This window comes from Erythrolamprus reginae, chromosome 1 (genome assembly GCF_031021105.1).
Source record: "Erythrolamprus reginae isolate rEryReg1 chromosome 1, rEryReg1.hap1, whole genome shotgun sequence".
NCBI classification, from domain to species: Eukaryota; Metazoa; Chordata; class Lepidosauria; order Squamata; family Dipsadidae; genus Erythrolamprus; species Erythrolamprus reginae.
Window position 1 is genome coordinate 86,850,991 of NC_091950.1, and position 55,304 is coordinate 86,906,294.

At 38.5% G+C, this 55,304-nt stretch overlaps 1 protein-coding gene across 1 annotated transcript; it reads right to left on the reverse strand.

Annotated features, from left to right (window-relative positions):
* Window positions 1–19,266: 19,266 nt before the first annotated feature.
* VPS39 (VPS39 subunit of HOPS complex) lies at window positions 19,267–52,315 on the reverse strand. The gene is made up of 25 exons (XM_070757672.1): window positions 52,004–52,315; window positions 50,411–50,476; window positions 49,265–49,329; window positions 46,504–46,546; window positions 45,728–45,822; window positions 44,929–45,027; window positions 42,217–42,309; window positions 41,339–41,522; window positions 38,387–38,507; window positions 38,117–38,237; window positions 36,689–36,818; window positions 32,835–32,977; window positions 31,759–31,902; window positions 30,811–30,952; window positions 29,789–29,875; window positions 28,487–28,560; window positions 27,336–27,434; window positions 26,972–27,089; window positions 26,224–26,352; window positions 25,185–25,287; window positions 24,432–24,477; window positions 23,304–23,453; window positions 22,828–22,962; window positions 22,549–22,640; window positions 19,267–21,182 (listed from the first exon to the last, which is right to left on the reverse strand). The coding sequence occupies exons 1-25, from the start codon at window positions 52,074–52,076 to the stop codon at window positions 21,107–21,109; spliced, it is 2,628 nt and encodes an 875-aa protein (XP_070613773.1). The 5' UTR covers window positions 52,077–52,315; the 3' UTR covers window positions 19,267–21,106.
* Window positions 52,316–55,304: the final 2,989 nt, after the last annotated feature.

The following is a 55,304-nucleotide window of genomic DNA, read 5'->3' on the forward strand; positions in this document are numbered from 1 at the left end:
GAAGGAAGGAAAGAATTCAATTATAATTTAATTACAATCATTATACAAAATTATAATTCAATTAAATTATAATTTAAGTACAATTAATATAAGAATTATATTCTCTATATTATAATATATTAATATAATTGAATTGAATTCACTTTAATACAATCTAAAAAACCCTACTATATTAATATATTAATATTATTAAAATTATAATATAATATTAATATATTAATATTATAATATAATATAATTATAATAATATATAAATTTATATAAATATAATAATACAGTATTATATAAATTGTAGTATAACATCATGACTGGTATGAGTGAGTAGGGCTGTATGATTTTAAATTTGGGGTGTATGATTTTAAATTTGGGGTTTTTAGATTGTTTTAAATATTAGACTTCTGAACTGGTTTTTGTATTTTTATATGTTGTGAGCTGTCCTGAGTCCTTGGAGAAGGGTGACATATAAGTCCAATCAATCAATAAGGATTTAGTAAATAAGATAAGTTATACTAATAAATATATCGAAGAAATGGATACTGAAATGAATTAGAAGTGTAAATATTTACAATATATGTACCAGTATGTAAAGTTTGGTATGGATCTTTAGCTATAATTAAGATAGGAAGTTGGATTACTAAGATTATATGTTTTTATGTGATGTCATGTCAAGTTCTTGTGTTAAAAAATAAAAAAAATTAAACAAGAAAACTGAATAGAATTAAAGTAAATAAAAGGTTGGCTATTATTCATTGTTGGGGTATTTTCAGTGCTTTCCAGAAGACCAGAAGAACTGAATGGACAAATGTTATCTGGAGAGAAGACCTGCCTTCTGGCCCAAATGCTTTTAACCCTTCACAGAATGGGATTTGAGGCTGTTAAATAAGGAAGGGTAGAGATTGCCTTGTATAAGGCAGCCCTTGATATATTGGACACCACATTGTACAACAGATAAGTAGCCCTTTGAATTAGGCTTGGAAGCCTCCTGAAATCCAGTAGCATGGCCACAAAATACTTGTTACTCTGTAGTTGCAGATTTTTTCTGATTTGAGGTTTGGTTGCTGATTTCTGTACATTCAAGTCATCTTAAAGGCAACCACATATAGAGTGTGTTGCACTAGTCAGTCGTGCTGATCAAAGCATGAATTGCCATCATTAATCCTTCTTTATTGCTCTTTATGGACTAAATCGCTCTTTTAGGTGGAATCCCGTGCAGATAAAAAACATAGCTACTGCAAGAATTACTGCTGCAACTCTCAACTCCTGTAATCAGTCCAAAAGGGTACCATGATTGATAGTATTAGAACCTATGAAGTGGTATAATAGGTGCAGGAGAGACGCGTTCCCTGTCTAGACCCCTGACAGAGGTTTTCTGCAGCTACCAATTTGTTTCTCTCCTATAAGTATGTTGAATCCTGCGCAACAATTTTGATAAAATCTGGTTAAATAAACCATGAAATAAATGTGAACGCATTCAAGCAAACATAATAGCTTTTAAAACTAACAGGTTTACGTGCTAATTTTTAACCAGTGTCTAATTCCTAAAATAAGAAATATTTGGATCTGATATGGAAGCTATACTGTTCCATTAACTATTTATTTATCTATCCATCCATCCATCCATATATATATTTATTAGATTTGTATGCCGCCCCTCTCCGAAGACTCGGAGCGGCTCACAACAAGAAAAAAGTACAAATCCAATAGCTAAAAACAATTTTAAACCCCTTAATATAAAAAACAGTCATACATCTCAGACAAACCATACATAAAACGGAAACAGCCCAGGGGAATCAATTTCCCCATGCCTGACGGCAGAGGTGGGTTTTAAGGAGTTTGTGAAAGGCAAGGAGGATGGGGGCAATCCTAATCTCCGGGGGGAGTTGATTCCAGAGTGTCAGGGCCACCACAGAGAAGGCTCTTCCCCTGGGCCCCGCCAGACGACATTGTTTAATTGACTGTTGAGGACCTAGATAATCGGCTTTACCTAAAAGGGTAAAGTTATTGTAGATATTATAAAATTTATGTGTTCTATATAGACAGTAGACAATAGTCTGAGAAAACCCGCAACAAAGACATGAAGACCATTGAGCAGGTTCATCTGAAATTAGACCAGCCCAGATACTAGACCCTTTAAAAAAAAACTGCACTTGAAAGAACATTATGTCAAGTTATCAATTAGCATTTCAACAACTCTGAAATGTAAATTTCCATTGTTTGAGAAACAATACATTACCTGAGCAGCGGAATCCAAATTTCATTGTAATAAGTGACAATTGGAAGACATTAATCAGTGTTTACATATAAATAGGACTTAAAAAAACAGAAAATTGAATTCCAGTGTAAAATGTTACCTATCCAAAAGCTATGACTGAAAGATTGCCATAATACCAGGAATCCTGGAATGCCAACTCCTAATGGCAAGTCCATTAAAACTCTGCTACAATGAGGATGAAGAACAGAAGAAATCATCTCTCTTCTTTTAGAGTGGGGACATTTGTTAGTGTTTTCTCAATTTATGAATACATAGACACCAGTACATGAGCGAAGTCTGAAGTCTAAAGACTGAATGAGGGTTATGTGTATAGCATGTCCAGTTAACAAGTGTGTACTCACTGCTATCTTTTTTTCCCGTGGTGTAGAGATACTTGAATAACCTGGATTTATTGTATTATCTAGCAGACTGATCACAGTTTTGTTTTTACCAAAACCATACACTTTATTAAATACAAGCTTTGCCATTAGGGCTAAGAACTGCACACCATGAGGAAAGTAGGCATTGTGATGACTCATTGACTAGAAATTTGCTTGTGTTGTGAAATGCATAGCCTGGAAATTAAAAATGCATTTAGCAGATAATCAATCCTTGAGAATGTTTGTTTTTAATCCAAATTGAATTGAAACCAAACATTATTACCCCTGTATGGGTTCCAAAAATATTGTCCAAAAGTAACTTTAAAAGTTTGAATATGCTCTTGTGGTAATGAAGAGAATCTATGTTATTAGGCTTCCTGGGCTCAAAAATTTCATAATCAGCTTATTAATAGCTAATATCTAACTTGAATGTGAGGTCCTTATTTAAAACCCCAAACCATTGGATTCAGTCAGCCATTCAGAAAAAGGATGGGATTAGTAATAACTTCTTTAGTGAACTCACTGCCTTGATTTTTCAGGGAATTGTGAAATGGCAGAAACTGGATATTATTCACAGTGACTCATGGTCATTTTTAAAGCTATTTTCAAAGCTATCTTTTTTAATGCACTTTCTTCAGGGATACTGGTAAGCGATTTCTCTGGAAGTTCTCTGTAAAAGATTTCATAACCAGATGTCATTCAAACACCAAGGATTCGGGTCACACGCCTACTCATATATACTATGGCTATTCTACTAACCATAGAACTCAGAGGCAGCAATTCCTTTAGCTAATATTTCACCTCAATAATGAGTTTTATAAAGGCAAGCCAACAATTAAATCCAGAAGAATGGAGGTGTTGTAAGTGGACCTCTGTAATGAAGTTCAACCTGTTCTGTAGTGATTGCATTCCTCCTAAAGGAAGATATCTAGAGCATGGCTGGTTAGGGAATGCTGAGAGTTGAAGTCCACGTCATAAAAATTGCTGAGATCAAGATAGCTTCTCAGGTCATGGTAGTAACAACAAGTGATTTGGCATGATAATTTTAACAGAGCTTTCTTCAGCCACTTAAGCCTGGTAAATTATCCATGCCTATGTGGTCTCTAAGGTACTTTTCATCACCTATGTAGTAGGTCTTGACAAAACTCTCTGGAAATGAGTCAAGAATGCTTTTATTCCAAAATCAGATTTGCTATCTTCCATTATCAAACACAGGAGGTAAAAGTACAAGAATCTAATTGTTTTATGCAGTAAATAAAGATATCATGCCAAATTGGAATTGAAAAAAATGACCAGCATGCTAACAGAACTGCTTATCGAGTGTTGATAACTTCACAGATTGCTTAGACAATGTAACACCTGGGTTTCAAATGCCCATGTAAGCCTTCACAGCCTCAAATGTTCCAAAGTTCAGATGAAACACTTTTTCTATAAAAACAAAACCTAATTATAGAGGAAGATTTTCCTCAGAAGCTTTCACTGATTTGTAATCATCATATAGAGCCGCCCCGAGTCTACAGAGAGGGATGGCATACAAATCTAATAAATAAAAATAAATAATAATAATAATATAGGGGGGGGAATAGAAACATTCCAACAAATTATACATATTTAGTGCCTTTTTATTCTGGATCCGGAACATTTTTTATCTTCATTTTTTTTGCTTCAAAAATATTATTTCACCTTTTTTTTCCTTTCAGGGTGGCTTACAAAACATTTTAAAATCCTGTAGTTAAACAAAATTCCAAACTAGCTATAGCAATATAAAACACATCAACTATATGAAACATCAAATACATAATGTGCAAAATAAAATGTTAGTGTAGTGATTTATTTAATAAAATCCAAAAATCAGAAATACGATTAATCAGGATTTCATTTATTTATGTATGCATTTCATTTATTTGCCATCCATCTTATCATTCAAAGTGATTCCAATGGCTTGGTTCCAGAAGACGGGTGGTGAGCAAACTATTTTTAAAATAACAGCAATAATTGCTTACACTAATATGTGTGTGTGTGTGTGTGTGTGTGTGTGTGTGTGTATATACAAATCTAGAGACTGCAAAAGGCTACTTTAATTTTTTTTAAATATATCCAATTTCATTTTTACACTATTATGATAAAACATACATATAGTCATATAGTTTCAGAATTAAAATGTATGCAAAGTAATTCACATACAAAGTAATACAAAAGGCAATACTGTTACCTCACTCATGAATTTCCCGTGTGACAAAGGATCAGAAGTATATACTGCATTAATACTTGCACCATGTTAGTGCAATATGATGAATCCCCATCTTATAGGGAGCGATTACATGATTGGAGAAGTTCATGGAAGGCATTGCTAAATATTAGATAGTGTGGAGTTATAACAAATGTATTACAAGATGCACCCAACAAGTTAGTCAATAGAGCCGGAAGAAGAACGTTTTAATAAATATATTGAATAATTTCAATATTCAAATTTCAATAGAAGTTCACTTACATTGGCCTACTCCAGTTATGCTTAAAATTAACATTTCTCTTAAACAATCACTACTCGATCATTATAAATTACATTTAAATAATGAAATGTAACTCACTAGATATTTGTAGAACTATATATTTCAAAGGTATATTTAAATAAGAGATACTAAAATTAATACAATTAATTTAACATACATCATTAAATCATAATTTGCTAACTAGTTTATTGAACAAAATACAATTGGCTGGGTTACCATTATTAACTATAAAGCATTAATTGTATGAAGTGTGTGATGTGAACATATTAACATTGTTATCATAAACCACAAAAACATATTACCATGTAATGCACAGCATACTTGTTTTCAACTAGCTGTTAGATTGAGAGACAAAAAGTCATTCATAAGCATACCAAGGAAATCAAAGAAAAAAATTGTTTTTACTCTTGATTGGTGCCTATGGCTTCTGAAACTACTACCCTGTTTCCCCGAAAATAAGACGTACCCCGAAAGTAAGGCATGTCAGAGGTTTTTCAGAATTTGCTAATATAAGGCACCCCCAGAAAATAAGGCATAGTCAAGTTTACATACGGTATGGTGGAAAAACATAGGGTACCATTCAAAGCTGTTCATAGCGGTACCGTAATAATGTGGCGTCCCCTGCTGGCTCCTTCCATCGCTTTGTACCATCCAGTACAGCAGACAGTCTGCTGCTGTCTCACCGCCATTACAGTCTCCACTACAGTGCGTAGACTGTAGTTCCTCTGGTGGCCGGAAGCTGCAATAGTGGGAGTATACTGTTGTACTATATAAGTGCCATCGTTTATGTGTGGGGGTGCCATACTGACAGGTATTGTAATCAGTGTACCGTACGGTACACTTTCTTTGGGGGTGTCAGCTTTTCTGCCTGTGAATTTGTCTTATTTGAGAAATATAAGGCACCCCCCAAAAATAAGACATAGCACAACTTTTGGAGCAAAAATTAATATAAGACAGTGTCTTATTTTCGGGAAAAGAACCGTTGAACTTACCTGAACGGTCTTCTCGCTGCACTGCGAAGAGAGTCCAACGTGGGTAGTACTTCAGTCTTATTGGTAGGAACTGAGTTAGAAATTAGCATAATTAACATGTCCCGCCCACCACTGCCCCCTCTTAGCCAGTGATAAAAACGAAGGAATAGTAAAGGAACAAAAACTTTATTTAACAACTGTAACTTCAAATAAACTGTGCACCTGGGCCAAAAAGGCCGGGCGGGTTTGGACTCACTTCGCAGTGCAGCGAGAAGACCGTTCAGGTAAGTTCAACGGTTCTTCTCCACTGCACTGCTCAGAGAGTCCAACGTGGGATATACCAAGCCACACTTCAGGGAGGGATCGGCTGGACCAGGGGCGCAGGAACACAAACTCCCTGTAGCACTCTTCTGCCGAAGGCTGCCTCCGTTGAAGCAAAAGAGTCTATACGGTAATGTCTGATAAAGGTTGTAGGGGCAGCCCAGGTCGCTGCCCTGCAAATATCCTCTATTGGCGCTTGAGTAGTCCAAGCGGCTGAGGCAGCCGCGCTTCTGGTAGAATGTGCTGTAATTCTACCCGGCAATGGCGTCGCTGTGGCTCGATAAGCCTCGATGATACAAGTCCTGATCCATCTGCTGATGGACTTAGATGAAACTTTTCCCCCCATTGAAGATGGGAGAAAGGATATGAAGAGGGCCTCCGACTTCCAAAAGGTGCTAGTGCGGCGGATATAAATCTTAACTGCTCTTCTAACATCCACCTTATGCCACCGCAGCTCTGATGGGTGAGAGCCATGGGTGCAGAAATCTGGGAGGATAATGTCCTGGGCCCTGTGAAACCTGGTGTTAACTTTGGGGAGAAAACAGGGGTCCAGTCTTAGAGTAACTTTATCCGGATGAAACACACAAAGGTCCGGCCGAACCGATAGTGCTGCAAGCTCCGACACCCTGCGGGCGGAGGTGATGGCGACTAGGAAAGCCACCTTGGCTGAAAGAAAACGAAGTGATACCTCTCTCAAAGGTTCAAAGGGTGGTGCTGTTAGTGCCCTGAGAACCAACGGTAAGTCCCAGGATGGAAAGTAGTGTATGACAGGAGGAGACAGGTTTGCCGCTCCTCGGAGGAAGTCTTTCACCCAAGGGTGATGAGAGATTGGGGAAAACGGGTCTGGACGAAGGATTGTCGCTATAGCTGCCACCTGTCGGCGGAGTGTGTTGGGCGCCAACCCCTGGTCTAGTCCTTTCTGGAGAAATTCCAGAAGATGCCGTACTGAGGATGACGAGGGTGTGATGCGCTGGGCCCTGCAAAAGGTGCAGTAAGCCGCCCAGGTAGCCTGATAAATACGTGTCGTTGATGGTCGCCGTGCTGCCTGAATGGTGTTAATGACACTTTCTGGAAGCTGTCTCTCCCTCAGGCGGTCCCCTTCAATCTCCACACGGCAAGTTTCCACCACTGTGGGTCTGGATGCACGATGGATCCCTGTGTTAGGACTAGGTGCTGCAGCGGGATTCTCCATGGTGGTAAGGTTGACAGTCCCATGAGGTCGGCAAACCAAGGGCGTCTGGGCCAGTATGGGGCTACGAGGAGAATGTCCGCCTCCTCGGCAAGAATCTTGGCCACCACCTTCTGCAATAGACTGACTGGAGGGAAGGCGTAGAGAAGCCCCTTGGGCCATGGCGATAGCAGTGCATTGACCTGCTCGGCCTCTGGTGTCGGAAATCGGGAGAAAAACCTTGGTAACTGCCTGTTGTGTTGTGTGGCAAATAGGTCCGCTACCGGTACCCCATACCTCTGGACTATCAGTTGGAACGCCTCCGGGTTCAATGTCCATTCCCCGGGGTCGATAGTCGTGCGGCTCAGCCAATCCGCCTGGGTGTTTTCTACCCCTGAAATATGCTCCGCTCGGATCGATGCTAAGTGTCTCTCTGCCCATGACATTAGCCCATGGGCCTCCTGCATCAGGCGGCCTGAGCGCGTGCCACCCTGGTGGTTCACATGTGCTCTTGTTGCTACATTGTCCGTTAAGATTAGGACATGTTGGTTCCTTACCATGTCCGTGAATGCCTGTAGAGCGTTGAATACTGCTCGTAACTCCAGTCTGTTGATATTGGGGTCCCCCAAGTCCTCTGGGGACCACCTGCCCTGGGCCACTTGTCCCCTTGAGTGTGCCCCCCAGACAGAAAGACTTGCGTCGGTGGTTATCGTTACCTCCTGATGAGGTAAGAAGGGGGAGCCCTTGGAGATGGCTGGTGAGGTCCACCACGGGAGGGAAAGTCGAACTGTCGTGGTCAGGTGCACTTTTCGTTTTGAATTGCTGAGACGAGCCTTTTGGAAGGGAAGGAGGTACCATTGGAGGGGGCGAGCGTGAAGCCGAGCCCAAGGAACGATGTTGATGCAGGAGATGAACATCCCCAGTAGTTGTGACAGCTGTGCTAGGGAGGTCCTGCTGTGATGCGAGACGGAACGAACTAATGCCCGTATCTTCTGCTTCCTCTCTGATGAGAGGAAGACGAGGCCTGCTGAGGAATCTATTATGGCGCCTAGGTGAAGCAAACGCAGAGTTGGCTCTAGATGACTCTTGGCTCGGTTGATAGTGAAACCTGCCCTTTCTAGCGCATCTATTGTCCTGGCCAGGTCTTGCCTGGCTTGCTGAGGGCTTCTGGAGAGAATGATAATGTCGTCTAGGTATGCTAGAAGACGGATAGATCGAGCCCTGAGACTCGCTGTTAAGGTGTCCAAAATCTTGGTGAATGTCCTCGGGGCGGAGGACAAACCGAAGGGCATGGCCCTGTACTGAAAGTGTTGGTTGAGAAGATAGAAGCGGATAAACTGTCGATGTTGTGGATGGACCGGGATATGGAGGTATGCCTCCTTGAGGTCGATGGAGGTCATCCAGTCCCGGTGTCGGATAGATGCCAGTATAGTGTGCAGGGAATGCATCTTGAAGCGTTGGTACCTGATGTAAAGGTTGAGTTGCTTCAGGTTCAAAATGAGACGGCAGCCGCCGGAAGACTTGGGGACCACAAACACGATGGAGTAGAACCCTAGCATCTGCTGATGCACTGGTACAGGTTCTATTGCTCCTATGTCTAGGAGGTGTTGGACCTCCTGCAGGATGATGGATCTCTTTTGTGGTTGTCGCAATGAGGTTTCTATAAATCTGTTGGGAGGGTGGTGGAGAAATCTTAGTTGCAGACCCTGAGCTATGGAGTCCAGAACCCAAACGTCTGTGGAGATGGACTCCCAAAAGTCGGTGAAGCACTGCAGGCGCCCACCTATGGGAGTGTCCCGGGAGGAGTCATCTCTGTTTGCGGTAGCCTCCCCGGTTACCACCTCGAAATGGCCTACGGGATTGCTGGAACTGTTGGCCCCTGTTCCCATAACCTCCTCGCTCAGTACGATAGGTGGGATTATAAGTCCCTTGTCCATAGGGTCTTGAGGCCGGGGATGAAACCGAGGTGGTGTCTGAACGAAAGGACTGCCTTTGGTAATAAGGGGCTCCCCGCCTGTCCTGGCGCCTCGCAGAACGTGGTAAGACCTTCTTCTTATCACGGTCCTCAACAAGAACCGAGTCCAGGGATTCTCCGAAGAGCTTGGAGCCCTGATACGGGGGCGCAGCAAGACGCCATTTCGACTTGGCGTCTGCCTGCCACGAACGGAGCCAAAGCAGGCGTCGTGCTGATAGGTTTGATGCCAAGGCGCGGGAGGAGAACCTTGCTGCTGCTAAGGTGGCATCCGCGGAGAATTCTGTAGTGGCAATCAATTTATTCACATCTTGGCGAAGCCTGGCATCCTCCGGGCCTAGTCTGGTTAGCATGTCTTTTAACCATAGAATGGAGGCCCTGTTAAAGAAAGATGCGGCCGATGCCGCTCTGAGAGACCAGGCTGTCAACAAATGCATTCTTCTGGTCATATTCTCCGCTTTCCTATCATCCGGTTTCAGCCCATCTGCCATGTCTGATGGTACGAGAGCATTAGACATCAAGGATGTCACCGGGGTATCCACCATAGGATACTGGAGCAATTCCATAGGATACTGGAGGGTCGAAAGTATAGAATTTTCTGTCCCAGGCTGATGGTCCTAGGGCTGCAGTTGGTTGTTGCCAGGGCTTTTTGATGTTTTCTGCGAATATAGGAATGGCAGGGAGGTGCTCAGACTCCCTCTGGGGCTCGTTGATGAGCCTAGCTGCTGGCATGATGCCCACCTCCTGGGCTGCTGGCTTTGCTGAGTTGTCAGGAGTCAAGGTGGCCTTAGCCTTATTCAACAAAACTCTGAAAAGAGACTGCTTGAAAAGGCCTGCCAGTGGAGGTTGCTCAGGTAAGGTGGCCTCATCTCCTGAGAGTTCATCCTCCTGATCCATGGGCATTTCCCCCAGGTCCTGTTCATCCTGGAAGGAGTCCTGCACAGATGTGGCTACCTCTGGCACAGTCCAAGGGTTCTGTCTGTTAGGTCTAGGAAGTGGTGAAGGCCTCTGCTGGGCGCCCACTGCAATGCCTTGTGAATATGCTGAGGCAATCATGTCTTGCAAGGATGGAGACATTGTTTGCCAATTGTCTGTGGGTCCTCTAAGGCCCGCTGCAGTTGGAGTAAATGTTGCAGCCTGAGTGGTTTGTGGCCTTGGTTGAATAGCCTGTCTAGACCACTCTGTCCCCTGACCCCCTTGTGATGGGGGGGCGCTCAAGGGGCGATCTGGTGATAATCCCCCTGTCCCAGAGAGTAGCATGCCCTCTAATGGTGCTTCAGTGACCGAGGGGCTTAGGTGCTGAATGGGAAAAATACTGGAGGGGCTAGGTCCTTGCTTGGACTTACTCATTTCCAGTTGGGCCTCTAGGGCCTTGATCTTTTTCTCAGCCTCCTTGAGGGCTGTTGCTGATGGTGATGATTTTCCCTTAGATTTGCTACTGTGAGATTTCTCCTTCCCCTTACTAATTGAGGGGGCAGCCGGTTCACCGGTATTGCTCTGGGGTAACTGCGACATCTCTGAGTCAGTAATTACTCACAATAATTGCAGTTGGGCAGCTTTTCAATGCAAACCCTCTCTGTGAATGATTCAGCTTAGTGTCGCCCAATTATAGCGTCATAGCTGTCTGGAGCCCTGATTGGTTCAGGAGGGCGTGGTCTATGCCCTAGGCTCCTGGTCATGCCCTTCCAAAATGGCCGCCCGGGAGGGTCTGATTTTGCCTTCTCACTGTCCCAAGATGGCGGCCGTGACGTAGCCTGGGGAGCGAATAATGGCGGGAAAGGACATTCCAGTCCAACAATCTGCCCAGTGCTGGTTTAGGAGGTAAGAAGACTCTCCTGCTCTTTTGCGGTCTGTAAAAAACGGCCTTTTCTCGCCTGCCGCTTCCCAGCTAATTCGCTTTTCCCCTTTCTCTGGGGCTCGATCGGTTGTTTAGGGCTGCCTGGTGTTAGCCGCTTGGGCGCCGCTTTCAAAAGCCGCCTCACAGCTGATTAGGCACCCCGCGGCCGTCCGGGGCTTCCCCTGCCGCTGCGCCGCTTCCAAAGCCGCCCTACGGCTGTTTAGGATCCCCGCGGCAATCTGAGGCTTTTCCTTGTCGCCGCGCCGCTAGCCGCCGCTGCTAAAGCCGACTCACAGCTGATGAAGCTCCTCGCGGCAAACTGGGGGCTCGCGGCTCCTCTCTGACGGCCGGAGCCGATCCTGGAGGTGTCGGCTTGCGCTGGGTGTCCAGGAGGGCAATTTGGACAAGGGGGTTATGATCGCGGGCGTCAGGGACCCCATACCAGCGGACCCTGTCAGCAAGGCAATACTCCGGAGAGCAGAGGCCTCTCAGGGATTAACAAGTTGGAGAACTATACCCCAGAGGGCAGAGGCTCTCCTTCCCAGGAACTCTTCTTCTTCCTGTAGAAAAGGAGAAAAAAAGGAAACAATGATTAGTGTAAAAAATTTTATTTTTATTTTACAAGGAGAACAAAACTCATATGTCCCTACTCTATGAACTGAGTTTTTAAAACTGGCTAAGAGGGGGCAGTGGTGGGCGGGACATGTTAATTATGCTAATTTCTAACTCAGTTCCTACCAATAAGACTGAAGTACTACCCATTCTCTGAGCAGTGCAGTGGAGAACATGGTATGTTATTTTGGTATACATATAGCCACTCAGTAGTTAGTCTTGACTGTGAGATAGTTTCAGCAAGAGCATTAATTATAAAGAAGTCATTTATTCCAAAGCTATTTATTGCACTATTTTATAAGCATCTAGATATAAAAATCTGGAAGAGCTGAACTACAGTGTAAGTCCCATAACAATTAGTGTGTCTACTTTGGATATTGGTGTACATCAAGAATTGATTTAAATTTTGATCTTGTGACTGCAAGAATGCTATGATGGTCATAAGTGGGAAGAACGGTCTTTTAAAAATTATTTTATTAAATGCATCTGTCGTGATCCACCAGCAACCCATGCTGCTGGTAACCGATCCCGTCTGAGATGAGGCCGATGAGGGGATGCGCAAGTGGCCTGTGCAGCTGGCACCCAGTGGATAGTCAGATAGTGAGGAGACTGGCGAGGACTCATGCCAGAGGCAAAGATTCAGCCAAGGGCCTTCGGAACCCCCAGCACCTCACAGCAGTGATGAGGAAGAGGAGGAGACTCTCCTTAATGCACAAGCATGCAGAGCTGCCAATAGGCAGGAATGGCTACTCAGGAGGAGGTCTCCTTGGGAGTAGGCTTGGGCCACTCCCCAAGCCTACTTAAGGAATGACCATGACAGAAAAAACTCTGCAGGAAACAACTCGTTTGATAGTTTGTTCTTTCATGTACCTCTTGTTTGGAAAACCTCTGCTTGGCTTATCTGCTTTGGCTTCCATTTTGTGGACTGATTCAGGCATCTGGCCAACCTCTGTAAGCTTCCTGCGATATCCAAGACTAATTACTTATCTTTGTTTTATGACTTTACAGACTTATGCCAGCTGTTAATGCTGTATAATTAACATCTTTTTTTCAAGAAAAGATTGATTTAAGATTTATTTGCGTGAACATACTAAGGCCAGTTTATTAGTAGTGTTTAATGAATTAAATATAAGTTTGAACAAATTGCGTGTGTGCTAAATTTACTCTGGTCCATAGCTGGGGCAGAATAGTATCTCAGTATAAAATATATATGGAAATGAAAATACACTGATCCCTCGCCACTTCGTGGTTCACCTTTCGCGGACTCAGTGCATTGTGGGTTTTTATAAAATATTAATGGAAAAAATATATCGCGGATTTTCATTACTTCGGGGGTTTTCTGCGGAACTCAATCTGAGACGCTAGTTGCCTACATGAAATTGTAAACAACACACAAATGGTTGATTGATGGAGAAGTGACCAACCAGAGAGTGCTGCTTTGTATCCCAGAGTCTGATTGGATCAGTACAGTAGCGCATTGTTTACTTTTCGTCTGTATGCAGCTTCCCCATCTCTGTGTCTGCTCCTACACTCAGCCATTTTACGTGGAGCATCATTTCATCATGTAGGTTTAGTAATTCAAAACATTTTACAGTAAGTGTAAAGGTACAGCACATGCACAGAAGAACAGTGTGGGGATGGTTATTAAGGGAATGGGAAAGGTTTATGTAGCATAAAAGTGTTGGGGAGGGTTTATAAAGCTTTAAAATAGTGTAAAAATACTTAAATAAATGTAGTGTCCCTTTTTCTTTATCGCAGGTGGTCCTGGAAAGTTACCTGCAGGATAAACAAGGGATCACTGTAGTGAGAAAATGGGAAAGAAAAAAAGGGGAAAGAGAGGTTGTGGGGAAGAAGGAAGCTATAATTTTCAACTTCACATTAGAATGGTCATAACAGTATCGTAGCTTCAACGTTTTACTTTGCATATTCAGGATATACTAGCCATTGCTCAAGAAAACTTTGTCTAATCAGTAAATCTCAAAGTCAAAGTTTCATTTTTTTTCTGTCACAAGCACAAAATTTAGAAGTAGTTTCCAGATAGAAACAAAAGTTAGATTTATTCTTTCCTTTGATTTGGTCATTTTTACTAGTTCAGGCAGTTTTTCCAACTACTTTTCTATTATGAAAATGTATGTACCTTTTAATTTTTAAACATAAAGAAATTCTTACTACTATCCAGATGTGTAACAACAAAGTTCAATTTTTTCAAGTTTTTTGTCCATTAAGTCTAGAAGAAAAGTCTCTGCTTTTATTTGTATATTCATTTTAAGAATCTTCTGAATTAAAATATGAATCTTTCTCCAGTATATCTTTGCTTTGTCACAAGTACACCAATGATGCTAGCATACAACTTTGACAATTATCAGGTGTTAAATACCAATGGTTAATCGTTTTATTTAAAAATCCTTTAGTGCAAAACAGCCTTTCCCAAGTCTGAAAATCAGCTGGCCAGCGTGTGCATGTGCACTGGAGCTGACACAAGGCAACATCTCACGTGCCCTCTGATATGGCACCACGTGCCACACCTGGGGCATACCTGCCATAGGTTCACCATCATGACACTAGATCAATAGGCTAGCTAGAATGCTTCTTTTTACGTCTCTTCTATATTATGATAAAACTGGTTTAGAAACGTAAAGGGAATGTTTCTTTAAGGATTTATTTTCAACATCAACAGCAACTTTTTAAAAAGATACCATAATAAAACCATGCTTTAAAATATAGATAATACAAACTAAATAACTACCCTCATCTGGGTTCAGAATCAGGTCTGGTTTATAATTGGAAAGGAGAGCTTTTATGAGTGTCTATCTAATAACAGTACAGTATTTACTTTGCCATAAGTTACGGGGCTATAAATTAGACTGAGGTGAAAACCATCCCAAAAAGTGTCTAGCTGCAAACCACTTCCTGTGAAGAACAAAAGGCCAGATATTTCAATGATGGCATCAGGAACTTGAGATAAAATTGAACTAGGCTTTATCTATAACTTCATAATGAAGGCAAATAAAGTTAAACTGAACTTCATAAACTTGTACAGCAGTTTAAGAAAGATATTTCTGGACAGAACTCTTTAGAACTTCACTATCAGCGCAATATGTTTATATACAAAAACCACATGCTATTGATCTCTTTTCTTTTTTTTCCAAAAAGTTTTATTTATTTTTAGTCTTTCTATATCTCATGTCACGAACGCTTGCTTTCTGGGTTTCATACATCCATACAATAATCTTAACATTTTTTTTATTAGTTACAATTCATTATCATTTCATTTTTAATACATCTCTTACATTTCTTTTAGTCTTTTTCCGCTTTAATTTGATCTCTTTTCTTTCCCCCCCTTTTCTATTCTTCTCTTTCCATTTCAACAATCAGATGTAATCTTCCCAACTTATACATTTCTAGTATACATACATTTCTAGTATTAATATATTTTACTTCACTTTTCTAAACTGTATTCAAAAATATTTTCCTCTTTTCCATATCATTCTTATTCTTCAATACAAGCTGATTTTATCTTCATGACAGTTCATTCTATCACTTTATCACATTTCTAACAAACATTCAAACTAATATTTATCTATCAAGAAACAGTTAACAGTTTGCCCTAGAACAAAGACAGAAACACCAGCCTGAAGATGACGAGTGGGACCTCGTCGAAACATCGCAAGACCGTCGTGTCTATGCAACGTTTCGGTGAAATCACATTCACCATCATCAGGCTGAAGTTATAAGCTTCGTGCTGTTGTAAATATTTACAACATATACATATGTCACATGTTTTTTTGCTGAATTTGAAAATTATGGGAGACTAGGATAGATCTATTTCGGCCTTATTTTGGCCTCATCAGCTAGCCATACCCACTGGGACTTGAACCTGCAACCTTTGCCTTGTAAGGCAGAGAATTATCCTCTAGGCTACAGTATCCAATCCCTTCAGCTCTGCACCAGGGAGGCAAATAGGGAGCTGTGATGTTCCTTCAATACACCAGGGTGATTCGACACAAATATATATATGTCAAGTTCTCAAGACTAAATTCTGGAATTATTAGAATATTCTATATCCAAAGGGGTGGGGAGGGGGAATGTTCCAGTCCTGGGTAAAGGTCTCTTCTTGATATTACCCTTTTCTCTTTTCCTCAGTCTTTGGTCTTTTCCACTCTCAGGTCTTTTCTTTCTGTCCCAATTTCTGTCATGGTTCTGCCTTCGGCTCCTTGGCTCTCGCTGGATGCTCCTCAATGGTCTCCGATGGTGTCGCTGATTTCCGAGCGGCATCCCTGAATCTCTATTTGCCAAATGGAGCTGCAGGGTCTCCAAACGCGCAGCTGCGGCGTTATCTCGACATCCCCTTGACCTCCTCTCCTCTCGCAGGCCTCCACCTCGGCAGCGACAGCTAGCCCAGCCTCTCGATACAAACCCTTTTGGTACAGGCCCTTCCCCCAGCAGATCTTCCAACCCTGGGCACCCCCACCAAACAGCGCGCCAGTGTCTCGAGTCCATCCGGTGGGCCCAGGCCATTCCTGCCGTTTCAAGCGACACCACCTCCGGCCAATACCATCATTCTCTCCTCATTTTTCTCCTTTCCTCTCCTCTCCTTCCCTCAGTCTCTCGCCGCGAGCCCGTCCTCAATGGCAGCCGCCATTTTCCTCAGCTCAGCTGATCGAAACCCAATCCTTCCGCTGCAGGTATAGCTCCGAATTTGCAGCCAGAAGTCTCAGGCGGCGGGGCTCCAAGGGCAGGGACAATTCACCCCGCCAGAACTGCCAGACACAAACTTGCCAACACAGCCAATTTCTCAATATTCAAGATGTTTTCACCCGTCATCCGGGGAGCTGCAGCTCCCTCCCTCCTTCCTGCTACCCCACCAGAACTGGAAAACTTTGCCCAGCTAGTCTCTTTTATCTCATACAAAACATGTTTCAAAGTTATCAATTTTCAATCTTCATACTTTCTTGTTATTTTATAATTTCATTTCTACAAACTATTCATACATATATTTAATACAATTTTTTCTACATTATAACTCTTCTATATTCATACCTTATATTCCAAAATATTATTTTTTTAATTCCTTATCACCACAATAAACAATTTATTAATTTATTATTTTTTTAGATTTTTTTTTTTAATGCCGGCCTTCTCCTTAGACTCAGGGCAGCTTACAACATGTTAGAAATAGCATTTCCTAACAGAGCCAGCATATTGCCCCCACAATCCAGGTTCGGAAGGATGGAAGCCGAGTCAACCTTGAGCTGGTGATGAGATTTGAACCACTGACCTACAGATCTAGTCAATTTATTTAAGATTTCATTTTAAATATACTAATTTAACATGCACAATCTTATTCTTTTTTTATCTATCTTTTACCCTGTTCCATATTTTTAATCCTCTTTTCTTTTTTTGCCTCTCCCATATTTCTTTCAACACTCTCCCTTCTATTCTCAAATCCATTATTTTGCTATACTCTATGTCTTTCTCTCCTTTTCTGCCCTTTGTTGTTTTATTTTGCTTTCATATTTTCTAGTTTTATCTCCTTTTCCCTTTCTGTCTTTCTTTTTCTGCCGTATCTTTTCCATGCCATTTAAGATCTTTCCCTTCTATTCTAATCCCCTTTTCACCCTCCATGTTTCCATCATCCCTTGGTTGTATTTTCTTTCTTGTTGTTTTTTTCCCCCTGGTTCCTTTGCTTCTTCCACTCTCCCAGGATCCTCCATATTTTCCTCATTTGTCTGATCTGCACTTGTTATTTTTTGTATTACATTTTCCAGTTTTAGTTGTATGCACTCCATATCTTGAAATATTTCTTTCATTTCCATATGCTGTTAGTTTATAATCTTTAATATCCTGATGTATCCATTCCATGTCTCTATTTCCATTTGTTATCATTTTTATAATCCAACCAAATTTCAAAGGAAAAAAAGCCCAGCTTTACCCCATCTTTCCTTTTTTTGGTTTACTCTGCTTTATTTATCCAACAAAACAAAGGTTCTGAGGGTTACATCCTTCTTTCTTTAAAATGATGCTTGTGCTTCAAGTCAGTATTATTCCTCTTTATTATTCTGCTCTCTCAATTTCATTATTTTGTAAATCCAGTGTGTAAATAGGTATATAATAATCAGTTTAGTTATAATAAGATAGAGATAACTTCCAATTCAACTATCAATATTTTTTTCTTTAAAACAAAGTATCTTTCCAGAATATCTTCTTTTAAAACTTCCAGTAAGACTTTTTTCCAAGTTCCAAAATGTTTCCTTCAAGTTTTTAATATATGTCATTTAGCTTCCATATTTTTCTCCCTCGTATTTTTGTGGGTATTCTTAAAAAGCAACAATCCTTTATAGTCCAGATTACAAACCATTCACTTTTCCCTCCTGCTCAGTCTTGGTGTTTCTTGTCTTCTTTCATCTTTGTAACAGGCATGTTTGTGCCATGTCATCAGCTAGGGGCTTTTTAATTCAGGGACCCTCTACCTTCCTGGCATCCCCCTTCGATTCACCCCCTCTATGGATGGCTTAGGCCCCAATCCAGGAACCTCAGATGTAGAGTGTTCGGAATCAGCTACAGAGCTCGTGGTCCAGCTTCCAATGTCGCCGAAAGAAAAACCGGAAGTCCACACACCTCTGATTTCAAAGAGGAAATACAGTGTTACCTCTACTTAAGAACTTAATTCGTTCTGTGACCAGGTTCTTAAGTAGAAACATTTTTACGTAGAAGCAATTTTTCCCATAGGAATCAATGTAAAAGCAAATAATGTGTGCAAACCCATTAGGGAAAAAATAAAAAGCTCGGAATTTGGGTGGGAGGAGGAGAAGGAAGAAGAGGAGGTGAGAGCCCCCTTTTGCCTTTCCGCACCCAGATACTCCGGGAGGAAACCTCGCACCGGGTGTATGGAAGGCAGCGTGAGGGAGTCACCATAGCGAAGTGTTTTATTCCCTCTCCAAGCACCCAGAGAAAGGAAAACACTCCGTTCACTCTGAGCTGCCAAAGCCTCCTTAAGCACCACCAAAAGGCTCCTCTGGCAGCCCAGAAAAGCCCAAGATAGCCGGGATTAAAGGAGGAATGGCAGGAAACTAGCCAGGCCTTCGTGCTGCTTTCAAATTTCCTAGGAAATTTTTCCGGGCTCGGGTTCTTAAGTAGAAGCAAAAAAATCTTGAGCACCCAGTTCTTATCTAGAAAAGTTCTTAAGTAGAGGCGTCCTTAAGTAAAGGTACAACTGTACAGGGAAAAACAGATAGAAGTGCCAATTTATCAAAAAGTTATACTTTATTGCTTTAAAGGAGCCCGCTGTACAATAGGTGAATCCCATATTATTATACAAGGCTACCAGCAGGCAATAAAAACACTAGCAATATCTCCTCCAAGCATACAGGAAGCTGAACCAAGGCACATAAAAACTTTGCTGTGAAGGAAAAGCAAAATACTTACCAGAAGCCTCAGTGGCTCATTTTCTTGGCAGCAAACACATTTTAAAGTGTGTCAGAATAGTCAGCAAAGATCATAATTTGTTTTGCAATAATTGTCCTTTGTTCCAAAGAGAGTTATCTGCCCTACTTTATAAAGGTTTTTTAGTATAAATGCACAAAAAACAATTGTTTTGTATTTCTTCCATGTGAAGAAGATAATTACTTTGTTCTACACACACACACATATTGAAAATGGTACTTAACTTTACAAATGAGTGAATCCTAAAACCTGCAGCAGATGCAATTAACAGTACATAATCAGAAAGAGATAGGCTCTCTGGGATAGACTCTACTGGAAATAGAATAAAGATTATCAAGAAAACAAATATTACAAAATGCCAAGTTCTTTTTGCAGTGTATTATGTTCTAATTTTCTCCTTGTTCATTTCTAACCATAACAAGCATTCAAACATTATAAAAAGAAAAATTTAACCAACTTTTCTTGGGCCATTCTTACATTTTAGGCCAGCTCAGTAAATGGATCATGTGCCTCAACTGCATTATCAAATTTACAAAATACAATAAAGTAAAACAACACGGAACTAAGTTGAAGTAATTCCTCATTTACCTCATGGGTTTATTTTTATGTGAATACTCACATTCTTATCCCCTTCACAACAAAGATTTAAATTCCAGTATATAGCCATAAGCAGTTTCTTCCAACATAACGAAGTGATTTAGGTACATCAAGCAACCAAAGAGCACCAATCTGAACAGGTATAAGAAACTCAAAATACTGACATTAAATAAAAATCTGCTATACCTGAAGGGGAAAGTGCACAAAAGGCTTAAATATTTCACAACAATGTTGTTTTTAAACAGAGATCAGATGTTCCAGCAATAAAAAACCTCCCCTCTTTAAAATCTCAAAAGATCATTTTTTCTCTTTTCTGTAAAAGTGCAAGTGCTAGTTTTCCTTCAAAAATTGTTGCCATTTTTATTCCGCTTATAATGTTAGTGACAAAACACAGTGCAATAGTAAGCCCATTTGTATTTTCAAAAAAATTAAACTAAAAATACCAATTATTATCATATTGTATGAGATTAGTTCCTTTGGAACTATTACTGCTGATAATTTCTTCAGATACAAAGTTTTCTTATCAGTACCTACTTTTTCCCAATATTAGAAGGAAAGAAAATCTTAGTACAGCCTTTTTGGTAGTACCCGCCTCCAAATGGCTGATGAAAGAATATTTTAATGCAACACTGATAAAATATAAGATTCTTTTTTCTCACTTAGGAATGATGACTTGTACCCAAAATGCTGTTTGCTCTTGTCATTAATGTTCAGCATCAGTTTTCCTTTAAAATGAATTCCTATAAATTTGGAGTGTATCAGCAACCCATTACATATTTAGTTTGCAATCTTCCTCAAACTGAAGTACTGTGAGGTTAACCTGCCACTAAGTGTATCTAACTATAATTTAAACCTGTTTTTTGTTGTTGTTCAGTCCATACTGGGCAAATTAGAAATCATCCAATGAAGCAATGGAGGGCTCAAGCTGTTTGCAAGCAACATGCCTCAGATGATTCTTTAGAGAAATCAAATGTTATCAAATGTTCTTTCTCTCTCCATATGAACATTGTGACCACCTAGTTCATGTAATGCATGGCAATGCTTTCAGGTATCCATTGAGCCAACATCTTTGGAGCAGAAATAATGCACAACAACTGCATTAGGAAACCGGGCAAAGGCACTATAAGCAAAAAAGAAAACAGTGCATCAGTTTAAATATAGTATTTTATGGTAATTATTTCTGGTGCTCCTTATAAAACAGCAGTAATTTGTCTTGCTATTTTTGCACATGTACAACCTCTTACATAAATCAATTCTTTCCAAAGGTATATTTGCAATAATATCTCTTTTTGTTGAGCTTTTTAATGCCTTACTCCAGTGTCTTTGTCGCTTTGTGCTTATGTAAAGCACTATGTACTTTATTTACATTAGTGTTTTCCTTCCTTTGTTGTAAATAACAGCTTTACTTTTTTAATTACAAAGCTACTAGGAAGAAAGTTTGGATCCCAGACAAATACTGCCAACTTCATAAAGTTATGGAGAAAGTAGGAAGCTATAATATTATGAAGTAGGACTCTATAAGATAATACAGAAGGACATAAGAGTGATTTCTAACTGAACAGATTAAAGTACTGAACACAAAATGAAAACGGCAGTCTATAAGACACAGAAGGAAAGCAAAATTCTACCATGTATAAACAGCCCAATGATAAAAGAATACAGTGGTGAAACTAGCACCCTTTTTGAAAGTAAAAGTGCTAAGTTATATAATAATGGCCTAAACAGGTTTACAGCATCCAGCTGATCCTGTCTGGGTTCCAAAGCTAATCAAGGTTGTGCTTTGGTAATATTTTGATGGAAGACAACCAGGCAATCCTGAGCTGCAGGCTTTACTGGGAAGTTGAAAAAAACACTTCAGAAAGCAACAGCAAACCAGCTCTGTAGTGTTGCCACAAAATTTCTAACTGAACATGTCCAGGAGTTACCAAAATATGAGATTGATCTGAAGGAACCTTTAGTTTTTAGCATAGAACCTCAGAACACAATGTGGGACTAAACAAAGAATGTAAATTAGCTGTGCTGCTTATTAAGGATCTGATTCAGTCAAGAACATTTTAACACAGTAATCTACACATATTTTCTTAGAATGAGCATCATTTATGACTCAGCTGTAAATCATAATATCTTTGAAGGACATTTCTAATATAAAATAAGAAATAGAGATCTGCAAGCATAAGATCTTGAAAAGAATCATTTAAATATAACATATTTCAAAATTAAAGGATCAACATCATTTAAAAAGGATATACAATCTAAGGTCATTAAGTCCTTCATTTGAAGGACATTTTTCATATTTGACTAAATTTAAAAGGTTTATATCCTGTATCACTTCTAAGTAAGATCAGCTATGAAACTACATATAAGGAAGCCAATCTCTCTACAGATATTTCCATAAAAGCAGTCAAGGAAAACTCTACTGTCAGATAATCTACAAAAACAGATTGGTCGGCAATTTCTTCTACTTCCCTAACATTAATTTTACATACCTATTTCCAATCTTCTTTTTACATACACCACAAACTTTTTCTTCTGTGATTATACATTTCACCTGCTGATGTAAAATCCGTTCTTCTTGCACCTTTCACAAAACAAGAATAACTTTAGAAAAAAATAATTCCTTCAAAAGCATTTGAGGAAAAAACAAGATATGGTCTTTTAATTAGTATGGGAATATGGGATCTCTGGAATAACATTAATGTTATCCTGTTCCATGTATAAGCTTCCTTTTTGATAATCATTGATAAGAAAAAATATCTGATACATACTCGCAAGAATTCAGCATGGAGAAGCTTTTTAAGTATCTGATTGAATCGCTTCTTTTGAGCATTTTCTTCAAGGACTTTTTCCAAGAATATTCGGATCTCACTAATTTGAGTATTAGCTGGAAGGAGATTTATTGCCTAGAAATACAATAAAATGATAATAGAAGAAGTCACATCAGCAAACAAACATACAAATAATTAAATAAAAATAATGGTTCCAAGTTTCTAACTTGCATTTTATTTTACACTAATACTAAGCATGCTCATAAATATAGCAGAAATCTCCAGTCACAACTTCTATGACCATAGATTGGAGATAATAAAATTAATGTTACAATGTTTCATAAACTCCTTCACTCTCTTTTTGATAGTGCTTGTAGATGGAGAGCAAGCATTTCAACTAGAACAGCATTCTTTTTGTCGAGCATTACAATCTAAAATGTTTCCCATCTAAACAAGCAAAATTAAGAAAACCTTACTTTAGTAGTGTCCAATTTGCTATGATGAAGTTCCAAAACTTGCAATGCAGCTTGAAGATTAGCTTGTGGCTCTAAGAGTTCCATCTTGATTGGTCCCAAGCAATGAACGCTAGGTGGGGATAGATACATTCGGAGCAGAGACAAGTATACCTGTTTTATACAGAACAAACCATTGTGTTTTTTTAAAAAATACTCCAAAATAACTTGCTGTTAAATATGTCTTTCTCCAACAGAGGTAAACCTATTCAAGCTATAATTCTATACAATTGAATAAAAAAGTGGAGCTACAGACAATGAGGTGAAAATATGATTTTAGGTAACAGCAGGTAAACTATCCTCACTGAAAATAAACAAATAAATATATCTATCTCAAACTACCAGGATAAAAAAAAAAGTTTGACACTTTCAGCCACTACTTTGGGGGGTGTAAAAATAAATGCTAACTGGCTCCATTTCATCATAAGTATTTTTAGCTTAAAGTGTGTACAACCAGTAGTTTCATTCTGAGATAGTTCTGCCAGAACAGAACTAAGGAGAAAAATGACTCCTAACATTCTACATAGAACTATTTATGAAGAATGTTAATGCAAAACACAGTCGGTAGAAACTTACAGAGATAACTTGGGATATGTAACACTGATCTTATAAACTACACTGGTTTCTAGATTGGACTTTAAATACCAATATAAAAAAGCAGCTTACCAAATAATAAAAATCCATTATTATATTCTTTATAGCATTTAAGCAACTTTTTAATCCAATGCAAAATTATCTTTGATTTGCCAAATTAAATAAAATGTTCCTCTATTTCACTGTTTTTATCTGATTATTGCATAGTGGCTTTTCAAATATGAGTTCAATCTCAATCTGCAAATTTATTCTGACTAAATCTCATGTCGATAAATCAATAGTAAGTGGGAAAATAGTTGGAGCTGTTATAATTAGTAATGCAGGAAGGACAATGGTAAAAAGATTCATTCACATTTTGATCTTACATCCTCCACATCTTATTTATTATTTTTAATAGCACATATCTATTATTTGCATTTAATTGTGTAGTAAATGTCAGATATGTGTTTAATTAATACCGGGCACTAACTTTAAGAAGTTGAAAAACAAGTTACTCACATCTTTACTGCCATCTTTGTTTCGATCGTAGTGTTTGTGACAATAACTGAAAATAACAACAAGAAATTCAGAGCAAAACCTGAAGAGAAGCCTAATATATTATAAATTACATACTTTGAATTTTAAACAAACAATTGATAGCAAATGCTAAAGATATTCAAACAGATTTCTCATTTGGTAAAAACACTGGACAGGTCTCTGGAAAAAAAACAAGAGTTATTGGAGAATATTTAATTTCATAAAATTAGAGATTTGGTAAATTCTGCTGAATGCATTTTACTGAAGACTTACTTATAAGTTCCAACATGATTTCAAAAGAAACAAATTCAAAATTCCTTAAATTTTATAGACATTTTTTCACAACTCTCTTTAAAGATGCCAGAATTTTTGCACAATGATTTCAGATTTTAACTTGAATCGTCCTATATTTCTTTCTTGCTTGGAATCCCCTTCAAATCTATGTCAACAAAAATTCATAGCAAAATATATAGGTCAGCTACACTTACTTGAAACTGTATGCAAATTGTAATCTTTCTAGACTCTGTTGGAGTGAACTGCCAAGATTCGCAAAACGTTCTTGTTCATTACAGTGAACTGAAACTATAATTATGCACTACGGTTACATAAACTTTAAATTTTGTTTTGCATCAACAACAAAATAGAGAAGCTATGTAGTTGAAAACAAGTTGATCAATAACAGCTGTCAATAATTTGATGGTTATCGGTTTCAAAGATTACAAAGCACGCTCATACTTTTCAGCTATGTTGGTGTCCTTCAGGATGTGAACATATATAAATAGAGCTTGTTCGTGATTTCCCATCCGTCCCAAGAGCAATGCGCGTTCTTCTAGGAGACCTGTATGCAGCAGGAGAAAAGTAGCACTCAGTGGCAATAAAGTTTATAAAAGTCTCTAAGAATATGTGTAGCAGTGAAGAAGAAAGAAGGAAAGAACCAATGGAGGAGGTTGGAATAAAATATGCATTGCTGTTTAAATTATGGAACTGTGCAAATCATTCAAAAAAGAGGCTCTGCAAAGTACTATTCTTCAAATCTTTAAAAACTACCCTATTTTTTTCTAGGTTTATATAAGTTCAGAAATAATGACTGACTAAATCAAAATCACAATTACAATTATAAATCAGAAAACTGTTGATTTTTTTTTTTTTTTTGCAGACATGTCTAGTTGCATTTTCCTTATTTATTTAAAGCAATTTATACAGCTGCCCATCTCACAAATCTAACTCTGGGTGGCTAACAAGGATTAAATAATGTAATATATACTGCTCAAAAAAATAAAAGGAACACTCAAATAACACATCCTAGATTTGAATGAATGAAATATTCTCATTGAATACTTTGTTCTGTACAAAGTTGAATGTGCACAACAGCATGTTGATTGTCAATCACTGTTGCTTCCTAAGTGGACAGTTTGATTTTACATAAGTTTGATTCACTTGGAGTTATATTGTGTTGTTTAAGTGTTCCCTTTATTTTTTTGAGCAGTGTAAATGATAGCTTATTTCCAACACACAAATCCATTAGTTTATTCTACTGCACACTAACAAGATTCCCAATAAAGCTATTTTTTCATATAGGAAATCAAGCATTAATCAGAGATTGCAGGGGCTTTTTTGTTGTCAATCTGCAGACTAAAACCTATGTTTTTTATAGAACAGCTCATAAATAACAAGTTGATACACACATGCATGGGAATCCTCTTAGTTACATACTAAAAAAACCTCCTTAAATACTGTAAATGTTGCACAGCATGGTTGACTGACTACTTCCTACCATCAAAGGGAAAGTCACTGATGAGTTGCTCAGCATTGTAATAACTGGAACTCTCGAGAAATGAAAGAAGTTTTTTTCGGTACTCTCCAAGCTCTCCCTCTTCCTCTCCAGCTGGAACTGGTGTTTCATCTGTCAGAAAAGAATTTCATATGTGACTAAATATGTCTTACTGCTATTTTTTATGTTTGGCGCTCTTTAATATTCTACTAAAAATGCACATACATATTTTGTTTCTTCCTTGATTGGAAATGATCAATATAAAGTTAGAGTGTCCGTAGATCTTCTAAAAATGTTCTCGTGCTTAAGTGAACAACCGAAGAGCACTACTCATATATAGTGGTAGCTCTACCTACAAACGCCTACTTTTCTAGATAAGAACCGTGTGTTCAAGATTTTTTTGCCTCTTCTCAAGAACCATTTTCCACTTACAAACCCGATCCTCCGAAACTGTAACTGGAAAAGTCAGGGAGAAGCCTCTGTGGGGCCTCTCTAGGAATCTCCTGGGAGGAAACAGGGCCTCCACCCTCCCTGTGGTTTCCCCAATCACACACATTATTTGCTTTTACATTGATTCCTATGGGAAAAATTGCTTCTTCTTATAAACTTTTCTACTTAAGGAACCTGGTCACGGAACGAATTAAGTTCGTAAGTAGAGGTACCACTGTACTCCAGAATCACTGGAGCTCCCTTCTGCAACAATCTCTTGTTTGTGATTATGCATAATAATATAAATCACAGTGGAAAATACCTGGAGGGAAAGAAGTGAGATATTCCTTCATTAGGCCTTGCACTTTCTCACAGTAGAGCTGAATCAGACAATTGTGAAACTCTGAACCAGACTCGTTCCAGATATCAATTACATGCTCCTGGAAATATAATGTACACATAAGAAATATAAAAGTTAATGCTACGTATCTCTACAATTTTGTAATATTTCAAAATGTGATTATCAGGAATTCAAAATGACTATGTATCTCCTTATTTAACTATTGGAAACTATTTTATAATTGTAAAAAGATGGCTAATATCACTTCTTTTGTAAATAATTTATAATAATGATATTCTAATAATGAGGTTTTTAAACAGTAGATTATTGTGATTTTAGTTCTTACCAAGTAAGGAATGGCAAGGTTTTTAAAATTCTCTAGCAAGAAGTTCAGAATCCTTGTTCGTGGGAGCGATTCTACTTCAGGAAGATCTTCTGTAAATATCTGCCAAACAAATGGTTGAATTTCCAAAGCTGATATTTGCATACTTACTCTGATTTTATTAAAGTTTAAATAACAAGATCACTGTAATATATGTAAGGGTTACCATACTGGGATTCGATTTGGGATGCCACATTAACTTAGCCTAACCCTGAAAGTTCATTGGGTGACTCTGGGGTGATCACTATCTTTCGACTCAACTTGCCCCATGGGACTACTGAGTTAGGCAAAAACAGGAAGCCACCTTGAGCTCCTTGAAGCAGAGTAGTAACAAATAATATATATATACAGTACTCTCTGATCAAATATCTACAATTAATTTTTCTTTAACTTTCTCAAAGACTAATCAATATCTTTCAAATCAATCCAGCATTCCCTTTGTATTTCTTATAATTTGTTATTATGGAGCTGATGAACCTTATTTATCTTAGAAACTTAATGTAGAGCCTGGAGGTAACAGTATACCCACCATCATCTTTTAAGCTCTGTCAAGCTATTTGCCCAAATTGCTTTAATAAATAATTTTAATAAAAAGGAATGGGAAATTAACATATTGGAACAGAAAGCATTTGTTTCAAGCAAAATTAATCCCCAAATTCCAAGTGACCTTTCTACTTGAGAAAGTCTTGAGACTTTTTATATAGTTTTGAGTTTCTTTACATTGTCGGTATTGTAATCCAAACTTAGTGTCTTCTATAGAAACGCAAAATATTCTGTTAAAACCTGAGATTAACTCTGCAGATATTCTGAATGAAGTCAAACAATTAGATGCTACATATTTGAAAATGTACTGCCTACTAAACAGATGCTTCATTCTTTTTGGGTGGATTACAATATCATTTATAATTTATCTTTAAGGAGAAATTGTTATTCAAAATAGTCTCCACGTTTTGTATATTGTCATAATAAAAGTAATCCTTAACCTATTTAATAATTTAACAATATTAGGCAAACTGGCAGAGACCTGCCTAAGACTATTTACTTTGCTATCATAATGGTCAGTGAAGAGAACCCTTCCTCCTCTCTGTTCTTAAAATTTATCCAAGTGTACTTACTTTTAATCCATCTTCAGGAAAATCCCTAAGTACCCAAACCGAATAGGAAAATATTAAATTCAAGTTCTCTGTTCCTACAGTATAAAACAAAGGTATCAAATTAAAGAACTAGAACTGACAGAATATGATGCAAGTGACTAAACACATCTTTTTTAACACATCTTTTTTTAAAGAGGAGGGAAGGAGGGAGGGAGGGAATATACACAGGCACTATCAAGATTCTTAACTGCAGAGGATGGTCAAGGAAGCAAGATTCATTAGTTTTAATATCAAAATTTAGCTGTTATCTTCAGAATTGAGAAAGGGGCTGTCCAGCCCTTTTCTATTAGCAAGTTCATCAAGGCAGGGTCTCTATGAAACTTGAAGCCTTTTTTTTTGCTAATATATTTGCATGACAGAGAAGGTGAATTTCTAGGGCCCTGGGAGATGGCATTGCTTAACTGAAAGAACCCAGACTATACAAACTCTGCAAGAACTCTCCCAAGGGAATTCTAAATACAGTACAGTGTTCCCTCGCTTTTCGCGGGGGATGCGTTCCGAGACCGCCCGCGAAAGTTGAATTTCCGCGAAGTAGAGTTGCGGAAGTAAATACACTATTTTTGGCTATGAACAGTATCACAAGCCTTCCCTTAACACTTTAAACCCCTAAATTGCAATTTTCCATTCCCTTAGCAACCATTCAGATTGTTACTCATCATGTTTATTTATTAAAGTTTATTAAAAAAAATATTTATTAAAAGCAGACGAAAGTTTGGCGATGACATATGACATCATCGGGTGGGAAAAACCGTGGTATAGGGGAAAAACCCGCAAAGTATTTTTTAATATTTTTGAAAAACCGTGGTATAGACTTTCCGCGAAGTTCGAACCCATGAAAATCGAGGGAACACTGTACTTCTCGCCCCCTGATTTTTAGGTCACAGCTTTCTTACTGCTACACATACTATGATTATCATCACAATTGCTGGAGAAGCTATAAAAACTCCTGCCAGACATACCTTTTGGGTCCTTGGTGCTTTCCTGAGCTTGATGGTTGGTGGTTAGAGCTTGGTGGATATTTTTTAGGAAAATGTTCACTTAGGAATAGCATTTGAGGAGGGGAATGCTATTCGCTGATTTTCACGTAAACATTATCTTCTCAATGTAATTTCTTATTTTATAACATGAACTTAAGTATTGTTATGATGGGAATAAACCTAATTATTACATCTTTGTTTGTTTACTTTTGTGATAACCGTTAACCATTTTTCGGGATATATGAAATAACACCAACTGCAAAGGAAGTAAATCAACTTCACTCACCCAGATGTTGTAAATACTCTACAGTTCTTTCGTGGCCCTTCAAAGGAGAATTAGCTTTCTTGGACTGATCCACTAGCACCTGTAAGGCTTCAGCAAAATAAAACTACTTCATTATCTTTTAAGTTTAACAGTAGGATTGTGCAAAGCTATTTGTAAGACTATCCTGTGAAATACAGTGGAACCTCATGATACGAACTTAATTGGTTCCAGGAGGAGGTTCGTAAGGTGAAAAGTTTGTAAGATGAAACAATGTTTCCCATAGGAATCAATGTAAAAGCAAATAATGCGTGCAAATCCTTCAGGAAAATCCCAAACTTTAGAAGGGAGGCGAACAGAGGGCAGGGAGGAGCAGCTAAAGGAGGCGGGTGGAAGAAGCAAGGCTAGGCTAAAGGGTGAGTGGGAAGGAAGAAAGGCAAGGGGGGCGCCCCTCCCTTTTCTTTCTTCAAAAGACACTCAGTGCCTGCAAGCACGGCTGTTCTCCTAGTTTTTTAAATGCACTCTTTCCCCCTCCAAGCCGCCCCTCCCTTTTCTTTCTTCCAAAAAGGGGAAAAAAAGAAACCCCTTCATCCCAGCAGCAGCAGCTTGGGTTCATAAGGTGAAAATAGTTCGGAAGAAGAGGCAAAAAAATCTTAAACACCCGGTTCATATCTTGAAAAGTTCGTTAGAAGAGGCGTTCGTAAGATGAGGTACCACTGTATTCTTGCAAACTTGCTGTTCAAAACATTATAGGGTGGAATCCTTTTCAAACCTCAATGTGGCTGCTTTGAAGGCCATCTACCACGTCGGAACATACATGCCAAGTATCAGTTTCACTCTAGTGACAAATCTGACAATGCTGTACTATAAACTATGTAGCTCAGTATGAACATCACACTGCAATCTCCAATTCCCTTCCTTCTCAGAAAAATACTGACCTCACATGCTAGCTCACTTTAATTTGCTCACATTATGCTTCCAAAAATGAATAGCTTAAACAGATATGGAAACCCCTTTGGTTTCTTCTTTCCCCTCTCAGTACTTACCCTTTTCATGGAGACCTTTCTTCTCATATAGTATGATTAATTCACTGTATTTGTGAGCTTTCTTGAGCACATGCTCACTTTCCTCAATATGACAATGATTGTTCTCCAATCTCAGTAATGGTGCCACTAAGGCTACATTTGTCTGTAATAAGAAGCAATTTAATGGAATTGGAAACTATTAAAGTTAAGAAACTATTAAAACTACAAGGGTGAGATATGAAAATGGTTGATTTGATCAAGGGTAAAATATGTAGGTTGTTAACTCTGGTAATCCTCAATGGACTTTTGTGATCAGGTGTAAAATAAAAAGATTATTAAGAATGTGCTTATAAACAAGAGATGGGATATAAAAAAAGAGATTAATTGTATTTTAAGAGAAAGTGATAAATTGTTAAAATGGGTTATAATTGTGATGAAAGGAAGTATATCTATGTATACATTCTTATTTTTTCTTTCTTTTGTATTTTTTCAATAGCTTTTATTTGCATTTTTATTTTTTTGTTAATTTCTATTAATTTTTATCATTGTAGTTTCAATTTTTAATAAAATTGTTATTTTTAAAAGTGAAGCTAATTATATACGTATTAATTATCTGAACAATATTTTGGCCACAATTAAATGTATTTTCTAATTTTAATTACTTTAAAAGAAATGATTCTTCACTCTCCTCCAGATTGTACTTTAAAATGATTTTTAGTTGCAATTCCATCAGGAACTAGGACAATAATTTTTTAATGCAAACAATGATCATGTTTTAGAACTTCCCCTGAAAACAAAGGATTTGTTTGGAATTAACTAAAAAAGAAAGACATTTCTAAAGCAGTCACCTTCCTCCATATTTACCTGTATGTATCTTTAGATCTTTCTAATACCCAATTAGTATTTTACTATAAACTTATATTTCACTTCTGCCCTGAATTTCCAATTCAAAAGATGAAGAGTACTCACATGGAGAAAGCATTTCAAAAGTGTAGTATCAATTATCTGTATCAATTTCTTTTTGGATTTTATGGTAGGAGTTCCCTCCATGAGGGGTGATGTAGTGGACTGATGGTCAGAATCATATAGCTTTTTCACTAATTGACTTCGCTTCTGTAAAGAGGAAATAAAGTTAATGTTACACCCTGTCCACATTACTCAAAATAAAAACCGATGAAGCCTCATTCTTCTAGTTTTTCTGTACTCTTTAATTTTTATTACTCAAATCCCTCTGTCTTCCTTTTCCATTTTTTTTATACATTTGACTCTCCACTCTATCTCTTCTCTCTACCCATGTCCAAAATCGTGACTGCAAGCTTCTTGAAACATTGACTCACCTTCTGTACTATATGCAGCAAGACAATGAAAGTTGCTCACTGAGAAACTGCAATTTTCTTTTCTTAGCATGATGACTTCTCATATCAAAGCAGTAAAATAACCATAATATAACCGGACCAGAATATCTCCGGGACCGCCTTCTGCCGCATGAATCCCAGCGACCAGTTAGGTCCCACAGAGTTGGCCTTCTCTGGGTCCCGTCAACTAAACAATGTCGTTTGGCGGGACCCAGTGGAAGAGCCTTCTCTTTGGCGGCCCCGACCCTTTGGAACCAACTCCCCCCAGATATCAGAGTTGCCCCTACCCTCCTTGCCTTTCGTAAGCTCCTTAAAACCCACCTCTGTCGTCAGGCATGGGGGAATTGAGAATTTCCCTCCCCCTAGGCTTATGAAATTTATGCATGGTATGTTAGTATGTATGATTGGTTTTTAAATTGGGGTTTTAAATTAACTTAAATATTAGATTTGTTTACATTGTATTATTATTGCTGTGAGCCGCCCTGAGTCTGTGGAGAAGGGCGGCATACAAATCTGATTAATAAATAAATAAATAAATAAACCAGCAGGTCATCATTTCCCCGCCCTCAAATCCATGTTAAAAGTTAAATGAAATAAGTATATGACATTCTATACTTTTTAAACAAATCCAAAAGTGGTGTCTACCATAAGCAGCCACTGGGAAAACACAATAAAAAGTTAAATGCTTACGTGAGTTAGGTAATCTATAAGTGCTAGGTGTGCTTTTTCTAGCTCTGCTGCAGAAAGACTTGGCACTGCATTTGGATACTGGAGCTGTTTTTTGTAATCACCGGGCAACAGTTCAGGATAGAGACCTATCACATGTGTGGGATCTGGAGAAAAAAAACACAAGTGTGGTAGGTCAAAATATTTTCAACAAAAATATAAATGATAACAAATTTAAATTCACGGTACTTATCTCTTGAACTTTCTTTTATCACAAAGAAAGTAATTTGACTAAGATCTACAGTTTATCAGTAGTAAAATATTATGGATTCAACAACATGAATACATATATGGCTGACATGAAAAGCATAGTGTCAATCTAACTGGAAACAAATATCAAGTGAATTTCACTCGCTTAGTCATGAGCTTTGTATTCTTCAATATTTTAATTATTAACTTGAGTGAGAGGATTGAGAGAATGCATTCCAAAATTGTAGGCAATCTAAACATAGTAGGGTAACTATTAACAGATACTCTATTCAAAATAATCATATAGATTAGACAAATGGGTTGTAAATAATAGTGACATTTAACAGAAACTGGAGGACAGAAGGAAAAGGGGGGACATGATCGAAACATTTATATGTTAAAGGGTTAAATAAGGTCCAGGAGGGGAGTGTTTTTAATAGGAAACTGAACACAAGAACAAGGGGACACAATCTGAAGTTAGTTGGGGAAAAGATCAAAAGCAACATGAGAAAATATTATTTTACTGAAAGAGTAGTAGATCCTTGGAACAAACTTCCAGCAGACGTGGTAGATAAATCCACAGTAACTGAATTTAAACATGCCTGGGATAAACATATATCCAGCCTAAGATAAAATACAGAAAATAGTATAAGGGCAGACTAGATGGGCCATGAGGTCTTTTTCTGCCATCAGACTTCTATGTTTCTATGTTTAAACAGTTTTTTCTGTTTAAACATAGGGGGGGGAAATCAAATACACAGGGATATGGTTAGGGAATTCCTGGCTTCATGGTAGTTAAAAAGAACTTCACAATAGTAGTGGATTATAAACTAAATTAGTCAGCAGCACAATGCGGCTGCAGTTTTAGGCTTCATCAACATCAGTTTTGAAAGTAGGAAAGCAATATCTTTACTAGATTTTGCATGCATTAGTCGAAGCCTTGTCGACCGTTACATCCAGTTTTAGATGAATAGCAAAGGAAACTCAAATAAACTGAACCAATCAAGAAATGAATAATGAGGATCAGGTCAAAATTAAGTCATTTGAGACAAGAAACTGGGAATGTTTAGTCTTGAGAAGGCTGAGGGGGCCATGATCGTATTTTTCCAAGCCTGAATGAACTGTCGAACAGAAGAAGCCAAAAACTCTTCTCCATCATTCTGGAGGACAGGACATGGAACAATAGATTTAAGTGATAGAAAAACAGATGCTAGTTGAAAGTTTAAACGTTTTAACAATAGTGACAGCTTCACAATGAAACCAAATATCCAAAGTATAGGTTAAGAATATTAAGAATATTTTATATCAGTATCTTAGATTTGTTTAATATAATCCTTTGCACGAGTTATATTCTCATATTTTACTACTCAATTTTAGCATATTATACTGCATTTTAACTTATTATTTATTTAAATTTCCTCTATTTTAGCCAATTTTATTGTATTTTAACCAGTCACAGTTTTATGATGACCGATGTGGTCCTTTTTCTCGCTTTGATATGGTCGATTGACTAATCAAATAAAGTTGATATACAGAGTGTGGTTTCACTCACTTTGTATGTGAAAAAAAAAGAAAAAAGTAGAGGTTGTATTTCCATTTGTCATTTTCTTTAATTTCCTACATGAAAGCGGAAACTTGATTATTTAAATGGCCCATTTTACTTCTATTATTTTCTTTCTTCCCTAAAACAATTTATACTAATATCCTATACATAATATTTAAAATAATTTGTTGCAGTTCTGTACTGCTGAAATTCCAAATATAAAATAATAAAGAGTGGTCTTTCAATATAAGGTCACTTTGCAGTTAGATAGGCAGCAAACAAATGTAATAAATAAATACCGTATTTTTCGCTCCATAAGACGCAGTTTTTTTCCTCCCAAAATAGGAAGAAAAATCAGCCCCGTCTTATGGAGCGAAGATGCAGGCAGGGAGGGGGGGGGGGAGGCTGCGAACTCGGAAGCGCCATCCCGCCGGCTGGCTGGCTAGCTGCTGCCTGGCCCCCTCCCTCCCGGAGGAGGGTCTCCCTCCGCACCACCAGCGGCGCTCCCCCCACCAGCCAGCCAGCCAAGCCCCGCGCCCGCCAGAACCGGCTCCTCGCTCTCCCCCCGCCGCCCGCCGCATTTGCCGGCAAAGGTTTTTCTCAGCGGAGGTCTTCAATGTCGGGGGCGCACGGGCGGTTGCGCTCGCTCCCTATCTCCCTGCTAGCCCACTCGGAATATTCAAAATAAGAAAAGCCTTTGCCGGCGAAGGTTTTTCTTATTTTGAATATTCCGAGTGGGCTAGCAGGGAGATAGGGAGCGCGCGCAACCGCCCGAGCGCCCCCGACATTGAATATCACCTTCGCCGGCCCCGCCTCTCCTGAAAGAGAGAGGGAAAGGGGGGAGAGGTGGGAGAGAAAGAGAGAGGGAGAGGGGGGGAGAGATAGCAAGAGAGGGAGAGAGAGAAAGAGAGAGGGAAAGGGGGAGAGAGGGGGGAGAGAAAGAGAGAGGGAGGGAGAGAGAGGAGATAAAGGAAGAGGAGAGAGAAAGGAAGAGAAAGAAAGAAAGAAAGAGGGATAGAAAGAGAGAGAGAGTGAGAGATGCTCAGTGAGCCTTTCTTTGAAGTTGCCTTTCTTTCTTTCTTTCTTTCTTTCTTTCTTTCTTTCTCTCTTTCTTTCTTTTTCTCTCTTGCTCTCTTGCTCTTTCATTCTTTTTTCTTTCTCTTGCTTTCTTTCTTTCTCTTGCTTTCTCTCCTTCCTTCCCTCCTTCCATTTCTTTCATTCCCCCTCTCTATTTTTATTTCTCTTTCATTTTATTTCTTTCTCTCTTTCTTGCTTTCTTTCTTGCTCTTTTTCTTTCTCTCTTTTACCTTCCCTTCCTCTATTTCTTCTTTTCTTTCTCCTTCCTACTTTCTTCCCTCCCCCCTCCCTTCAGTCCTTCCTCTCTTACTCTCCCCTTTCATAAGTTTCCTTGCTTCCTTCCTCTGTTCCTGTCCCTTCCCCCTTTCTTTCTTTCCTTCCTTCCTTCCTTTCCTCCCTCCATTTCTTGCTTTCCTTTTCCTTCCTCCCTTCTTTCCTCCCCCACTCCCTTCTTTCACTCCTTCCTCTCTTCCTTTCCCTTTTTTGGCTCAAAATATTTTTTTTCTATTTTCCTCCTCTAAAATCTAGGTGCGTCTTATCAGCAGGTGCGTCTTATAGAGCGAAAAATACGGTAAATAGTTTTTTTAAAAAAAAGATATCAAGTTACTGCTGCTGATAAATTTACTAATTATCCAATGGCATCCAAGGCTAGTTTTCACATGAAATACTTATTTCCATACCAAAAATGCTTCTATGTTTTTGTGGCACTCTCACAATACTGCAAGATAAATTTAACATTGTAAGTTGACTACTGGCAGAAGAAGAATATTTTGATATTTTGCTCTACAGTTCAGCTATGCATTCTCAAGAATCTTCCCGGGAAGATTCATAGGGGACTGAAGCTAAAAGGAAATGACCTTTCTTGTCTTCCATGCAAGAACAAAAAGAAACAGGATGTTCTTACAAAAATCCAAACACTAATGCTTATTTATAGCTTTTTACAGATGCATTTTACTAGTATATAATTCTTCTTGCATAATTTAAAGTGAGGCTGGAAATGAAAATCTACCTGTCCCAAGTTTAGCAAACACTTGCATTGATTCATCAAAGCGCTTTTGGCAGAAAAGGTTGAAGGCATAAAGATTCTTAATGTGATGGATTTGTTGTTGTTTTTCATTGTCAGAATCGTCTTTCATATCCTAATAACAAACAGGAGCAAAAAAACTGTATTCACCATAAACATTTAAGTACAAAAAGAAAAAAGAAATAAAGAATTAAAAATGTAAACCTTTAGGAAATAGCACACTGGCTTTTAGGGAAATTGATCTTTCGTAATGAAAAAGTATGTTTGAATATAATTGTGGGGGAAATTGTTCATGGAAGTCAGGATATATATTACTATCTCAGTTATGCTATCCAAGAATAAGATCACAAATAGGTTTCTTGAGTGTGGTAAACTTTATTGTCACATTTGTAGTCCATAAACATTGGGACCATAATAAATATCTGAGTAATACATAATAGGCTTAAATAAGAAGTACAAAAACAGTGCATTAAAAATATAACTGCACTGAATGAATCAAACAGTGACTGAACTCACAGTTACTGTTCTCAGTATACAATCTCCAATCCCTGAGATGCATATAACTAGACTTCAAAGTGTACTTATATGTTCTTCTAAATCCTTCCCAACATTACTGCTAGGTGTAAACTAATGTGACTGGAAGAGAAAAATATGAAATACATGAGGAGTAGCAATATTAACATGATTTAAATAAATGTAAAGCAAGTGATACTGTTATTTCAAAAAGGTTGTATGCACCTTTGGCATAAGGCAGTGCTCACATGATTGATTCTCACAAACAAGGGATACCAGTATTAACTATCATTTAAGTGTTTTTATAGTCCTCTCCATAAGTAAGTTGAATCAGATTAATAAACCTTTCACCTCACACAAGTTGTTTATTTTACATAATTAAATCTTTCACAGAAGTAGGTTCCTTTTTTATTTTAAGTTTGTTCCAAATTTAAAGACTATGGTTCTAGACTTTAAAGCAAGGCAGGATAGCTTCATACTGTGACTTGTTCCCAAAATGTAACCACACTAAATCCTGATGTAAATCCTGATTTGTTCATCTCCACTATGTTACAAGGTTATAATCAACCTGAATAAAACTAAACCAACTTTTACAGATTTAGAGGATAAGCACTAAATTCTGCAGTTACTCATAATGATATGCCTAACTAACAAATAATTTAGTCTTGAAGGAGCACTTTTACTTGATAGCAACTTATAAATGTAATTATTTGTCACAGATTCACACAAGTTCCGTCAACATACTAATGTATGGCTTTGTGAATCCCACTTAGTTATTTAAAAAATAATTGACTAGGTTCATCCATCAAACTAAACTAAATACAACTGATATCTCACCATGGTTTAGTATGACACAGAACCCCAACTTTAGATTGACAATATATTTAAACTTTCACTTACCGCCAATTGCAAAGCCAATTCAAACTGTTTATCTTGGAGGAGCTGCTGAATCTGGGTTGCAATGGAAACTGGAATGAGGCGCCAAACAAAATGATTGCTGGCCACATATACAATATTAGGACTAAAATAAGGAAAAAGATACAGTCAGCAATGTACCTTAATAAGATTAAAGGGCTCACTCCACTTTGCTTAACAACTCTTTAAAATTAATAATTCAACAGTATTTTATATGCAAAAAAGGAGAAAAGTAGGCAATTAAAGCTTTCCTACCCTCCAGAAGTAATGAAGCGTGGCCGGTGTAGTTCAATACTCTGAACCAGGAGACGGGGCTCAAATGTACGAATCTCTACATATCTTGGCAATACTGCAACCACATATGGAGTCTGATGTTCTATTACGAAAACCAAACAGTCAACACCAAGCATACATACCTAAACAACTTTCCATTCAAGAGTAGTATAGTAGTATTTCCTTTTGCCCCTTAGCTTTTTAATCATTTCTCTTTCTAACACTACTGTACTTTGTAAGAACAGCAGGGGGGGCATGTTTTGGGACTGTAATGTGTGTTGGACCTGGTCTTTGGGCATTAAGTGAATTTTGTTCACTTAATTGTACACTATGTATATGTGTACAATGACAATAAAGTATTATATAACCTCATCTGAAACCATTGTATTTATTGGACTCAAAAACAGACTGCTAATGTCACTGGGTTTCTGATATATAGACTACAATATTTATTTAATAGAGTTATACAACATCTTTCCTCCAAGATCTTAGCTTAGCCATGCCCCCCATCCTTCCTACTTTTTCTCCACAACAACCTTGTTAAATACGATAGAACAAAAGGGGTGATTGGTCCATGGTCACCCCATGAGTTAGATCTTGCCCCCTGACCAATAAATGTGATACATGGTGTGAATGGGTTGTCTGATTGAGTAATACATAGGGTTTTTTAGCTATAGTTTTTTAATGTATTAGATTTGTCCTGTACGCTTTGTTTCTATATTTATTCTGTGAGCCGCTCCAAGTTTTCAGAGAAGGGCGGCATACAAATCTAATCAATAATAATAATAATAATAATAATAATAATAATAATAATAATAATAATAGAAACATAGAAGCATAGAAGACTGACGGCAGAAAAAGACCTCATGATCCATCTAGTCTGCCCTTATACTATTTCCTGTACTACTACTAATAATAATAAGTTTAGTTTAGTTTAGTTTTAGTTTATTTAGATTTGTATGCCGCCCCTCTCCAAAGACTCGGGGCGGCTAACAACAATAAAAAACAATGTAACAAATCTAATATTAAAAAGTAATCAAAAAAAACCCAATTTAAGAGACCAATCATACCAACAAACATACCATGTATAAATTCTATAAGCCTAGGGGGAAGGGAGAAAAATTTTTCAATTCCCCCATGCCTGACAACAGAGGTGGGTTTTAAGGCGCTTGCGAAAGGCAAGGAGGGTGGGGGCAACTCTGATATCTGGGGGGAGCTGGTTCCAGAGGGTCGGGGCCGCCACAGAGAAGGCTCTTCCCCTGGGTCCCGCCAAATGACATTGTTTAGTTGACGGGACCCAGAGAAGGCCAACTCTGTGGAACCTAACCGGTCGCTGGGATTCGTGCGGCAGGAGGCGGTCCCGGAGATATTCTGGTCCGGTACCATGAAGGGCTTTATAGGTCATAACCAACACTTTGAATTGTGACCGGAAACTGATCGGCAACCAATGCAGACTGCGGAGTGTTGGAGTAACATGGGCATGCCTTGGGAAGTCCATGATTGCTCTCGCAGCTGCATTCTGCACGATCTGAAGTTTCCGAACACTTTTCAAAAGTATCCATGGCTGAAGATAAAATCTATCTCCAATCCTAATCAAATATATTAACCATTAAACAATAAATGACAAAATCTTTAATTATTCAGACTGCACAATCTGATTTATAATAGGTTGTCAAACATCTGATATTGTTAGCTGACTAACTAGTATCTTTGGCTATACATTCAGAAATCCTATAATCAGTGGATTAATAGCATCTAGAGAAATTTTTCAACATGTTACATTAGAAATGCTTGAAAGAGGTTTTACCAAAGCATGGTCTTTTTTCATTTTTTTAATCAGCTCAACCATTAAGAAGTTCCATAGAACTTACACTCAGCAGTCCATTTTGATCCTAACAAAAATTCTATTATGCAACCTTCCTGAAGTAGCTTGTGTCAACTTTTAAATACAGTTTTATGCACTATTAAAGTCAACAAGGAAATTTAGAAGATGCTGAGACACAGATAAAATTCCACCTTTATTATTCACAAAACTAATATTTACTTTAGGAAAATACAGATTTTTAAAAAGTTGTTAAAACTTTCTTTTCTGGAAATCATGACTCATTGATACTTCAAATCAGCTTATCACAAAAGCAATATTTAAGCCAAATGATTTATTTCAAGGATGCATTTAAGCTATCTAAAATATGAGATGGCAATATAGTCAATTAAATATCATCTACACTTATTTGATCTGGATGCACTGGCTTCAAATAAATCTCCTGAATTACCATTACCAGAATGTGTTTTAGTTACTGTACATCTAAATCAAACTTCTTTAAAAAATTAATATTGTTACTTTTTATCTTTTAAAAAATTTAGGAATAAAATGCTGGTATATCATATATTAATTAATTAAAATATGTTTAAAATATTAAATATAATTTCTCTGAATTTAATAAAAAAATTAATTCAACAAATGCTTATTTTCTATATTTACCAGATTCCCCAAATGTACAAAAAAAGCTGATATTAAGCTGATGCAACCCATAACTATGGGTTTCTTTAATATTTCACATTGATTTTTGTGATTGATATTCACAACATTGTAATATGATCACTGTTGTTTAAAGAATTGGAATATGTGCCAAAAAATTATTACTAGAGAATATACGAATTCTTTTTTATATAGTAATAAATTAAAATCTGAGTAAAAAAAAAAGATTATTCAAATAGGGAAAACAGAGCTGCTTTGGTCTCACAAATCTGGATTATAGATATACACTTTCTATCTATAAACTGGAATTACATCAACATAACAGACCGATAACTATCATCTCATGTAGTCAAATTAATTTAAATTTAATTTAAAAATCAAGGTTTATGATATTTTCTGTGTGCAACCTATTTTTTTCTTTAGAGCTAAGAATTTTTAATTTTACTTGTTCTTACCCATGGCTTTTGGGATATCTGTCCAATTGAAGGCACATTTCTGTGTACAGACTCCTTCTTCATTCAACACAACGGTTAGATCATCTTGGCCTACAACAACTTTGCCATCTGCCAATGGGACTACTAATGGCTCGAGCTGCTTTCCTGTAGGAAATAGTTCCTTAATCGATCCCTTCCCATCTACCTGTGAATAAATTTTAAAAAGTTAGTCCTTCAATTCAAAAGGCCATTACCACAATATCCAGAGCCGGGGTGGCGCAGCAGGTAGAGTGCTGTACTGCAGACCACTGAAGCTGACTGTAGATCTGTAGGTCAGAGGTTCAAATCTCATCACCGGCTCAAGGTTGGCTCCGCCTTTCATCCTTCCGAGATGGGTAAAATGAGGACCCGGATTATGGGGGCAATATGCTGGCTCTGTTAAAAAGTGCTATTGCTAACATGTTGTAAGCCACTCTGAGTCTAAGGAGAAGGGCGGCATAAAAACCGAATGAATGAATGAATGAATGAATGAATGAATGAATGAATGAATGAATAAATAAATAAATAAATAAATAAATAAATTTCTAATCATTATTAGAAACGGCTATTCCATTCCCTGGTATTCCTGTCACTAAACTTATATCATCAACCCCATAGATCAAACCATAGGCAAATTGTTTAGGGATTTCCCAAACAATTATCAACTTCCACCACTGATATCATAGCAAAAATATATAGGACAATAAAGTGCCTATTTTCTCAGAAGGCTCACAGTATATAGTAGACTTATTCAGTACAGGAAATGAGAATTCATAATTCATGCTCCAGTCATTCATTCCTCCTGCATACAGTATCCAGAAAAATCAATATTTCCCATCTTAGTCTAATTTTGTGTATACCTTTATTAGATAATAATCCCTTTTGAAACCAACACAGATTGAATCTTTACACCACGCCATCGACTTAGGTACATCTGGCACACTGAAATCTCCCTGGAGATCAAGAAGAAAAAATGTCTAATTAGGTACAATTAAGGAAGCTGAACAATGTCTCTCTCTCTATATAAAAGGTGTTCGTAAGCACAATCTCCATAATTAATTCTAGGAAAAAGAGCTCTCAGGAAATAAAAAATGAAGAGAGGAAATATATATATAAAAAATTAAAGACATCTGAATGAATGAGTCTTTATTACAATTAAAGGCAAGGGATGAATGGTACCTCTAAAAACAATTACAAGCAAGAAAAAAATCAAGTAATACAGTAGTACCTTGTGATACGAACCCCTCGTCAAATGTACTTTTGGAGATACGAACCCGGGGCTTGGAATTTTTTTGGCTCTTCTTACAAACTTTTTTCGCCTTACGAACCTGCCGCCGCGAACGTCGAACCCGGAAGTTCGGCAAAAGTTCGGGTTCGGGTTCGGGAGGCCACCAAGAAGCACCACCGCCCAGCTGTCACCTTTCGAAACAGCCAGGGGGTTTCTCGGCGTTCTCCCGAACGCCGAACCCAGAAGTTCGGCAAAAATTCAGGTTCGGCATTCGGGTTCAGGAGAACACTGAGAAGCCCCGCCGCCCGGCTGTCACTTTCGCAGAAGAGCTGTGGAGCTGTCGGCCGTTCGGGAGGCTCAAACGGAGGTGGAGAATCCCAATAGGGAATTCCAGGGGTGGAGCTTTGATGTCACGGAGACATCCTTCCTGGCCGGCCAAAACGTGGACTCCAGGAAGGACGTCTTCGTGATGTCAAAGCTCCGCCCCTGGAATTCCCTATTGGGATTCCCCACCTCCATTTGAGCCTCCCGACCGGCCGACAGCTCCACGGCTCTTCTGCAAAGGTGACAGCCGGGCGGCGACACTTCTTGGTGTTCTCCTGAACCCGAACACCGAACCCAAACTTTTGCCGAATCTCCGGGTTCAGCGTTCGGGAAAATGCCGAGAAGCACCCAGTTATTTCAAAAGGTGACAGCCGGGCGGCGGCGGCCAGCAGAGCGCCGTTTTTGCTTCTTCTTTTTTTTGCTTGCACGCATTAATCGGTTTTACATTGTTTACTATGGGAAACTGTTTCATCTTATGAACTTTTCACCTTACGAACCTCCTCCCGGAACCAATTAAGTTTGTAAGACGAGGTATCACTGTAAGGCAATTGACTTATAGATATAAAAAGGATGTTAGAACTCCGGGAGACCTGTCAGTAATTGATGCTTGATTTTCATGGCTGCAGTACTTTGTTATGGTCTGAATTATAAATCATTTACAAATAAGGATGAATGTATAAGTATTGTCTGATTAACCAAGGACTGATGTAGAAGAAGTATATTATAGATCAGGGGTCCCCAACCACCGGGCCGCGGACCAATACCGGGCCGCGGGGCATGTTGCACCGGTCCGTGGAGTCAGCAGCTGCCGGCCCTCATGCCGCCACCCCCTCCCTCCAGCGCTTCGCCTCCCGCCGGGCAAGAGGCCTCGGGAGGCAGGTTCTGCCGGCCACAGGACGATGGACGGGACAGAGGGGCGGGAAGGACCGAGAGGCTCAAGCCTCTTTTGGCTTCTGCCGCGGGGCGCTTTTGCGTTTTTGGCTGGGGGGAGGCAGGAGGGCCAGCCTGACCCCCTGTCTCCAGCGCTTAGCCCCCGCTGGGCAAGAGGGCTTGGGAGGCAGGTTCTGCCGGCCACAGGGCGATGGCGGGAAAGAGGGGCGGGGAGCACCAGCACCCCCATGCTTAATCCCGCCCCCAACCACACCCCTTTCCGCCCCCACCGGGCCATAGAAAAATTGTCTTGCTGAAACTGGTCCCTGGTGGAAAAAACGTTGGGGACCACTGTTATAGATGGTATGAACCTTCCCACAGTTGGTAAAATAAAATAACACATTAGGGTTTTTTTCAACATCCCCAGTTCCAGCCAAGCAAATACATTTCTCAAATGGGATTTTAGAATATACTCAATAGTATTGTCCAGATATGAAACATTATGCCTTTCTCAGAAAAAAACCTTTCATTTATTTGGGGAATATTAATAGAGAGATATTTAAGTGATAATTTCCCAGCCCTTGACATCTAAATACTATTTTTCTTAACACTGTTTCCTTCTGCCAGAAATCCAATATATCTTGAGTAGTGTATGTTTAATATGGCCACAGACCATGGTTTATATAAACCATGATGACAACCACCAACAATGTGCTTTAATGTGTTTATTTTTTTTCCATTACATTCTAATTTAAAAGGTACAAATTAAAGACATATCATGAGATCTTAATTTTTTTTAAAGCTGTTTTAAGCATAGCTGTTTCTTTTATAAAAAAAAACAATAGCAGACATCAATATTTATCTCCCTGAATTTTGTAGAATTCTATCTTTTTTTTAGTTCTTTGTTAATTAATGTTATATTCCAAGTAAGCTCTGAAAGAAAAGCTAGCTAACTGTTAAATTTGATGTAAGAACTAAATCCCTCAAATTATTTCTGAAAATGTTTTCTGAATATAAAATCAACAACACTTTCAAACCAGTGGTACTTTCAAACCGAAAATTATATTTTAACATGAATGATAGAACGGCGATGAAAGTGAGATGAACAGTACATAAATTTGATAAATAAAAATAATATATAATACAGCACCTGCAGCTCATAGAATTTTCGATCCTTCCAATAAAATAGTTGTAACTTCTTTCTCACTGCCACACACATTCTAAGAACCTCTTCACCAGTATCAGAGTGCTGTAAAAATAAATATATCTCTAAGCATCAAAACGGGAAAACATAATGTTAAGATCCGCTCACACACAATGTTACATCATTGTTTTCTTAAATATGGCTTATTGGGTTATTATTTATTAAATTTTATTATTATTTATTAAATTTGTATGCCGCCCCTCTCCGCAGACTCGGGTTAACCCCAATTGTTGTCCTGCAATATGCTAAGAAGTAACCTGTGGCGTGCAAATTACTATGGCTGCATTCCCTCAATTTGTGCCACAAAAAACCAAACTTCATTAGTGTATTATTTTTATTTTTTTATTTTATTTATTAAATTTGTATGCCGCCCCTCTCCGTAGACTATTATGTAAGTCAAGTTATATGCAAGTGTATTTGACTTATTTCTAATAAGAGTAGAATAAAAAGGGACCCTGAGCAGGCATGTTGTCATTCTTTTTCATTGATTATTTTTTCCTTCCCTAAAAACAGGCTGAAGTAAACTCTTATTTCTCAGTAGATTTAACTGCTGGTTCCAATTATAGTCAGTAAGTGAAGACAATCTGCATTTTAAATATCATCTCTGTGTGATTTTCGGAAGTAGCGAATGATCAGTATCTCTCCCACCCACCTACTTCATGGACATTAATTAAGTAATGAATTCTTTGCATTTTAATCTAACACACCAAATATTCACGAAGAAAAGCCTCTTTTCATTACATACCTTCAGATCACAAGTGAAGAGTGTTGCACCTTTTGCCTTAGAAACTGTTGTAATCTGTTGAAAGGTCAACAGATCATGAACATAAATGTTGTTTTCTGTTAGGGACAAAGACACAAATTACTGCTGAAATTAAGGCACACATGGGCTGCTATTCAAATCTCTACAACTTTCTCATAATGAATAATGCTGCAAACATTATTTTATTTTGAAATAAAATGGGAACTTTACAAATATCTCCCCATTTTTTATTCTACAATACTGAATCTCAAAGAATCTCCATGCTAAAAAAACCTATGAAGTTAAATAGAGTGTTTTCCCAAAATTACCGTATGCCCTCTGTGAAAATAAGCCCTCCCCCGAAAATACCATTTCCTTGGTTAAGGTTAGGGAGACAGAGCTGGAAATCAAGTAAGACAGTAATAGGAGCCCTCTCTTTCTTCACGTGCCCCAAAATAATAAGACCTCAGTGAAAATAAGGCCAAGCGCTTATTTCAGGGTTCAAAACAATATAAGATAGATCTTATTTTCAGGGAAACATGGTAATGCTTAAAGAAGATAACAAAATGTAAAGAGCTTTTAAAAATTAATGTGTACTTTAAAAAATTAAAGATTAGAAGTAAAACAAAACACTGAAATTCAGGACAATAGAACAAAATCACGCATTTCAAACTCAGAAATAAATTCAAGATTTAACTCTTAAAGAGGTTCCCTAATCTTATAATGAGTGCTGTGCCTTCTTTCAAAACAAAATTAATCTGAACAATTATTTTACTTACCTAATAAACTGACCAAAATTTTGAACTGAGGTACAACATGGATCTATTAAAAAATAAAATTAAAAATCATGTTGATAAGCTTTAGGTAAGTTTGTTAAAAGTTAACCTGCTTCAAAAGACTGTAAAATATAACTGATTTATAAGCAGAGCCACATCTCCAACAAGGTAACCTTTCAGTGAAAATTATGGGATATCTAATGAAATAAACTACAGATAATCCTTGACTTACAACAGTTCATTTAGTGATCGTTCAAAGTTATAATGGCACTGACAAAGGTGGCATGGGTTTTTCACACTTACAACCATTGCAGCATTCACTTGGTTATGTCATCAAAGTTTGGATGCTTAGCAACTGGTTCATAGTGTTTATGATGATTTAAATGTCCCAGAGCCATGTGATCTCCTTTAATGAGTTTCTGACAGGGAAGCCAGATTCACTTAACAAATATACAGTGATCCCTCGAGTTTCGCGATCTCGATCTTCGCGAAACGCTATATCGCGATTTTAAAAAAAATATTAACCCGGGTTCGGGGGGGTGCTGGGAAGCCCCCCAGGCCAGCTGTGACCTTTTAAAACAGCCGCGCCACTTCCCAGCTGAGTCCTGAAGCCAAACGCCAAAGGCGAACTTCCGTGTTTGGCTTCAGGACTCAGCTGGGAAGCGGCGCGGCTGTTTTAAAAGGTCGCAGCCGGCCTGGGGGGCTTCCCAGCACCCCCCCGAACCCCCAACCCGGCGAACTTCCGCGTTTGGCTTCAGGACTCAGCTGGGAAGTGGCGCGGCTGTTTTAAAAGGTTGCAGCCGGCCTGGGGGGCTTCCCAGCACCCCCCCGAACCCCCAACCTGGGTCTTCCCGGCCGCCCACGCAAAGGGGAAACCCCGGCTCCTCGCTGATGCCCGCCGCTCACCCGCCCGCCAGCAAGAGGGGGAAGACCCAGGGAAGGTTCCTTCACCCGCCCAGCAGCTGATCTGCTCGGTAGCGCAGCAGCAGCGAGGAGCCGAATCGGGGTTTCCCCTTTGCGTGGGCGGCAGGGAACGCAAACTCCACCATCTACGCATGCGCGGCCATAGAAAAAAAAGGGCGCGCATGCGCAGATGGTGTTTTTACTTCCGCAACCCTACATCGCGAAAAATCGATTATCGCGAGGGGTCTTGGAACAGAACCCTCGCGATAATAGAGGGATCACTGTATTGCTAACTTGCAAACTGCAATGATTCACTTAACAACTTGGCAAGAAGGTTGTAAAATTGGACAAAACTCACAAATGTGCTAATAAACCTGGCAGGTGGTTGGCTTACAAAATTAAGAAGGAAAAAGGCACTAAAATAATCCAGCAATTAATGAATGAGGCCAGGAAATTGCAACACAATGAAGAAAAAATAAAAGAAATAGCTTCAGAATATTATAAGAATTTATATAAACGAGATCAAACAGAATCAGATAAAATAACCAAATATTTTTAACCAAATGTTAAACAGAGAAATTACATTAACGGAAATATAAAATGCAATTAAAAAACAAAATAACAATAAATCATCAGGACCAGATGGCTTCCCAGGGGAATTTTACAAAAACTTAGGAAACACAATAGAACACTTCCTATTAGAACTACTGTATATAATGATGTTATTTTAGGTGCCAGAATACCTGATTCATGGAGGGAGACGTACATCACTATGATTTTGAAAGAAGGTGGCAAAACAAACCAAATACAAAACTATAGGCCAATTTCGTAGTTGAACATCGATTATAAAATTTTCATGACAATTATGATGGAAAGAACTAAAATAATATTTAAAAAATTCTACATGTGTACCAAAATGGATTCCTACCAATGAAGCAAATCAGGAATAATACAAGAACAGTATTAGATATGAACTACAGTTAGAAAGGCAGGCAGCACTTGTTTTTTCTGGATGCCCAAAAGGCGTTCAACAACGTGAATTGGCACTATATGATAGGATTAATAAAAACAATGAAATTTTGCGATAAATTTGAACAAATGATAGGAACAATTTACAACTCCCAGAAAGCCAAGATAATTATAAACAGAGGAATGACCAAAACCTTTCAAATATTCAAAGGAGTCTGACAGGGATGTCCAATGTCACCTCCGTTCCTCTTTATATTAACATTAGAAACATTATTGAATAAAATTAGAAGTAATCCGAATATAAAAGGAACTAGAATAAGAAATGAGGAATATAAACTGCAGGCATTCACCGACAATCTGGTATTTTTTCTAGAAGACCCATTAGAAATGGGACAAATGTTGCTTTAAAAGGAATATGGAGAGTCGGCAGGATTAAAAATTAACAAACCTAAATTTTTAACAAAATTTTTTAAACAAAAAATATGACAATAAAGCAACATAAATTTTGGATTCCCTTGTGGTTTCAAGTTGAGGATTACATGTAATTTATAATTTAGGTGGTCAATAAATCTCATCTAGTCGGACTTCTCCCCAAACAAATTATTTGTCCTTTGTCCTGTTTTACAAATTCAATAAAATCAAAATCAATCAAATCAAATCAAATTAACAGGGGGTTTTCTATATCACAAAGAAATAAGCATATTTCTTATTATGGGACAGCAATCACAAATACACATCACCCATAACAATAACATATAACAAATATGAAAATAATTAAAATATTATAGAAGCCAGAGTCAGTTGTACAGCCATTTCCAATCCCGCCAGCCAATGAAACCAAGGTTTCACAGAAACTAACAATCTTAGCTGAATCTGAATTTGCCACACCTACCTGCTGTATCTTCTTGGAGAAGTTCTTGTTTGATTTTTCCAATGTGACTTCAAACCTGTTGCAGCCTATCGAACAATATATGGATTTAGATAAGACATATTTTAAACTAACTATTTAATCAACTTGCATTTATCAGTTAAAGAATAATGTCATACAAACTTCTGAACTGAGATTAAAGGAGATGCAAGTCTCACAACTCCATCTGAAGGTGGCAAAAAATGATACAGCCAATTATCCAGTTATCAGAAAATCACTACTAATTATCCAACTACTAGAAAGATATGGATATATCTTTCCACTTTCCACAATATATTCCACTATTAATTTTCATTTCAACACAATCTCTTTTTCTATGAATTCAGAAAGTCCCAGAAATTGAAAAATGTTTTGTAGCCTTTTCAGGCTGTCAGACTTTAAATGTTGCTTTTTTACATTTACCATCTTTGTGATAAGAATATTGCTGTGATAAGGGGATTCCCAAGTTTCTTTTATATGGGACAGAACTGATCCAAATCAGCCATAATCATATAATGAAGATCTAATTCAACTAGCCCTAATAAATTACTAATTTAAGGAAATCCTTTTTCACAGTTGTAATTCATATATGTTTCTACTCTAATTCATATTTTATAGACTAGTTTAAAGGCAAAAGAATCAAGTATGAAACTCTCTGACTTTTTAAAATAGGTTATTATGCTTAATTCTAAAATATAATAAAAGTTTGCATGGAATTAAACCTGATACAACGAAATAGGGTATTTCAGGTCAGCCAATAAACTCTTTATCATTTAGGTTTTATACCCAGTGATTGGCTTATTAATAATATTATGTTTATTTCTCAAATAAACTTTAACTGAAAGGTTTTACACATAGTGCAATAGCACAAACCACAATTTGTAAAGCAAAATGCCTGGGTTTATGCAACCCACTAAATCTAAAACAAAAAAAGAATATAAATTAGCACAATACATAAACCCAGCCAGCATAAGGCTAAACAAGTTTCTGGTTCTTAGCAGATATTCTGTTTATGCCTATGTTGTACAAATCTGCCCCAAAATACACTGAAGTAAACAGATGGCTCTCAACTATCCTCAGTTGTTACTATTTGTTAATATGCAAAGGAATGGTAAATCATTACAAACTTACCAGTTTCTTTTCGAATTCTGTAGAGTAGAAGATGTCCTTGTTTAGTCCCAACTAGGAGCCATTCTTCTACAAATGAGAAAACATTTAATTTGCACCAGCAATATTCTATTTTTTCCTAAGAAATTCATAGCTTTAAAAATATTTCAATAAAAATAATTTTCAATTAACATTTTCTAAGGCTAAATTTACAGGGCAATCCTACCCATATCACTAGATCTAATTGCCTTTATTCCAAGAAAAGTATGTGCAGAACTTTATTTTCGAATTAAATTTCACAGATAAATAAATTTTACTGTGGGTTTTCTTTAATAGTCCATTTTGGGTTGGGTTTTTTTTTAAGTACAGTATTGGAAAGCATCCAAGAGTGTTATACAGTTCAATATTTGAAATTTCTGGGAATTTCACTATTTCCAGAGAGGAAGAAAATACAAACTACGAGCTGTATAACTTATTAAAATTAAATGCAGTTACACCAGAAAACACACAATAATTTGGCATTGGGTATTCATTTATTAAATGTGAATGTCGCTTTTTGTCTAGGCACCTAAATAAGACCTACAAGTTAACTAGATAGATAAGATAGATAGATAGATAGATAGATAGATAGATAGATAGATAGACAGACAGACAGACAGACAGACAGACAGACAGACAGACAGACAGACAGACAGACAGACAGATGATATAATAATAACAAGAAGAAGAAGAAGAAGAAGAAGAAGAAGAAGAAGAAGAAGAAGAAGAAGAAGAAGAAGAAGAAGAACAACAACAACAACAACAACAACAACAGAGTTGGAAGGGACCTTGGAGGTCTTCTAGTCCAACCCCCTGTTTGGGCAGGAAACATTACACAACTTCAGACAGATGGTTATCCAACATCTGCTTAAAAACTTCCAGTGTTGGGGCATTTAAACTTCTGGAGGCAAGTTGTTCCACTGATTAATTGTTTTGTCAGGAAATTTCTCCTTAGTTCTAAGTCTCTTCTCTCCTTGTTTAGTTTCCACCCATTTCTTCTTGTTCTACCCTCAGGTGCTTTGGAGAATAGGTTGACTCCTTGTTCCTGGCAATCCCTGAGATATTGGAACACTGCTATCATGTCTCCCCTAGTCCTTCTTTTCATTAAACTAGCCATGCCCAGTTCCTGACTAGTTTAATTTTTATAAAATTAAATTAAAAAAACGAGAAACCTCCCAGCCCATGCCAGGTTTGCACTAGAATCTAGTTCCCCCTTTCTAGACCCAGGCCCGGCCTGGGAACAGGCAGGCAGGCAACACTTTTCCTTCTCGTGACTCGCGTGAGGGTCACGTTGAAAAAGCACAACACGACAAGAGCTCAAGTTCTCCCAGCGACCATCCATCAACGCGCAGGGAAAGTGGCAAATTTCGCCCTTTGCTGGGACAACAGCGTTTGATTAGTGTCACTCAACATAAAGAAGGCGCAGTGCTCGGAAGGGAGAGGGAGGGCAATAGAAAACGGGATTCCAGCACAACAAGACTTTGTGGTTGTTGAGACTCTCGATTCACAACGACACTGAAATGTGAGAGGGGACAAGCGAGGGAGGGGGGGAATCCGGAGGGCGAGCCTTGCACTCACCCCAAGCCGCCAAGCAGTCGATCTGCAGCGGCAGTTTTTCCAGGATCATCACCGGCTCGAAGGCGTCGTGCATGACGGCGACAGCCTTGGCCTCGGCCGCGTCTCCTCGGAAACGACGGAGCTGTTGCCCTCAGCAGGGCCACCAAAGCAGGGGCGGAGCAGCGACAGTGCTAACGAGCCCCAGCCACAAAAAAAAAAAAAAAGCCGAGCTTGGGCCGCTGCAATGTTTCCGGGTTGCTCTTCACTTCCGAAGCCAGGCTCCGCCTCTGAGCAAGCCGCGCAGGCCGGGTTTCTACATCACCACCACCACCCACCTTCCCGGCTGCCGGCTACTTTCGGCGAGCCTGGGTTGGCGGACCGAAGGTTGCCGCTACAGTTTCAGCCGCAGAGGTAATACCGTAAGCACCTGCCCTTTGAGTATTTTTCGATGGGAGCCCGCAGAAAATACGACTTCAGTACGACTTTAGTAACCGAGTAGTTGATGCATGGAACTCACTACCAGACTCTGTAGTATCATGTCCTAACCCCCAAAACTTTACCCTTAGACTATTCACTAAGAGGTCAGTCAGTAAGAGGCGTGCATAAGTGCACCAGAGTGCCTTCCGTCCCTGTCCTATTGTCTCTTTATATTTTTTTTACTAGTATCATGTATATGAATGTTATTATGTCTAATGTTTTTTCTTATTTTTATTTTTTCTAATATCATGTATATAAATATTATTAATTATTTATTTACCTACCTCTAATATGTACCTGACAAAACAAATAAATAAAATGAAATAAATAAAATAAATAAAGAGTGATCAATGTCTGGAATGCACTACCTAACTCTGTGGTTTCTTCCCCAAACCCCAAAAACTAATCTTAGATTGTGTACAGTTGACTTCTCCCCATTTCTAAGAGGTCTGTAAGGGGCATGCATAAGTGCACCACTGAGAAGAGAATAGAATAGTAGAATTCTTTGTGTGATTGGACACACAAGGAATTTGTCTTTGGTGCAGATGCTCTCAGTGTACATAAAAGAAAAATATACATTTGTCAAGAATCATGAGATACAACACTTAATGATTGTCATAGGGGTCAAATAATCAATCAGGAAACAATATTAATAAAAATCTTAAGGATACAAGCAACAAGTTAGACTCATAAGTGGGAGGAAATGGGGGATAGGAATGATGAGAAAAAAATAGTAGTAATAGAAGTGCAGACTCAATAAATAGTTTGACAGGGTTGGGGGAATTATTTGTTTAGCAGAGTGATGGCATTTGGGGGAAAAACTGTTCTTGTGTCTAGTTGTCTTGGTGTGTAGTGCTCTGTAGCAACGTTTTGAGGGTAGGAGTTGAAACAGTTTATGTCCAGGATGTGAGGGGTCAATAAATATTTTCACAGCCCTCTTTTTGACTTGTGCAGTATACAGATCCTGAATGGAAGGCAGGTTGGCAGCAATTCTTTTTTCTGCAGTTCTGATTGTCCTCTGAAGTCTGTGTCGGTCCAGTTGGGTTGCAGCACCAAACCAGACAGTTATAGAGGTGCAGATGACAGACTCAATGATTCCTCTGTAGAACTGTATCAGCAGCTCCTTGGGCAGTTTGAGCTTCCTGAGCTGACGCAGAAAGAACATTCTTTGTTGTGCTTTTTTGATGATGTTTTTGATGTTAGGTGACCATTTTAGGTCTTGAGATATCATAGAACCTAGAAATTTGAAGGTCTCTAATGCTGATACTGTTTTGTCTAGTATTGTGAGAGGTGGTTGGATGGGAGGGTTTCTTCTAAAGTCTACCACAATTTCTACAGTTTTGAGTGTGTACAGTTCTAGATGCCTAGCATCCTTGTCCTATTGTCCTCTTTTATCATTACTTTTTATTTATGTTTATACAAACTACTACTACCCTATACAAGTTTGACAAATGAAACAAACAAAAAACAAAGAAAGCAGGCGTTGAGAGAATTGTGTGAGGGGGCTGAAGGAATCTGCACTTCCAAATCGCATATAGGATGGATGGTGTGGACTCCTGCGTGGTCTTAATAGGCTGCTTCTGCAAGAACCCACTTCAAAATTTAAGCTGTTACCTTTTTATAGCATTTAACATTATAACATTAGCACTTAGACTTATATACCGCTTCACAGTGCTTTACAGCGCTCTCTTAAGCAGTTTACAGAGTCGACATATTGCCCCCAATAATCTGGGTCCTCATTTTACTGACCTCGGAAGGATGGAAGGCTGAGTCAACCTTGAGCCTACTGAGATTCAATCTGCCAGCCGGTGATCAGCAGAAGGAGCTTGCAATACTGCACTCTAACTACTGCACAACTGAGGCTTTTATCTTGCATTATTATCATTTATTTATTTAATTAATTAAATTTTTATGCTGCCCCACTCTTGAGGGACTCAAGGTGGCTCACAGCACAAAACAGATATAGATCAATAGAAAAAAATGTTTCAATATTAAGAGTTACAATCATCTATATCACTGATGGTGAACCTATGGCACAGGTGCCAGAGGTGGCACCTGTGCCATATCAGAGCCATATCGGCTGGCATGGAGCCATATCGGCTGGCACACGAGCCATTGCTCTAGCTCAGCTCCAACATACGTATGTGTGCTGGCCAATTGATTTTTGGCTCGCACAGAGGCTATTGGAGGCTGTTTTTGGCTTCCAGAGAGCCTCCGTGGGAATAGGGAATGGTGTTTTTACTCTCCTCCAGCTCCAGGGAAGCCTTTGTAGCCTGGGGAGTGTGAAACATCAGCCTACTGAGCCCACCAGAAGTTGGGAAACAGGCCATTTCTGGCCTCCAGAGGGCCTCGGGGGGGGGGAAGCTATTTTTTCCCTCCCCAAGCATTGAATTATGGATGTGGGCACTCACGCATGCGTGATAGCACCCACCCACACTCTTTCAGCACCCAAGGGAAAAAAGGGTTGCCATCACTGATCTATACATTCATGGGCCAACCTCGCTTATCATCTCCCCAAGGTCAATGGTCCCAGGCCTGTCAAAAAAGCAGGTCTTTACGGCTTTCATAAAGACCAATAAAGTGGGGGCATTGTAGATCTCAGGAGGTAGCTGATTCCAGAGAGTCAGGGCAACCGCAGAGAAGGATCTCCCCCATGGACCCGCCAGCCGACATTGTTTAGCTGACGGGACCCGAAGAAGGCCAACCCTTTGGGCTCTTACCAGTCGCTGGGAGGTATGTGGTAGAAGGCGGTCTTGAAGATACTCTGGCCCTGAGCCACGTAGGACTTTAAAAGTAATAACCAATACCTTGAATTGTGACCGGAGACCAATAGGAAGCCAATGCA

Coding starts and splice junctions, on each gene's coding strand:
- VPS39 (XM_070757672.1), bottom strand. CDS start 52,076: ATGCACGACGCCTTCGAGCCGGTGATGATCCTGGAAAAACTGCCGCTG. Junction 30,953..31,758: donor TTTTGAAATGCTTTCTCCAT/GTGAGTACTCTT, acceptor TTCTTATTACAG/ACAAATGTAGCCTTAGTGGC. Junction 23,454..24,431: donor ACAAAGATGGCAGTAAAGAT/GTGAGTAACTTG, acceptor TGTATAAAACAG/GTATACTTGTCTCTGCTCCG.